Source organism: Oncorhynchus tshawytscha, linkage group LG02, assembly GCF_018296145.1.
Source record: "Oncorhynchus tshawytscha isolate Ot180627B linkage group LG02, Otsh_v2.0, whole genome shotgun sequence".
NCBI lineage: Eukaryota > Metazoa > Chordata > Actinopteri > Salmoniformes > Salmonidae > Oncorhynchus > Oncorhynchus tshawytscha.
The window spans coordinates 73,826,359-73,898,447 of NC_056430.1; the positions used below are offsets into that span (position 1 = coordinate 73,826,359).

The 72,089-nt window shown below is 45.5% G+C and overlaps 1 protein-coding gene across 2 annotated transcripts; it reads right to left on the reverse strand.

Annotated features, from left to right (window-relative positions):
- Positions 1 to 3,775: 3,775 nt before the first annotated feature.
- mxi1 (max interactor 1, dimerization protein) lies at positions 3,776 to 39,403 on the reverse strand. Of its 2 annotated transcripts, none has more exons than XM_042304515.1 (6): positions 39,049 to 39,403; positions 36,233 to 36,338; positions 31,690 to 31,719; positions 9,824 to 9,947; positions 6,249 to 6,453; positions 3,776 to 5,928 (listed from the first exon to the last, which is right to left on the reverse strand). In XM_042304515.1, the coding sequence occupies exons 1-6, from the start codon at positions 39,281 to 39,283 to the stop codon at positions 5,744 to 5,746; spliced, it is 885 nt and encodes a 294-aa protein (XP_042160449.1). In that variant the 5' UTR covers positions 39,284 to 39,403; the 3' UTR covers positions 3,776 to 5,743. The 2 variants fall into 2 exon arrangements, with proteins under 2 accessions (XP_042160449.1, XP_042160452.1); XM_042304518.1 differs by lacking the exon at positions 39,049 to 39,403 and adding an exon at positions 36,684 to 37,170.
- Between the last annotated feature and the right edge of the window lie 32,686 nt (positions 39,404 to 72,089).

Sequence of the window (72,089 nt, forward strand, 5' to 3'; positions counted from 1 at the left end):
AAAAAGTTATTTGTTTCTGTCCATGTTGAGCCTGTAATCGAACCTACAAATGCTGACGCTCCAGATACTCAACTAGTCTAAAGAAGGACAGTTTAATTGCTTCTTTAATCAGAACAACAGTTTTCAGCTGTGCAAAACATAATTGCAAAGGGGTTTTCTAATGATCAATTAGACTTTTAAAATGATCAACTTGGATTAGCTAACACAACGTGTCATTGGAACACAGGAGTGATGGTTGCTGATAATGGGCCTCTGTACACCTATGTAGATATTCCATTTAAAAAATCTGCCGTTTCCAGCTACAATAGTCATTTACAACATTAACAATGTCTACACTGTATTTCTGATCAATTTGATGCTATTTTAATAGACAAAAAATTTTGCTTTTCATTCAAAAACAAGGACATTTCTAAGTGACCCCAAACATATATATATATATATATATATATATAGTGTATCTACAGTTAACTTTGAGACACGTACTTGGGCTCGTTCCAGTCATGCAAAGTCTGTGCATTTCTGCAGAGGTTTATCAGATCTTTACAGTGCCTGGCAAAAGTCTGCATATGATATGTACATACAATATATAAACAAAGATACTGTAATCTACACAGGGTCTTGTTTACCCAGTTCACCCTTTAAGATACACGGAGTGTACAAAACATTAAGAACACCTTCCTAATATTGAGTTACACCCCCTTTTGCCCTCAGAACAGCCTCAATTCACTGGGTCATGGACTCTACAAGGTGTCGAATGCTTTCCACAGGGATGCTGGACCATGTTGACTCCAATGCTTCCCACGGTTGTGTCAAGTTGGCTAGTTGTCCTTTGGGTGGTGGACAATTCTTGATACACACAGGAAACTGTTGAGCGTGAAAAACTCAGCAGTGTTGCTGTTCTTGACATTCAAAGGCACTTAAATCTTTTGTCTTGCCCATTCACCCTCTGAATGGCACACACACACAATCCATGTCTCAATTGTCTCAAGGCTTAAAAATGTGTCTCTAACTTGTCTCCTTCCCTTCATCTACACTGATTGAAGTGGATTTAACAAGTGGCATCAATAAGGGATCATAGCTTTCACCTGGATTCACCTGGTCAGTCTATGACATAGAAAGAGCAGGTGTTCTTAATGTTTCGTACACTGTGTATCGCTGACAGACAGGAACCCAACCGACAAGAAGTGTCTGACTTCCTCAAAATGAACGGAGAATGGATTAAAAACAACCTTGAAAATAACAATATAGATATATAATATAGTAGTAGACAAAGTCAACAAGTTCCGGTTTGAAAGTCTTGGTGTTTTATTGTAAGTATTGCATTTTCAAACTTACACCGCGAGAATCATCATCATCAGAGAGCATGTTCTACAAAGGATTGATGGCCACAGAGTTCATCTGAACAACAAGGGGACTATAGTCTCTCCTATAGCCTGGTTAAACCAGACTGAATGCTACGCTAACTTGTATCACAGCATTCAGCCTAGTTTAACCCAGGCTAGGTCTGTCCTGTTTGGAGGTGGGAATAGTTGTATCGACTTTTACCCATTCATTCTGCCTTAACCTGGTTCCCAGATCTGTTTGTGCTGTCTTGACCAGAATGACCACAGGAGTTGGAAAGACAGCACAAACAGATCTGGGTCCCAGGCTATTCGTTCCCCCCCTCCGAGTCATTGTCTATAAGACCAATACCTAGTACACTGGAGTGACATTATTCAGGGTGGAGGTCAATTCCATCTAAATTCCATCCGCAAAATGGAATGTGAATTCAGTTTGGATACCAGGTAAGAAATTCCCATCTTGAACTGAACAGATTGGAACTGAGTTAGAATAGACCCCCAAATCTGGATATAACAACATACTGCTAGCCATACACAGGCAAAAGCAGGTATCACTTATATGGCCGCACTAAGGACACCAGACAACACACACAAAAGAGAGAGGGTATTGGGGAAAAACACAGTTTTTCATTAAATATGGGCCCTTTTTTCTCATAGTGCAGGTTCAAAAAACGACAAACAAAAAGCGCTAGAAGATAAAAGTGTAAATGAAGGAGAGTGAAGTAATCTGCCCCCTGTGAAAGAGAAGAGGACACTGTTGGTGTTCTGAGGTCGTTTGGCTTATTTGTTTCTATCGAGAAAGCACCATCGTCAGTGAACCATCCAAATTTGAGGAGATCATGAAATCCCTCAAGATTACACTCTTAACTTTACACCTTGAATGATGTCCTTCGTTGAAACCATAGGTTTTTGTTCTCAATAATATTAATCTGAGGCTTTTTGTAAATGTAAGACACATTTTGTTGACTAAAACATAATCTAGTAAAGACTACTACTTGTCTTCCTACTAGAGTGTGGAGTTAGTTAGTTAGCCCCCATTTTGTATAGTAGCTGGCTCAGTATTTGCCCATTAGACTTGGCTATTGTAGGCTGAGTCCAAAATCAACCCCTTGACCCTACACCCCCATCCCCTCCTAGCAAATTCTAGGATTATTGGATAGGTGTAAACTGTTAGGACAAAATCTCCACCCAGCCTATCAGAGAAGGAGAAGATGACCATACAGCCTGGGGTCAGTTTGGAACTCGACCGTGGATGCATGAGAGGCAAGGCTCAGTACTGGGAGCAGCTTGGGGTCAGTTTGGAACTCGACCGTGGATGCATGAGAGGCAAGGCTCAGTACTGGGAGCAGCCTGGGGTCAGTTTGGAACTGGATGCATGAGAGGCAAGGCTCAGTACTGGGAGCAGCCTGGGGTCAGTTTGGAACTCGACCGTGGATGCATGAGAGGCAAGGCTCAGTACTGGGAGCAGCTTGGGGGCTGATTACATTTCAAGTGTCCGTCTAACAAAACAACATTAGCCTGGTATCCTGACTGACTTCACTACGATTCACCATGGTCTGTTTCCCAAATGGCACCCTATTCCCTACTTAGTGCTCTACTTTTGACAGAGTCTGGTCAAACGCAGTGCACTATGTAGGGAATAGGGTGCCATTTGGGAAACAACAATTGTTTCACTTTTAAACATTAAATCTTAAAATAAGGGATAAAATCATTAAAAAATAGGAAGAGTAATAAGATAAGACAGAAACCAAATAAGTTAACTTTTTCATTTTTTTTCTCAATCTGTGTTGGTTCTGTGAGGGATGGAGAAATAGGCTAATAAATATATAAACTTCAAAAACTCAACGGTCAGGTTGGGATTGTTCTTTCATATGAAGAGATATGTGAATACCAGTGGAAAACCAGACTTTTCAAAGTGCAAGTTGGGCTCGCTTCAGTAACAAGGGCTAAGGATGTACACACACAGTCAATGACATCATCATACACCTGGGTGCTGTCACTTCAGACTCGAGTTCCACCACAGCTCACGAGATACCACCAGTGGAATGCCATATAGGAGTTTTCAAAATAAAAGTAAGAAACAAACAAATTTGAATAAATAAGAGTGCCACACAAACTCTGTATTTATGAACAGAAGATGTCCTGGGGTGGCGGCCATTTTGTATTACAGCCATATAGTTGTTGTGTCTTGAACTTGAAGTTAAGTACTATGAAGTGGAACTTCTCTTGGGGTTGATGGGGGACAGCTACAGAATGGTAACCTTTGAACGTTTCTCTTGGGGTTGATGGGGGACAGCTACAGAATGGTAACCTTTGAACGTTTCTCTTGGGGTTGATGGGGGACAGCTACAGAATGGTAACCTTTGAACGTTTCTCTTGGGGTTGATGGGGGACAGCTACAGAATGGTAACCTTGGGGTTGATTGAACGTTTCTCTTGGGGTTGATGGGGGACAGCTACAGAATGGTAACCTTTGAACGTTTCTCTTGGGGTTGATGGGGGACAGCTACAGAATGGTAACCTTTGAACGTTTCTCTTGGGGTTGATGGGGGACAGCTACAGAATGGTAACCTTTGAACGTTTCAACCAGCAAAATGAACAAAGCGATTACTGTCCAATTCATGGCCACGTGGACGACTGACTGACCGCTTGCCAGTCACACTCTGAGAGAAGTAGAATAAATCTTTTCAAAAATATCATTTAAAATGCACAAAAACACAAGGTCAAAAACAGCAACAGAGGCAATAGGTTTTTTTCTATACACAAGTTTTCAAACTTTTTTTTTTACACTCCTTTTTTCATCGTTAATTTATTAAGCTATTTGTAAGCTATCTAATTATGTACAAAAAACTACGCAAGTTGAATGAGCTTTTTTTGGACGGCCACAGGTCTGTTGCCTTGGAAAAGAGAGGGGGGAAAAACAGGAGGTCAAATGGTCGAAATTTAAAATAAACAAAAATACTAGAAACAGTTATTGCTTGTTACTGCTGGATAGAGAGAAAGGATGGATGTTGTCTCTATAGTCCAAAGTTCCTTGCTATTCCTTCTTTTTAAATTGTGCCGATTTGTTTCTATAGACAGCTATAAGGTAGGCAGGTGCAGGATAGCTTGTTGTGGTAGCTGCGTTGTTGTAAAAACACATTTGAAGATTGATTTCCACACCGAGCACCGCCCACGTTCCATGGGAATGCATATGATGCATGTTTATGTTTCTCCTCCATTCGTTCGGATGGAAACGTCCTGTATGACACGGCAGACAAGGATCGTTGGTTGTACAAGCGTTTGAGCTGCATTGTGGATGGGTTTGTTGTTGCTGTTTCAGGTAGCACCATTTCAAGTGTCTGTTGGATGCAGTGCTGTGGTTGCACAGTGGTAAAAAAAAACCCACAAAGACAAGAAATGTAAAATAAAAAGGAGCGTTGTTCAAGGGCCAAAATGTGTTGATATGGCAAGTAGACTTCTTGACATTCCACAGAGTCTGTGTCCAAATTACCACCTGTTCCCAAATTGGTTTTTAAGTCCAGCAGAACATTGACTTGACTTCAGACACAAGACCAGAGCAAACACTCAAACACACAGAACCAAACAAGGTTTTAAAACTCAGAAAACTCATCAGAAAATATTCTAATATATATTAGAAATGTAAGTGCATTTCTGATGCTAAAATATGGGGTTGTTTTTTTGTTGTTTGATTCTAAAATAACTTAATCAATTGTTTGATTTAAAAAAAGGGGGTCTAATTCCCTTCGATTATGTCTGCAATAAAACCAAGATAATGCTGATCCCAGCATATAAAAATACATCCTTTTTCATCTTCAGTTTCAATCATTCATAAAGCCACCCAAGTCAAAATCTAATCTCAAACCATTGCTCTTATTCAGATTCTCAAAATAAAGGTTGGTTCTGTGTTTGGATCAATCTCTGTTCTTCATGTTGGGTTGGACCTTCTGCTTGGGACGGAGGGGGGTTGAGGGGTTCCGAGGGGGGGAGGGTTGTTCTCAGACTGGGGGTTGAGGTTCAGCAGCGAGTTGGAGCAGAGCGAAGGATGGTGCGATGGCGAGGGGTTACAGACAGGAAGTTAGAAGGATGTCAGGGCGCCACTTGAGGGATGCCATGGCGATGGTGTAGTCGGCGATGATACATGTAGATGGGTGACATGACGACACACAACAGGGGTGGTGGATGGAGGCCAAGGTGTTTGCAGGTTGGAGCTGGGGGCTGGAGACAACTCTAATCGGCCGGTCAGAGAAGGCGCTGAGTTTGAAGAGGACGCTGGATTAACGTTTGCCCTCGTAACCTTCGTCGCTGGACAGGTTCAGGTGGTTGGTCTTTGGATGTTGATTTAGCCCCCCGAGGTTGCAGATTGGAGCCGGGGGGGAGGAGTCTACACCCAACAGCCATCTCCTATGAGGAGGATCCGGAGAAGGCTGAGGAGAGTTTGAGGATGCTGCAGCTGGAGTAGCCCTCGTCGCTGGCTAGACTCTGAAGGCTGCTGTGGTCGTCTAGATCGCTGGTGGAGGCCGTAGAAACCGAGTCCAGTTCCCCGTGCTCCGAGAACTCTGTAGACTCCACGTCCACCTCAATCTCCTCTGTAGAGGGCAAGGGAGGTGGGAGAAGGAGAGAGGTAGAGAGAGAGAGAGAGAGAGAGAGAGAGGAGTAAGAGAAGAGCAGAACGTTGGAATAACACACTTGAAACAAGAGCTCCTTGGAACTAAACAGGAACACTACTAAACTGAGAAGTTTGGTTTGTTTCTGTTTCCACACAGAATCTAGCTTTCTGGTTATCCTAAGAATAGGGTACAAGTGTGCAAAGTCCACATCTCTTTAACTGATGTGCTTATGTGTGTGATACAAGGAAATAAAGACTGGAATCTGACAAAGATTCCTTTCGGCAGTCACGGTCGCTCACCTTGGTCCGAGTCCGAGTGCTCGGAGGAGCAGAGGGTGGAGCCCACGCTGTCCATGCGTATCCTCTCTCCCTCCCCCGGCCCAGTGCCTCCTACCCCGGACACAGTGCCCCCCTGCAGCAGGTCCAACTGGCGCTGGAGGTGCCTCTGCTCCCTCTCCAGACTGTCCAGCTGGTTACGGCTCTTACGGTCCGCCTCTTCAAGTTTCTAGAAGAGGGAGAGAAAAGAGGAGAGAAGGGAGAGAGAGAGAGGAGAGAGGAGAGAAGGGAGAGAGAGGAAAAGGGAGAGAGAGAGAGAGGAGAGAGAGAAGGGAGAGAGAGGAGAAGTAAGGGAGAGAGAGGAGAGAAGGGAGAAAGAGGAGAGAAGGAGAGAGAGAGGAGAGAAGGGGGAGAGAGAGAGAGAGGAGATAATGGAGGGAGAGAGGAGAGAAGGGAGAGAGAGAGGAGAGAAGGGAGAGAGAGGGAGAGAGAGGAGAGAAGGGAGAGAAAGAGGAGAGAAGGGAGAGAAAGAGGAGAGAAGGGAGAGAAAGAGGAGAGGAGAAAGATGAGAGAAGGGAGAGAGAGAAGAGAGAAGGGAGAGAGAGGAGAGAAGGGGGAGAGAGAGGAGAGAAGAGAGAGAAAGAGGAGAGAAGAGAGAGAAAGAGGAGAGAAGGGACAGAAAGAGGAGAGAAGAGAGAAGAGAGAGAAAGAGGAGAGAAGGGAGAGAAAGAGGAGAGGAGAAAGATGAGAGAAGAGAGAGAAAGAGGAGAGAAGGGAGAGAAAGAGGAGAGGAGAAAGATGAGAGAAGAGAGAAGGGAGAGAGAGGAGAGAAGGGGGAGAGAGAGGAGAGAAGAGAGAGAAAGAGGAGAGAAGAGAGAGAAAGAGGAGAGGAGAGAGATGAGAGAAGGGAGAGAGAGGAGAGAAGGGGGAGAGAGAGGAGAGAAGAAAGAGAAAGAGGAGAGAAGAGAGAGAAAGAGGAGAGAAGAGAGAGAGAGAGGAGAGAAGGGGGAGAGAGGGGAGAGAAGAGAGAGAAAGAGGAGAGAAGAGAGAGAGAGCATGTTTAGTTATCTTGAACAAACTGGATTTGTATACCTGTTTCCAAAGAGCACCTGCCTCCTCCACCACACCCTCAGAGAGATGACGAGTTGCTATCCTTTGTGTGTTCCTTTATCTATTTAAAAGGATTTTACCAGGTGTGTTCAAGTTTCTATAGGAGGGAGAGGAGAGAAGAAAGAGACGAGAGAGCGTGGTTATGAATAGATTTGAATGTATATATTTTAGCGGGTAAGGTTGATAGAGAAGATATTCTCAGAGGGATAGTGACAGTGGGAGAGGGGGATGGAGGGAGAGATACAGACAGGGAAGTAGACTAAAAATTGGCACGAGGAGAGAGGATGAGAGATAGAGGAGTCAATGAAACCGCCAATCAATTCTCCAAACGCTACAACTCCAATGTCAGACTTTAGTATCCTGTATCCGGACTCTAACCTTTGGAAGGGAAATCACCCAACAGTCCACTACAGAAGTAACGTTCTGTCTTTCCAGACTTGGCGTTGTTTATCTTGTATCAGTGTTTTGTTTACGATGCGTTTGTTTACTACTGCTGTTACACAGAGTCACGTCAATACTTGATAAAGACTAGAGCTGACAGTTACAGCACTGAGAGAGAGAGAGGGATGAGACAAAGAGAGAGAGAGAGAGGGGTGAGAGTGAACGAGGGAGGGGTGAGAGTGAAAAAGAGAGAGGGGGAAGAGAGAAAGAGCGAACGAGAGACATGCAACAACAATGCGACCCTTCATTCCATGTTTCTGTGTCATTGTCAGGGTCAATGTTATTGATCTTCACTCCCATGTTAACCTCATTCAGGTGGCTGTCAGTAGTGGGGAAGCTGCAGGGGCCATAGATTCAGAACAAACAACATGTTTCTCATTAAGAGCCCAATGTTCCCTCTCATTTTTTCCGTCAGTGAGAGAATTTCAGGTCTGCTGAGCGCCACTTCCAGCGCGTGTTTACTGTGAACACTGAGGCTGTACCCGCTTTAAGTTACAGTTTTAACATTGACCGGTTAGACTACTGTGGCTATTTGATCATAATGAGGACGACCAGAGTGGCCTAACATAAACAAATAGGGAGAATATGTATCACATTACATTGTAACATGGAAATGGCTGTTCTATCATTCAGCCTACAGTAGCAGACAATGTGTGGTGTTCAATGTTGGCCTACATTCCATGAGACGTTTGAAAAACACATGCAGGGCTTGACGTGAACCTGTGTATCCCGAACAATTTGTTGTTTGATGCAAGAAACCACTTTCCAAAATAAAATGAATGATTATTTCCATACCATTACCACAGAGAATCAGACAAAGGATGCTACCCTCTGCCTATTGGCTACTTAGCTTATTCAAGACCGTCTGAAAATAAAAAACGGCCAGAAAAAAGCTCTTTACCCGACTCGCGTTCAAACATGCCAAGAAATGCACACGTTTTGTTCTCTTGCAGGAAGCAATCACTGCCACGTTGCTGACTACAAATGATCTATAACTGGGCTAACAACTCACTAACTAGCAAAGAATGTGAACAAATGTGCACACGTGGCTACATGCAGCTCTGGCTTTGATTTCAAAACAAGCGTATAACGATCGCAGCCGCTCATGCTGTAAAACAGTCCAGTTCAAAGTGAATGGCACAAAACCATATTTGAAAATGGTCTATTTGCATATAGGCCTATTGAAACTCTGATTGGTTATGGCGCACCGGACTGTGTAGAGTACCGGACTGTGTAGAGTCGTGCTGTCACGCCCTGACCATAGAGAGACTTTTTATTCTCTATTTTGGTTAGGGCGGGGTGTGACTAGGGTGAGTAATCTAGGTTGTTTTATTTCTATGTTGGCCTGGTATGGTTCCCAATCAGAGGCAGCTGCTTATCATTGTCTCTGATTGGGGATCATATTTAGGCAGCCATTTCCCCACTGTGTTTTGTGGGATCTTGTTTATGTGCAGTTGCCTGTGAGCACTTCATAGCTTCACGTATCGTTTGCTTTCTTAAATTGTTTTGTGCGTTTCGCGAATAAAAAGATGTGGAACCCATATCACGCTGCGCCTTGATCCGAATGTTATTTAGACGATCGTGACACGTGCCTGTCAGTGCAATTGAAATCCGACGCGCTCTGCGTACGACACAGTCTCTTGCACAGTTTGTTTTGTTTCGGTATGTTGTGTTGAAAGTGGCTAATAATGACTGCTCTGATTCGATCACAATTCTCACAGTGAAGGGAAACGTTGATAGAGTTAACTAACGGGGAAACTCGGCTCAGAGGGAACATTGGTTACTACTCAAATGTGTTGTTGGAGTTTAAATAGTAAAGCTTCATAACTCAAATAAATCAATGGAAAATGTCAAATATTTGTCATACATATTTAAAGCATTTGGAGAGCTGTTTTAGACTTGAACAGGTCATAAGTATGCGTGTGTGTGTGTGTTTTGACTTGAACAGGTCATAAGTGTGTATGTGTGTGTTTAACACTTGAACAGGTCATAAGTGTGTGTGTGTTTTAGACTTGAACAATATGTGATTTGGCTTTGTTGTTTAACACTTGCAGCCCCAGGTATAGTGATTTGGCTTTGTTGAGCAGCCCCAGGGTAGTGTGGCGGTTACAGTCTTTTCCCAGAGGGATGAGGGCCTTCAACCTCTCCAAACACAGACGCAGGTGGGCTCTCCTGGAAGAGAGGAACACACAGAGAGAGAGAGAGAGGAGAGAGGTTAGAGACATAATATTGAAGGATTCAGGAGCCAGATACAGTAGATAACAAGACAACACATAGGTCCAGATGATACTGAGAGAGAGAGAGAGACAGAGACAGAGAGAGAAAAAAAAGAGAGAGAAAGAGAAACAAGAGAGAAAGAGAGAGAGACATACAGAGACAGAGAGAGAAAAAAGAGAGAAAAAGAGAGAGAGAAAGAGAGAAAGAGAGAGGTGTAATGGTGTTTCCTGCACCCTACTCAGTTTTACTTCCCCCCTCCGTGACTGACCACATGACCTGACTAATAAGATGTAAATGAAATTGTCTGAGCCCGAATTACACCACAACACGCACAATCTCAAATGACACAGAGAGGTGTAATGGCATTTCCTGCACCCCATCCCAGTGCAGTTCTCCCTCTCTGGCTCATTATAATCATAGCTAGCTAGACTACATTACTGAAGGTAGGACAGTATACCTAGGTAATGGCTGAGTAGAGAGGTAGAGAGAGATCACTGAGGATGTAACAAAATAACCTGTCCTTTAGGCTGCTGTGAAGGGTTATTTTAGCTAACCTAGGGCGTTAGGCTGCAGTGAAGATGTATTTTAGCTAACCTAGGGTGTTAAGCTGTTGTGAAGAAGTATTTTAGCTAACCTAGAGCATTAGGCTGTAGTGAAGGGTTATTTTAGCTAACCTAGAGCATTAGGCTGTAGTGAAGGGTTATTTTAGCTAACCTAGAGCATTAGGCTGTAGTGAAGAGGTATTTTAGCTAACCTAGGGCATTAGGCTGTAGTGAAGAGGTATTTTAGCTAACCTAGAGCATTAGGCTGTAGTGAAGAAGTATTTTAGCTAACCTAGAGCGTTAGGCTGTAGTGAAGAGGTATTTTAGCTAACCTAGAGCATTAGGCTGTAGTGAAGAGGTATTTTAGCTAACCTAGAGCATTAGGCTGTAGTGAAGAGGTATTTTAGCTAACCTAGAGCATAGGTATTTTAGCTAACCTAGAGCATTAGGCTGTAGTGAAGAAGTATTTTAGCTAACCTAGGGCGTTAGGCTGTAGTGAAGAAGTATTTTAGCTAACCTAGAGCATTAGGCTGTAGTGAAGAAGTATTTTAGCTAACCTAGGGCGTTAGGCTGTAGTGAAGAGGTATTTTAGCTAACCTAGAGCATTAGGCTGTAGTGAAGAGGTATTTTAGCTAACCTAGAGCATTAGGCTGTAGTGAATAGGTATTTTAGCTAACCTAGAGCATTAGGCTGTAGTGAAGAGGTATTTTAGCTAACCTAAGCATTAGGCTGTAGTGAAGAGGTATTTTAGCTAACCTAGTATTTTAGCATTAGGCTGTAGTGAAGAGGTATTTTAGCTAACCTAGAGCATTAGGCTGTAGTGAAGAGGTATTTTAGCTAACCTAGAGCGTTAGGCTGTAGTGAAGAGGTATTTTAGCTAACCTAGAGCATTAGGCTGTAGTGAAGAGGTATTTTAGCTAACCTAGAGCATTAGGCTGTAGTGAAGAGGTATTTTAGCTAACCTAGAGCATTAGGCTGTAGTGAAGAAGTATTTTAGCTAACCTAGAGCATTAGGCTGTAGTGAAGAAGTATTTTAGCTAACCTAGAGCATTAGGCTGTAGTGAAGAGGTATTTTAGCTAACCTAGAGCATTAGGCTGTAGTGAAGAAGTATTTTAGCTAACCTAGGGCGTTAGGCTGCTCAGACTAGGACATTCAAAATGTCTCGGCCCTGAGGCTAGATTACAACCTAAAGACACCAGCAACTACTCAGAAACCACTCTCCTCTGTGTGTGTGTATATGTCTCTGTCGGTCTGTGTGTGTGTGTCTGTGTGTGTTCAACTATGTGAAGAACGTGAACATTATGCCTCTGGGTTGTGTGGGGACAGGATGGGAGGGCAGCACTGCTTATAACACCTAAATAATAAACGTGTGCGCACGCACACACACACACACACACACACATACATATACACGCACGCACACACACTTATACACGCACGCACACACACACGAGCACACACACGTACAAAAACACGTACACACGTCTCTATATATGATAAATATCTGTCTGTCTCTGACAGTAAACAGCCCCATTCAGAGGGCAGGCCAGCCCACATTCAGTCTTTATCTCAGTTATCCTAGTGCAGCACGTAGTGTGTGACCATCTCCTCTCACCCAGCAGGCCTACACAGAGATGGACTACGATCAGATTCATCTCTGTTCTCTAGCGTGTGTGTGGGTGTCCTCTGCATAGCGGTGCCCCAGGCCTTACTCTGAGGTTACACTCGGGAGCGGCATCGCACGGTGAAACATCGGAAGCCGTTCACTTCAAACGGAAGGAAAGCCAGGGAGCCGAACAGGGCGGGACTTAAGTTGGGGAAAGCTGAACTTTATTCAAATCCTCTGGGATGTTGTGTGACGTTAGTTACCAATCAAAGCTCACCACAGCTTCCAACCGCTACTGGATTGGCTGACAATGGCTGTTGATACGTAGCACTACTTAGCGTGCTTGCTAGCAACCACATGAGGGTGAGGCTGGCGTGGCTAGGAGAGTGCCGCTTGTATAGCGCTAACAGCAGATTACAGACAGGTTTGGAGACCTCTGGGTTTCACACTATTTGACCTGGAAGATGGCTGTAGCACGTCAGTAAAGCTGAGCTGGCTGAACACACATGCTCTCTCACACACACTGAGAGAAAGAAAAGAAGGGAGGGGTATCCTAGACAAGTCTAGACATGCCTGTCAGGCTACAGCGTGTGAGGTGAATGGAGCTCCTCCAGACAGTAGTTCTACAGGCCCCTACTCCCCCCTCCCCTCCCTGCCCCTCTCCACTTCACCTCTCACTGATAAAGACAACCATGCACTCTACTGCAGTCTCAGCAGCTGACCCTAGATAACCCTCCCTTACTGGAGGGAGGGAGGGAGGGAGGGAGAGGGGGAAGACGGCAGGCACCGTTCACAGACCTATCTGTCTCAAGTGAAGGTTAACCTCTTCATGAGTAGGCTATGGCTAGTTAACCACAATCACTGTAGGTCTATATAGTCACGGCCTCCTGTTCTTTCACACACAGAACTTGGCTGGATAAAGTTTGAATGCGTAGGCCTATTCTGATAGTGAGTCACAGCAGCTAACCACAGACACCTCCACACCCATGTGATAACTTCTCAAAGCACATTTCTCAGCCTTGATTTCTACACACGCAAGGTCAATGTAACTAAGGTTAATATCTCTCTCCTTCCCCTCTTCTCTCCCCTCCTCCAGAGAGAGATGGGGGGGACAGAGAGATAGAGAGAGGAGGAAGAAGGAGCACGAAGCGGAAGGAGAAAGAGAGGGAGAGAGAAAATAAGAGATGTAGAGAGATTGACAGGTAGAGACAGAGATCAACAGAGGCAGAGGGGAAAAAAAGGGGGGAGACAAACAGAGCGAAATAGAGAGAGTGAGAACGAGATAGAGAAGTATGTCCCTATAATTCTGTCACTGTCCATACACAATGTCCACCAAGGGTTAAATGTTCCTAAACCTCTAAAGCGTGGTTCTTTACCAGTTAGGTTTAAGAGTTATTGGTGGTAATCCCTAAAGCATGCTGGGAAGTTGTTTATCGGTCGGGTCAAAGACCTGGGTTTATGCCCTAATAGGTGACAAAAAAATGAATGAGTCGTTTGTGGGCTTAAATACCAGAGTGGGACTTTAAACACAGGCATTCTGCACTGTAATCTCCTTTGGGGCCTCCTGAGGACAAAATAGCAAACAGGGAATATAGACCTAGTAACGGGGACTCGGTCTCAAGGTTGGGTTCAATTCAGTCAAACTGGTAATTAAAACTGAAATGCAGAGTAAAAATTGGAATTAGAATTTCTGTTTACTTCCTGAATGCAATGGAATTAACCCCAACCCTGCTAGGCCTATCTCGTTACATAAATGGCATTGGATTTCATTTGCAGTGGTAGGACACTGCAACACCACACACACCAGAGTTAGCTACCGGAAGGATCATGCCAGGACGCTAACCTCAGTGTTAGTAGTGTGCTGGGTATAGATAACCTGCTAAGCTAATTTAGCACTGCAGGGGGTTGGATGGCATTAGCGCCACTCCTTATGAATAGCCTAGCGCTTGCTAGCGTTAGCCCGCCAATGAGCCTTGTTACTTTAGCTATTGATAGCCTAGAACGTGTGCTAACGTTAGCCTGCCAAAGAGCCCTGTTCTCCGGGTCATCCCATGAATAGCATTACCTAGCGTTAGCTTTACGTGTATGTGGCTCCCATCTGCATCATGCAGATTACATAATGCGTGCTGCTAGCATGCTGATGCTACCGCGAAGTCCTCAGAACTCACACATGAAATCAAAGCTAGGATTTTGAATGACAACAAAGGTAAATGGATGCGTACTGTTGTAGTTTGTGACGCTGATTGCATGATGATGGTACAAATAAACAAATTGTGTGGAGAGATGGTCTTCCACGCTCTCTAACCTCCACCTCTCTCTTTCCCTCTATTCTATCCATCAATCTTCCTCTCTTTCCTACGCGCAAGCCTGCCTCCAACACAAGAGCTAACCCTTCAGAGAAAAAGGCCATCCGCACTTCAAAACCCTCCTTCGTAACCCGGCAGAATCGCCCCAAGCACTGCTCACGGCTCTTGGCCTACGCACTCCTTCTCTCTCTCTATTCATCCCTCCACAGGTTCCTCATTTACTCTTTTCTCTTTCTCTTTCATCTGATCAAGAGAGAGTTTGAAAGGAAATAAAAATAAAAAACTGCCCGACAAGATGTTGAAAAATGGTTTGAAGAGAGGTTGAAAAGACGGTTGAAAGGATGCTCAGCTGTGCACACAGACAGGCAGCAAGCCTTTATTGTGGTTTGGTGTTTTTAACACGGCTCTGTTCCACCGTCACCTCCTGCAGCTACAGAGACTGTTACATTATGGATGTGAGGTAACTGCTGTTTTAGAGGTAGTGAGAGGTCTTTGTGAGGTTAGAGGGTAGATGTGAGTGGTCTTTGTGTAGACTGTTACATTATGGTTGTGAGGTAACTGGTGTAGTAGAGGTAGTGAGAGGTCTTTGAGGTTAGATGTGAGTGGTCTTTGTGTAGACCGTTTCATTATGGTCTGTGGCTTGCAGCATCACATTAACACAGGATGCTGTCTCCCAGTTTAACAGAGTAGCTTAAATAGTAGCTTCTGTAATGTTTTGCAGATAAGGCTAATTAAAGGTGGGTTTGTTTGAGAAACAAACACAGGGAAAACCTAGAGCCAAGGTGTAGTCTAATAACCCCAAACCTAAAAAAGAGCTTATTTTAGAAATAGATTTTTTTCCATGGGTAAAACACTGATCTGGCTGAGGACATCAAGTCCTGCTAGTTGTGACAGTATTTCGTGGAACACACATGAGGCAGAGAGATAAAGGAGCTTTACACTATAGCTGGCCTACATTTCCTGGAACTTTTGAACAAGTCTTAAATAATGAATGACTTGACGGCACAGGCCATCCAAGATGTCTGATATACATTACATATGTTCTTAAAGGGACCGTTCAGACCCTGGCTACAGACACAACGCCATACATTTGAAGGATGTGATCAGGACAGTATAGAACATCAGGAAAAGTTGTAAAAAATATATTGGTTTGGCGGTAGGTCAATTTCAATGATGTAGGCCTATGAATAGAGGGTAATGACATTAAAACACTCATTCCTGATTAATCAACACAGATCACATTGCTACTCTGCCCCACACCCTCAACCCCACCTCCCATATGACCTAGTTATGTATGTAGCGAGCTGACAAGTGAGCCTTCACATAGATATTAAACTAATTACAGGACCTTCACATAGGCTGCAGGCATCCCAAATGGCACCCTATTCCCTACACGGTGCACTACTTTTAACCAGGCTCTGGTCAAAAGTCGTGCACTATGTAGTGAACAGGGCACCATTTGGCACGCATCCCAGGATATTATACTATTCCAGATCCTTGGTGGAGCGCGGTGGTAAATCTCCAAGCCGACAAGGCAGTCAGGAAATGGAGACATCATGGTCATTATGAACTACGCCCTAAATGGCACCCTATTCCCTACATAGTGCACTACTTTTGGCCAGAACCTAGATTGGCCCTGGTCAAAAGAAGTGCACAACATAGGGAATAGGGTGCCATTTGGGATGCAGGCACAATCATTATGAACATGTTCTCTTGTTAGCATGACACTGACCAATATCACCATGTCTCTTTCCAGGGATAGGAAGGATAATAAAATCCACCACTTCTTTCTTTCCAGCTTCGTCCAGCCTTATCTGAGGCTCCAAAGCCACGGCCTAAATCCAAATAGATTGGAACTATTTGATGTATTTTACTGAGCAGTAAAATTGAGAGCTATACACACCAAACACACACAGGTGTTCTGTATGATTTCAATGAAGAGGACATTTTTTTAAATATACACTGAGTGTACAAAACATCAGGAACACCTTCCTGATATTGAGTTGCACCCCCCGTTTTGCCCTCAGAACCCTCAGAATTCGTTGAAGCATGGACTCTGCAAGGTGTGGAAAGCGGTCCATGTGTCAGGTTGGCTGGATGTTCCGTGGGTGGTGGACCATTCTTGATACACACAGGAAACTGTTGAGTGTGAAAAACCCAGCAGCGTTGCAGTTCTTGACACACTCAAACCAGTGTGCCTGGCACCTGCTACCATACAGTACCCTGTTCAAAGACACTTAGATATTTTGTCTTGCCCATTCACCCTCTGAATGGCACACACACACAATTTGATTTATTTATTTCACCTATTATTTAACCAGGTAGGCTAGCTGAGAACAAGTTCTCATTTACAACTGCGACCTGGCCAAGATAAAGCATAGCAGTGTGAACAGACAACAACACAGAGTTACACATGGAGTAAACAATAAACAAGCCAATAACACAATAAACAAGTCAATGACACAGTAGAAAAAAAGGAAGTCTATATACAGTGTGTGCAAAAGGCATGAGGAGGTAGACAATAAATAGGCCATAGGATAATAATGACAATTTAGCAGATTAACACTGGAGTGATAAATGAGCAGATGATGATGTGCAAGTAGAGATACTGGTGTGTAAAAGAGCAGAAAAGTAAATAAATAAAAACAATCCATGTCTCAAGGCTTAACAGTCCTTCTTTAACCCGTCTCCTCCCCTTCATCGACACTGATTGAAGGGGATTTAACAAGTGACATCAATAAGGGATCATCATTTTCACCAGGATTCACCTGGTCAGTCTGTCATGGAAAGAGCAGGTGTTCCTAATGTTTTGTACACTCAAGTGTAGGTTAAATCTATAATTTAAGCACAAAACATATCAAACAGGGCATGTTGGCTTAGCTGTGTACTCTTGGGAAATCGCTATACGCCCCTGTAGATCATATGGAATAATCTGGAATGAATATATGGGCCAAACATGCAGAGCGTTGATCCACCCCCGTGCATTTTGCAGATGGTGAAATGCAATATGCATGTAGCAGTCACTCTTCACAGCCCACATACATGTTACATAAAAGTACATACATGCAGCCGTGTGAGTACATGAACCCTGCTCTCTGTCACGTGCACACCCACCCGTCTTATAAAAACACACAACTAACATAGCTTACTGTATCATAGTCACACACACACACACACCCGTCTTATAAAAACACACAACTAACATAGCTTACTGTATCATAGTCACACACACACACACACCCACCCGTCTTATAAAAACACACAACTAACATAGCTTACTGTATCATAGTCACACACACACACACCCGTCTTATAAAAACACACAACTAACATAGCTTACTGTATCATAGTCACACACACACACACACACACACACACCCGTCTTATAAAAACACACAACTAACATAGCTTACTGTATCATAGTCACACACACACACACACACACCCACCCGTCTTATAAAAACACACAACTAACATAGCTTACTGTATCATAGTCACACACACACACACACACCCCCACCCGTCTTATAAAAACACACAACTAACATAGCTTACTGTATCATAGTCACACACACACACACACCCACCCGTCTTATAAAAACACACAACTAACATAGCTTACTGTATCATAGTCACACACACACACACCCGTCTTATAAAAACACACAACTAACATAGCTTACTGTATCATAGTCACACACACACACACACCCACCCGTCTTATAAAAACACACAACTAACATAGCTTACTGTATCATAGTCACACACACACACACACACACACACCCACCCGTCTTATAAAAACACACAACTAACATAGCTTACTGTATCATAGTCACACACACACACACACCCACCCGTCTTATAAAAACACACAACTAACATAGCTTACTGTATCATAGTCACACACACACACACCCGTCTTATAAAAACACACAACTAACATAGCTTACTGTATCATAGTCACACACACACACACACACCCGTCTTATAAAAACACACAACTAACATAGCTTACTGTATCATAGTCACACACACACACACACACCCACCCGTCTTATAAAAACACACAACTAACATAGCTTACTGTATCATAGTCACACACACACCACCCACCCGTCTTATAAAAACACACAACTAACATAGCTTACTGTATCATAGTCACACACACACACACCCACCCGTCTTATAAAAACACACAACTAAGATAGCTTACTGTATCATAGTCACACACACACACACACACACACACACGAACACAGGCTCCAATGTTGAATCACTTTTGTCTGCTAGCTACGCTACCAACACAATGGCGATGTTGTTTTTCTGGTAAGGATGCCCTGTGTGGTTCAGTGTGTGTGCGTTTGTTGTTCTCTTTCTCTTTCATTTAGGCCGACTGCTCACTGTGCTGTCACGTGGTGACTGCTATGGTACAGGTCACATGTTGTGCCAGCAGCACCTGACCAACTGACTCAACAGGTCACGTAGCCTAATGGACGGTTTGTTCTCCATGCTTAAAACACATGGTTAAGTCCCACTTAGTCTTCCCATAAGACGACCACACCAGGAAGAGTCAGTCAATGTCACTTCGAGGTTCTGTACTAGGTTGACCTTTTCCAATGCTATATTTAAGCAATGCTAATAAGTAATGCTAATTAGCAATGGGGTGTGTTATATGGCCAATATACCACGGCTAAGGGCTGTCCTTATCCACGATGCAACGCGGACTGTACGGACTATACTGGCCATATACCACAAACCCCTGAGGTGCCTTATTGCTATTATAAACTGGTTACCAACGTAATTAGAGCAGTAAAAATACATGTTTTGTCAAACCTGTGGTATACAGTCTGATATACCACAGCTGTCAGCCAATCAGCATTCAGTGCTCGAACACCCAGTTTCTAAAATGTTTTATTTGTAGCAAACACATGGTTTTCTAAACGGAACAGAATGTCCTAAAGAACCATACTGCCATGATCATCAAAGAGCAAAATAAACATGTTATGATCTATTTGATTCAATTCATTACTTTGCAATTCCCTATTTGATTCCTTAGTAAAATGCTACTTATTCTATGCCAATGACAGACCATACAGCTGATCGACACAGAGCCACCTTCCCATAGGACAATAGGAAGTGTCACTGTCCCCCCTCAAAGCAAATTGGATGTAAATCCGAGCGACAGCTAAGACGTGAATGTAAATAAAGAAATACATTGATATTCCTGGCGAGCGGTGGACTGTAATATCTGGCCCAGTGGTGAGTGGTGACATCGTGATCTGCCACGTTTCTGGACACACACACACACACACACACACACACACACACACACACACACACACACACACACACACACACACACACACACACACACACACACACACACAACTCTCTCAGACGAATATAGGCCTGTCCTGCCAATGGCTTCTTTACACTAAAGGACTGGAGGACACTTTACTGTTATCTATTATAAAACATAGACAGATGGGAGAGAGGGATGGATGTAGGGAGAGAGAAGGGGGGGCATACAATAAGTAGTGGGGGAGGGAGAGGTGGGGAGAAACAGAGAGGGAGAAAAAGAGAGAGAGAGAGAGGAGAGACCGTCATTAAAGATCTAACTCGTCCGTCTCTGTGTAATCTGCCCAGAAACTAGCATCTGAAGCCTACAGAAATGTATGGAACGTTGCGTCGTTAGCTGGGCTACTAAAGACAGAGTGCTCCAGCTCTTCGCGGTCGAGATAACATAGACAACATCCTTGTATAGTGAAAACCCTCATTAAGCCAATAGGACAAAAGACAACAAACACAAGCACATGAAGCCTGTCTAGCTGACTAGTGACAGAAATAAACGATCTGGGACTCTTAGACTGGTACATAGTAAATGAGAGAAAGAGAGATCCCTCCTTCGCTGTCTTCTGAGTCGGGGACGTCCTGTGAGGACAATCGTCCTTTTGAGATCTTCACTGACAGGCAATTGTTATATATGTAACAAACAGCACTGAAGAATGAAAGGAATGTGGAATGTGTTCACTGTAGAAGTGTGTAACAGCCTACTACACTCACTGGGGATCTGAGAGGCTGATTAGTTTAGTCTGGAGCCACAGTGGAACTGTGTTCAAAACCACTGGGTTGTTTAGTCTGGAGCCACAGTGGAACTGTGTTCAAAACCACTGGGTTGTTTAGTCTGGAGCCACAGTGGAACTGTGTTCAAAACCACTGGGTTGTTTAGTCTTTACGTTCAAAACCACTGGGTTGTTTAGTCTGGAGCCACAGTGGAACTACGTTCAAAACCACTGGGTTGTTTAGTCTGGAGCCACAGTGGAACTACGTTCAAAACCACTGGGTTGTTTAGTCTGGAGCCACAGTGGAACTGTGTTCAAAACCACTGGGTTGTTTAGTCTGGAGCCACAGTGGAACTACGTTCAAAACCACTGGGTTGTTTAGTCTGGAGCCACAGTGGAACTACGTTCAAAACCACTGGGTTGTTTAGTCTGGAGCCACAGTGGAACTACGTTCAAAACCACTGGGTTGTTTAGTCTGGAGCCACAGTGGAACTACATTCAAAACCACTGGGATGAATCAACACGGGACACCTGGAATATCCGGGAACCCCGCACCACATCACTCACTCGCACAGCAGAGGGTTGGTTGGTAAATAAATCCAATTGTAGGATAATTGGCGGGCAGATATTCACCGTAGTCTGTTCCACCTCACGTCACATCTGCTCACTGAACCCATGGCAAACCACAGAGAGGAATCTGCAGTGACGCATGGCAACAGAGCAACACGGAGAGGGAGGGATGAGAAGGAAACATTACGAGAGAAGAGAGAGGGTGGAATGTAAGGGATAGAGAGCTGGTGTACAGTAAAATCTAAAAACCAAGTGAGTGAAAGAGAAAGAGAGAGCTTGAAGAAAGAGAGAAAAGTAGGCATGTGAAAGAGAGAGATACTTGTTTATTGTCTATGTCACTTGCTTTGGCCTTTTGCATTGAGAGAGAGAGAGAGAGTTAGAAATAGTCAGAGTGGGGGATGACTAGAGGTAGAGGAGGGGGTTCTGCAGGCTATGCCAGCTGTGCAGTGTCCAGGAGGTTATAGCAGGCAGGGCCCCAGTGAGACTGGGACTAAGGGGCTGGAGCTGAAGCCCATCACTAACACACATGGATTAGTTCACACGTGCCTAATATCACTCTGCTCTGTAGCTTTTAATCTGGTCCACTGGAGAGAGGGATGGAGGGGTGGAGCGATGGGGAGGGACGGGAGAGAGAGAGCAGACCTATGTGATTCTGGCGTCCACAAACCCTCTACTACTCAAAACAAGAAGTGTGGCATTCCCTCCTCAATCTCTATCTCCACGGTGACCGGTATCCCTTCCTTTATCGTTCCCTGCTTCCCCTTCTTCCATCCATTCATCTCTTTCTCTTCTCTATCACTCCCCATCCATCCCTCCTTCTTGTCCCATGCCTCCCTATCTTCCCATGCCTCCATCCCCCCCTTCTATAGTGACCTGAGGTCAGAGGAGCTTTAGATTAAACTCCAATACCCAGAAGGCTTTACTGTCCTAAAACACCACTTTGGGCTGAAACAGATAAAACCAAGGGAGATCCCTCCGACATCCAACCAACCAGATGTTGGCTTCTGGGGCACAACTGTCCTTCTGCTATCCCTGCTATCCTCTCTCATCTCACGCTGCTCTGGTTTATGCTAATACTGTACACACACACACACACACACACACACACACAGCTGTCTCTCCACCCCCGCCTCAAAGCCTAAAAGCATATCCACTTAACCCTGCCTTGTAACAGAGTCTAGATACAGTAGTTCACCAACCCAGGACCCTATAAGCTCTGTCCCTGTTCCGGACCACTAACTGTAAACAATGACACTCCGCCGCCCACGCAAACCAACCAGGAAGGATATGATGGCGTCAGAAGATACCACATTTTGATTGGAGGGCAACAATCCTTAAAAATCCATGATTGGTAGAAACGGAGCAGTTTCCCCTCTAGCTGTCTAAATATAGACCCCAGACAGATTTATTGAGGTGGTTCATTTCCAACAGGCTTCTAGTTCTTCCTTTAACGTTGGATGATTTGGTTAGCTGGAATGCTAACCGACTGACACGCTTCTCTAGGGTGCGTCCCAAATAGCACCCGATTCCCTATGCAGTGCACTACTTTTGACCAAGGCCCATAGGGAATAGGGTGCCAGTTGGGACACACATCTAGACTAGCAGCAGCAGCAGTAGCAGAGAGGACGGAACATTAGTGCATTCCGTCCTGGAACACTCTCAACTAAACTGCCCCTTGGGATGTGGGTTTGGATTGTCAAGAAGCGTGACCCACGATCGTAACGGGGTGCTTAAAATGCCACCACATAAGGTATTAGTTGTGGTAAAAGGCGAAAGAGGGAGAGATGTTGATTTGATTGAAAGCACTGTCGGTATCAATTTGTGTCATTTGAAAGCTTTTCACAGACTTATCAGGGAGATATTCCAAAAACAAATCAACACACGTTTCTATTTCTATCCTTCTAAACAAACATCAGTGTTTAATCCTGAAACAAACTGGCCCTCCCGTATCCTGCACATCTTGGAATGCTGTACGAGCTAATGCAAATATCCTGTATAAACACAAACATCCCCTGTGTAAGGGCACAACAAGGAGGTGAAAAGATATCCGGAGTCAAAGGTCAGGTAAGAAAGGACGAGTGTTCGGCCCCTAATCCAGCTGGAGGGAGGGTGTGTGTGTGTATGTGTTCACTAAACCAGCGTGCTCTTACAGAGCGACTCAGCAGAGGGAGAATGTAGGGCAGTCAGAAAGACGTGCGTAACGAGGATGACCTAGAGATTCTCCTGTGTCTCCTCCACGGAGTGTGTGTGTGTGTAATGAGCTGATGTAGGACTGTGTGTACACAGTACATCTAGGTTTGTGTATGTGAGTGGATAAGTGCACGCGATTGGCTTAATATGTGTCATTCAGAGTCAGGCCCTTCGTGAGACAGGTGTTCTCTGTCTCTATTCACCCTGCACACTATCACAGCCAGATCAGCTAATGCTACACCATGCTAACCGCTAACTAACTCCTATAACAGAATATAACTTTGCTAATGCTAACGGCTAGAAATGTCTATTGAACTCTTTTTCCAAACACGGAAGTTAGCGGTTAGCATAGCCTCGCCTAGCGTAGCGGCTCTGGCTGACCAGAGGGGAAAGTGCTCCAGCCCCCAGCACGTGCTCCACTCTGACTCTGCTGTGCTCCACTCTGACTCTGCTGTGCTCCACTCTGCTGTGCTCCACCCTGACTCTGCTGTGCTCCACCCTGACTCTGCTGTGCTCCACCCTGACTCTGCTGTGCTCCACCCTGACTCTGCTGTGCTCCACCCTGACTCTGCTGTGCTCCACCCTGACTCTGCTGTGCTCCACCCTGACTCTGCTGTGCTCCACCCTGACTCTGCTGTGCTCCACCCTGACTCTGCTGTGCTCCACTCTGACTCTGCTGTGCTCCACTCTGACTCTGCTGTGCTCCACTCTTGACTCTGCTGTGCTCCACTCTTGACTCTGCTGTGCTCCACTCTTGACTCTGCTGTGCTCCACTCTTGACTCTGCTGTGCTCCACTCTTGACTCTGCTGTGCTCCACTCTTGACTCTGCTGTGCTCCACTCTTGACTCTGCTGTGCTCCACTCTTGACTCTGCTGTGCTCGTCAGACCAAAGATCAAGTCCCTTAAGCTGCTTTTCTGAGCCAAGAAAAGCTTACAAGGCATCAAGTTGGTTGACTAGGAACAAATAGGTCCCAAATCGCATGCTACTCCCTATTTAGTGCACTGCTTTTGACCAGAGCCAATAGGGTAGTGCCCTATATAGGGAATATGTTGCAATTTGGGATGAAGCCCAACTAGGGTCAGTTTGGGCCTGGCTGCAAGGCCTGACAACAGGGATGGTGGGTATTGTTGTTGCTATGGTCGGAGGAGAATTGGGGCAAACTATGCTCTCACACGCCATGAAGGATGTAGGCCTGAGCACGTGAGAGTACTAAAGCCTGGGCCAAAAGACAAAAACAGCTGTCAATGTGAAGTCACGACTTTGGTATTGTGTCTCATTGTCTTATTGTGTTCCCATAAAGTCATTCTGAATACTCCGCTGAGAGAAGACATGAGGTTCTTCTGAACTTATGTTCAATTGAATGCAACACATAAGGGATAATCAATGAGGGGCAATGCGTCCAATGGAAAATAATGAACGACGTGGAAGGTGTGTTCCATTACGCGCCGGCGGAGTGAAACGGACCGTCCACGGAGTGAAACGGACCGTCCGCGGAGTGAAACCGACCGTCCGCGGAGTGAAACCGACCGTCCGCGGAGTGAAACCGACCGTCCGCGGAGTGAAACCGACCGTCCACGGAGTGAAACCGCCCACGGAGTGAAACCGACCGCCCACGGAGTGAAACGGACCGCCCACGGAGTGAAACCGCCGTCCACGGAGTGAAACGGACCGTCCACGGAGTGAAACGGACCGTCCGCGGAGTGAAACCGACCGTCCGCGGAGTGAAACCGACCGTCCGCGGAGTGAAACCGACCGTCCGCGGAGTGAAACCGACCGTCCACGGAGTTGCATTCTTTTCCAGAGGACGCACAGAACTCAGAGTTGACTACCTCTTTTATACCATGGCTATAATTTAACACATTTGCAGCTACAAATGTGTTCATTTGTATTTGTATGTAGAAATGTGTTTAACCTCCACCGAAGTAGTTTAGTTAACTAGATAGCTACAGTAGTTGCCTTGGTAACCAAACAAATAAGACTCGGTAATTACGCTAACCAAACCATCAGTCCTAGCTTGCTATTACGAAAATCAAATTCAACATTGCCAATAATGTTTTCAATGTGACTTTTGCTTTTAAAAGCAGCTCAAACATAGAACATGTAAGAATGAACTAAAGCCATGACATACCACCATGCTGATATACTGTGTGTTATAGGGGAATCATGCACACTCTAGAATGCCCTTCAAGCCAATCAGAAACGAGTATTCAACAATGCCATGGCATAGTTTTATATTAGACGCTTCATCAGCATTGTTCAGAACATCACATGCATGCTATCCAATACATAACACGAGCAGACACAAAGAAATGCAGACACAAAGAAATGTTTTGAGTGACAACAGAAGCAGCCGTCGTTCTGTCCCACACCATTCCAAAGTCCCCTGGTAATGAGCCATGGCCATTCTCATCAGACTGTGGGCCAGCCAAAACAAACACCAGGCAGTAGGGATGTAACAAGTCACCGATACGCATCGTTCCCCATTCAAATGATTAAGATAAGACTGATTCAAATGTAGCCGATTCAGAACCGATTCAAATGTAGCCGATTCAGAACCGATTCAAATGTAGCATTCGTCGGTCAGAAAATGTATTCAAACGTAACGAATCGCCGGTTCTCTACAATGTTCTGCTCATATTAGTTTTTATCTTCTGAAAATACCTCTCATATTTTGTGACAACTGATGCGTCCTCTCCTTCAGTGTCAAGCTGAGCCTGTTACTGTGTTGACAGTCATTGACCTACAAGTTATTTTTCATGCAGAACGACCAAGCCTAGTCAAACTGCTCACTGTGCCCAGCTTGGAGTGCTGACCAGCGCCAGGTAGGCAGCTGATCTTGCGCAAACATTAGGCTTTATTAGTTGCGTGACAACCTGTGGAATTTGCTCAGTTATTGTTATCTATGCACTGTTGAAAGTTCTGTTTAACCAGAATAGAAGCAAGTTACCGGAGACACAACTCTTATCTGCAGAAGGAGAAAAGAAGCTCACTTAAAAACGTCCAAGCAGTGAAAACCATTGGATTTGGAGATTTGACATTACTGGCTCAAACACAGTGACGGTACAAAAAACACATTACCCCCCTAATCTGATAGTGGGGTGGTAGACGCCCTTATGGTTCAGATCAGAGGCCTACATAGTATACACCATAGACATACATCATTTACACACACACACACACACACACACACACACACACACACACACACACACACACACACACACACACACACACACACACACACACACACACACACACACACACACACACACACACCTCAGACACCTCAGAGAGGCTCAGCTTATGGGCTCCATCAGCAGCAGATTTGAATTTAGAATGGAAAATGTTGGTGTATTGTATCGTTCTCTCATCAATCCCAATCGCAACAAATAAAACATATAATTCCTGTATCAGAGCCGCTGTATCTAGATACGTATCGATTCACTTTGAAAGGGAACGATGCACATCCTTACCAGACAGGATACCACCAAAGGGCAGACAGACAGACAGACGCAATGGGGAAAAGATGAGTGCAAAGGGACAACCCTGAACTCCTATGGCAGCCCTGACCACTTCAAGAATCATTGGGTAGTGGGTAATTGGGTAGTGGGTAATTGGGTAGTGGGTAATTGGTAATTGAAATGGCAATTGAACTGCAGTAAATATGCAGATTGTACCCTTAATATACCACAGACATCTGTTTGCTGAAAGGCCTGTAAGAGAGAGTCTGTTTGCACAACCCGTTGTCATAAAGCGTAGAGGGTAAAAACTAAATATCATTTCATCAGCGGCACCCAACCACCAGCACCAGTATCATTTAGGGAGTTTTTATTATTGTCTGGTGTATTATTGGCCTAATACACCATATGAAATGAATAGGGAGCGGTGAGAGAGACGGCATCCCTAGATTTGTGTCCCAGAGTAAAAGCCTGGCCCTCTTGATTACCCATAAACAGAGACATCATAAAACAACATGGCCAGTTGAACACACAGCAGGTTCAATAGGGACTACTGTCATTGAATCCCTCACTAGCAGCATGTATACCGTACATACAATACTTAGCCTAGCATCACGCATAGAAAACAAGCTAATGGTAGGGTTTAGTTAGTAGAATACTAAGTGGTGCATTAGGGGCTAGGCTATTTGGTAAGCAAAATGCTAACTGACATACTACTCTAGCAAGGAAGCACCCCACAAAGAAACAATCAAATGGTATAATTAAGCAATTAGGCCTGAGGCTGTGTGGTATATGGACAATAAAGCCCTTAGCCGTGGCACCCCTGAGGTGCCTTATTGCTACTATAAACTGGTTACCAATGTATTTAGAACAGTAAAAACTAAGGTTTTGTCATACGGTCTGATATACAGTTGAAGTCGGAAGTTTACATACATATTAGCCAAATACATTTAAACTCAGTTTTTCACAATTCCTGACATTTAATCCAAGTAAAAATTCCCTGCCTTAGGTCAGTTAGGATCACCACTTTATTTTAAGAATGTGAAATGTCAGAATAATAGTAGAGAGAATGATTCATTTCAGCTTTTATCTCTTTCATCACATTCCCAGTGGGTCAGAAGTTTACATACACTCAATTAGTATTTGGTAGCATTGCCTTTAAATTGTTTAACTTAGGTCAAACGTTTTGGGTAGCCTTCCATAAGCTTCCCACAATAAGTTGGGTGAATTTTGGCCCATTCCTCCTGACAGAGCTGGTGTAACTGAGTCAGGTTTGTAGGCCTCCTTGCTCGCACACGCGCTTTCAGTTCTGCCCAAAAATGTTCTATAGGATTGAGGTCAGGGCTTTGTGATGGCCACTCCAATACCTCGACTTTGCTGTCCTTAAACCATTTTGCCACAACTTTGGAAGTATGCTTGGGGTCATTGTCCATTTGGAAGACCCATTTGCGACCAAGCTTTAACTTCCTGACTGATGTCTTAAGATGTTGCTTCAATATATCCACATCATTTTCTTCCCTCATGATGCTATCTATTTTGTGTGTGCAGTTGCAAACCGTAGTCTGGCTTTTTTATGGTGGTTTTGGAGCAGTGGCTTCTTCCTTGCTGAGCGGCCTTTCAGGTTATGCCGACATAGGACTTGTTTTACTGTGGATATAAATACTTTTGTACCTGTTTCCTCCAGCATCTTCACAAGGTCCTTTGCTGTTGTTCTGGGATTGATTTGCACTTTTCACACCAAAGTACATTCATCTCTAGGAGACAGAACGCGTCTCCTTCCTGAGCGGTATGCCGGCTGCGTGTTCCCAGGGTGTTTATACTTGCGTACTATTGTTTGTAGAGATGAACTTGTGTCATGTTCAAAGTAGATGTCCTAACCGACTTGCCAAAACTATAGTTTGTTAACAAGAAATTTGTGGAGTTGTTGAAAAACGAGTTTAAATAACTCCAACCTAAGTGTATGTAAACTTCCGACTTCAAATGTACCTCGGCTTTCAGCTAATCAGTACTCAGGGCTCAAACCACACAGTTTATCATTTGTCTTAGGTGCTATTTGTTTTGTGTAATGTTAACTGATGTTTTGGGAAGCACCCAGCATACCCTAACAAACACGCTAAACCAACCAGTTTAAACTCTGGCTCTAATGCAGTAGTCTATAATTTCACGTCTGCATGTATGAGCGAAACTGGTTTATAAGAGGCAGCTAAATAATCAAAGAAGGTGAAACCGAGGCGTTATCTAGTCTGGTGGCGGTGGAAGCTGTTGCTACAGTATGTGAGCATCTGGAATGTGGTTTCTGGGTTTCAGGTCCCTTTCATCTCCTACCCTGTCATCTCTGTCTGCCGCACAGCTCTGTCACTACAGGGTTATCACCTCACGGACCTGCTGCGGGAGCAAGAAGAATGGAATGGAACTAGCCCGTTTGATAAACTTGACAAAATGGAACTGGTGAGTGTTCCATGCCAGAATCCAGAGTGCAGCGCGGCTGGCTTGGACAATTCACTGCCAAACGGGCTTGTTAGGCCCGTGACATATAAAGTACGTTATTTGCTTACAGCATGCAAATATAGGGATTAGAAGTTATATTCAGAGTTTTTCATGTTTTTTCTTAAAGGGCCGGTTTACGATTGCTCCCATGAATTCAACTATGAATTTCTCTAATTTAATATTGATTTGTTTTAGGCTTAATCTACCCTGCAACAACACCACTCGCTGTGGCCTAGGTCTGAATGTCATGTGGTGGGTTGAAGACCTTGTCAACAGCAACTAGCAGGTGCACTTGGCTGCTTCAGCGCTGTTTTAGCATACTGCACTGAGCAGGGGATGTTCCAAACCAGCTAGGCAAGCACATCACTTAGTTACACCGGTAAAAGTCTACAGATGTAGGAGCTTAATTTGATCACCCTGTCGTAGGAGATCTTCCCTTTTTTGATTTTTGTTTTACTTGTAGTGTATTTGAGGTTTAAAAAGGCTTCTGAAGTTTGTAATTTCCACTTTGACATTTCAGACTTAATTTCCCTTACAAAAACATCCATTAATTATAATTTATTATAATTATTATTTTCCTGCTGTAGCGAACTGGCTCAAATGAAGATCCTACATCTGTACGTCTCCTCATTACTTATCTCGGCCACAACCCACACAGAGCCACACGCTGCATCAGCACTGACGATGCAAAGCCATGTGGGCACTATCTGCCAGAACCAGTCTCTGTGGCAGGATGGTAGGATGGCATGGTATCACAAGAACACAGGACAGTCACGAGATGATATGACATCATAACCATGTCTGTTTAACTAGTTAGTTGGTCATCCAACACATCTCCTCTCCCAATGTCCCTGTCATTTAGAAAAGTCACAAAATAAATAAGGCGGTGGTATGTAATTAAACGGATTGCTTGTGGCTACATTATGAGATGAGTGGGCTTATTTTTACTAGAAATCCTCCGCAGCCTCGCCTCGTATTATTGATGGTTTCCAGGTGAACCCTTCCAGACCTTCCTCTCCTGTCAGGCGATTGATGAAGCCTAAACACTCCAAAGTGAGCGGCTGAACTCCAAATCTGATAAGGGCTTCTAAGGATCCACTGTGTTCTGTCTGTACAAAGCAACCATGAAACCCCGGGTGTGTCTGAAATGGCACCCTATTTACTAAGCAGTGCACTATTTTTGACAAGGGACTAAATTGTACCATATTCCCTATATAGTGCCCTATGGGGCCGGATGGAAAGTATTACACTTTATAGGGAATAGGGTGCCATTTGAGACGCTGCAAATGCCTCTGGTTTCAGGCCCAGTCTGCTGTGCTTGCACCCTACCCTGCCTAGCTGTAACTGTGTAACTCAAAGCCCTTAGCAATGGCCCCATTGCATAACCCAATGTACTGTAGAGTAGTGAACCCAGTGAACCCAATGTACTGTACAGTGGAGACTCAACATAGAGAGAGGAGGGAGAGAAGAGAGAGGACAGAGAGAGAGAGGAGGACAGAGAGAGAGAGAGAGGGGGCAGAGAGAGAGGGGGCAGAGAGAGAGAGAGAGAGGGGGAGGGAGGGCAGAGAGAGAGAGGACAGAGAGAGAGAGAGAGGGGGCAGAGAGAGAGAGGGGGCAGAGAGAGAGAGACAGGGGAGGGAGGGGCAGAGAGAGAGAGAGAGAGAGAGGACAGAGAGAGAGAGGGGGGAGAGAGAGAGGCGGAGGGAGGACAGAGAGAGAGAGAGAGAGACAGAGACAGAGAGAGAGGGGAGGGAGGGAGAGAGAGAGAGAGGACAGAGAGAGAGAGAGAGGGGCAGAGAGAGAGGGAGGGGGGCAGAGAGAGAGAGAGACAGAGAGAGAGGGGGGAGAGAGAGAGGGGGAGGGAGGGCAGAGAGAGAGAGGACAGAGACAGAGAGGGGGCAGAGAGAGAGAGAGGGGAGGGAGGGCAGAGAGAGAGAGAGAGGACAGAGACAGAGAGGGGGCAGAGAGAGAGAGAGAGAGAGAGAGAGAGAGAGAGAGAGAGAGGACAGAGGGAGGCAGAGAGAGAGAGAGAGGACAGAGAGAGAGCGGGGGCAGAGAGAGAGAGATAGAGGGGGAGGGAGGGCAGAGAGAGAGAGAGAGAGAGAGAGAGAGAGAGAGAGGACAGAGAGAGAGAGGGCATAGAGATTGAGAGAGAGAAAGGGCAGAGATAGAGACAACACAGAGAGAGAGAAAGGGAGAAAGAGAGGGCAGAGAGAGAGAGAGAGAGGCGGAGTACAGGAGAGAGGAAGGGAATGTCCTTAGATTAAGAGGAACTAGGTCAAATCTTACTGTTGGTTTGAATAACCTGTTGCTGGGTAAAGTTGCCTGGTAGAAAGCTCCAAACTGGCAAGCTAAGAGCAAGGCTTTTTCAGTTGAATTTGAGGAGCTAGTTGGACTTTTGAGTATAGATTTGGACAAGTTTACTTTTTGTTTTAAGTCCAATAAGTATGAAAATTAAAGACCAACTCACCTGTTCTTCTCCAACTCATTATGTGTAGACCTGCAAACAGAAAAACAAGAAAGGAACTTGTTAACCAAGGAACCAACACATCGCAAAGACCTGTGACATTTCAACACATCCAATAATTAAACAAGCTTCAATTCAAAAGTCAATAGGCCTATCTATTTTAACAAACAGCCACGGATTCAGTTGAGGGCGACAGTGTATTGGTGCCATACTGCACTTACTTTGACTTGGTCTGATTAGAATGAATTGGACTGATCAATTAATCCCAATTGAGAAGTACTGTACAAACCAACAACACACACACACGGGCCAGCTGGACTGTGATGTACCATACCAAGACCGTGCCTGAGAGTCAGTGTGCACTATGAACTGTGCGTTTGGTCGATACGCCCGGCCAGGCTTCAGTCCCATACAAAGGGCCTGTATCGTCACACACTTCAACCTCCTCTTCCTCCAACAGTGCACAGCCCATGTAGCCCCATGTATATGGCTGCCTGAGTGTGGCGTGTGTGTGTGTGTCAGTCCAGGCCTCAGACTCAGTGCTGTGTTAATAATGCAAAGTGATTCAGCTGGTCCCCTAAGAGCCTCTTTGTATGGCAACACATTGAAGATAATCAGGCCCTCCTGCCTTGGCCTAAATGGCCTGCCTGCCCGCCCAGTGTGTGTGTGTGTGTGTGTATGAGAGTGTGTGTGTCTTTTTAAACAAACTCCTCCTCAGCTCCTCAACCCACTCGCCGCAGGGAGGAACCATTTATTGGTTCCCAGGTCATATAGGCACTTCTCTTTATTGGAGGGGGACTATTACAGTCACAACATTTTCACACACAAAAAAATGGCCTCTGCCTGCAGTGGCTGACCTGATTGGATAGCTGACTGTCCTGCTACAGGGAACAAGGGACAAGCGCGGAAGAGAGGAAGGAGAAAGACGCTGCCAGGTTACAAGGGATTCTGGGAGTTGGCGCCTCTTCAGAGCGACTCCAAATCCTTTTTTTTAATGTTTAATTATTGATGTAAATAAAAAAGACCATATGTCTCCATTAGAATACATTACCATCGCTGCTGCTCGTGTGCTTATTGTGTATGCAAGACTGGGTTAACAACTGAACCGTGACAGTCATTTCTCATTAACAGGGTCTCAGGACCAGGGAAGCCGGTCTCTGCTAAGCTTGCCATCATTGCCGAGCAAGACCAAAGATGCAACCAATTTCCTGTGCTAACTTTAAATAATGATGTAGAAAAACGTCATCCTCAACCCAAAACGTTTAGCATCTCTGTGGTATAAATAAACAGCAGTGCTGGGCTCTGCGTGTTAGGCAACACACACACTCATGGACACACAACATACACCCACCACACACACAAGCGTATCTTGATGAATCCAAAACATTTTTATCTATAGAGCCTATAGTCCACCAGCCAGCCAGGAGCCAGACTCCATGTATTTGTGTAAATACCACAACATTTACAGCTCAGCTCATAAACTGTACAAAGCCGTCTCGTATACAACGTTAAAACTTTATGCCCCTGACAGTTTATTTCTCCCCTGTAAAAAAAACGATGGAGAGCTATTAAAGGGATGCAGACAAACTGTGTCTGCTGCTATTGAGTTGTTCTAATGGCGGCTGACGACCAACAGTCTGAATCAGTGACATCCCCAGCCCGCCACGCACCAACGGAGGGTCCACCAGACATGACCCAGATCAATACACAACACAGTATCATTTCCATGATGGCGAGCGTCAGACTCCTCTTCCACTGTTGCTGTTAGCCCAGGCTACTGTTGGCCAACAAAAAACAAAACAGCACCACAAGATTATTTAGAATTTTGACTATCCAGATACCCCCCCCCTCCCCAAAAGAAATTTGTGATATGTATTTGAATAGCGAAATCATTTTGAGCTAACTCTAAAACTACTTGAAACATTTCAAATAGTATTTGAACCCTGGTTCAGGCTTTGTAGTGTTTGGGCAAAAACCAAAACGTGCACCCTTTGGGGTCCGAGTTCGGGAAACGCTGCACTAGCCTACACAGTAGACAATAGTGTATAATCACCCTCTACAGTAGGTTGCAGGACACATCAAATCAGCTATCAGAGAGCGATCAGAATGTCTGTAGCTATAACTCAACAGATATGGATGACTTGAATGGAGGAATGGAGGATCCCTGCAAGATGAGATAAACATGTTCCTGCTGTATAGGGCGAAAGAGGGACAGAGAGAGTGAGATAAGCCCATCACCTATAAGCCTCAACATGCTACAAATGAGGAGGCCTTACCTGGCCACACACACACCGGAGCCAATCTGATCACTATCGTTGCCATGCATAACTAGGCGACACTATAGCTGTGAGTCAAATGTTGGTTCCTGTTTTTCATTCCTCTCACGTTTAAGATGAAAAAGGCTCTCAGTCTCTCAGTAGGATTGAATCATGGCTGGCTGTCCATGATGGATGTATAAGATGGATGTATAAGTAGAGGACAATAGTCGGTCCATGTTCTTAACCCGAAAACACCACCTTACGCTATTATAGTCTATACAGCCTCTAGTCTTCAATGCATTTTCCTCTGAAAGAGCATTACGCGCAGTAGTATCAATCTCGTCTAAGGCTCTTTGTAGAATGTCATTTCTCAAATAGATTGGCTATTGAAGTGCAGGCTAACGTTTATACATTAGATTAAACTGCATAGACAGTTAAGTTATAATCAGAATACACATATAAAGGGGGGGGGCATAAAGCCACATCGACATTCTTTTAAAAGGTTCTATGTATTCCCCTTGCTCGTGCCTGCATACAACACCAACCTGGCTACATACAACACCAGCCTGCCTACATATAACACCAGCCTGCATGCATACAACACCAGCCTGCCTGCATACAACACTAGCCTGCCTGCATACAACACTAGCCTGCCTACATACAACACAAGCCTGCCTACATATAACACCAGCCTGCCTACATATAACACCAGCCTGCCTACATACAACACCAGCCCTATAACACCACATATAACACCAGCCCCTACATATAACACCCTACATACAACACCAGCCTGCTACATATAACACCAGCCTGCCTACATACAACACCAACATACAACACCAGCCTGCCTACATACAACACCAGCCTGCCTACATATAACACCAGCCTGCCTACATATAACACCAGCCTGCCTACATATAACACCAGCCTGCCTACATATAACACCAGCCTGCCTACATACCAACACCAGCCTGCCTACATATAACACCAGCCTGCCTACATATAACACCAGCCTGCCTACATATAACACCAGCCTGCCTACATATAACACCAGCCTGCCTACATATAACACCACAACACCAACCTGCCTACATACAACACCAGCCTGCCTACATACAACACCAGCCTGCCTACACCAGCCTGCCTACATATAACACCAGCCTGCTACATATAACACCAGCCTGCCTACATATAACACCAGCCTGCCTACATATAACACCAGCCTGCCTACATATAACACCAGCCTGCCTACATACAACACCAGCCTGCCTACATATAACACCAGCCTGCCTACATATAACACCAGCCTGCCTACATATAACACCAGCCTGCCTACATATAACACCAGCCTGCCTACATATAACACCAGCCTGCCTACATATAACACCAGCCTGCCTACATATAACACCAGCCTGCCTACATATAACACCAGCCTGCCTACATATAACACCAGCCTGCCTACATATAACACCAGCCTGCCTACATATAACACCAGCCTGCCTACATATAACACCAGCCTGCCTACATATAACACCAGCCTGCCTACATATAACACCAGCAGCAAATAGGAGCTTTTTCCCTTCGGGGTTGGAGACAAAAGTAACCAATATCATAGCTTGGGAAGATTATAGCAACATATAGAATTAACGAATGTTTCAACACTGTAAAATGGCAAACAGTTGTAAGACTGTAATAACGACTATATTATAACCAAGTATGATTGGTTTTGTACATAAAATAATTTTAAACCCTGTGGTGTTCATCTGTTTTTCCATCTCCATCTGCAATTTTCTCCCAGTCCCTAACCTCCATCAGTTTGACAATCAGCTGATGATAGCAGCTCGATCTGCTAGTGCTACCCCATGCCCCAAGCAAAGAGTGGCCTAACATTCACTCTCTGCAGGCTACACGGTCTTTATTCCACGTGTATATTTTATGCTTGGACAGTTTCTCTGAATATATGTTAACTCCCGCTTATAACATGCCACGATGTTCTATAAGTGAGCTTACATGCTGCGACAGAGGGCAGAAGTAGGTTAAGACACTCAAGTGGTGTTGTGGCAACCACATCTAGGCTCGTTTTACCAGCGGTTAGGCTACAACGTTGCACTGACAGTCGAGTGATATCACATTATGGCAGCATTGTTATCGGTCATTCAGCTTATTATTGAGAAAGTCAACTGAATGACAGTTAATTTATTTGTTTAGATCAACATACATAACCAGGAAAACAACACATTGGCATCGCATGCTTGAAGCTATTGATCAGCAAAACACGTTCTTACCTGTTATGGTTATTGTGGAACTTCTTGTTTCGACATTTATTTTGCCTCTGGTAGTTCGTGTTCTGAATTGACGACGGAAACGTCGATGCATATCCGTGTTCACACTCTGTTGAAATAAAATTGTGGTTAGGGCGAGTTGGACCGTCCCCCACCACATGCAACATTTTGTAAACAACGGAAAAATATATACAATATTGGTGCTAGGTCATCTGAATATATGGGGCAACTCATGCCACCCACATATCTACCGTTAACGGAATGATTCGTTTGTTTTTCGGCGATGACACACAGAACACTCACATAGCCTAGCTACATTTGTCTGTGGTGTATTTTAAAGTTGTCAAACATGACAAGCAAATTATTTACAACTCTGAAACGACACAAATTAACCTACATAATCAAATTAAACTAATCTAACTACAAATGTGTAACGTGGTTTTATTTTGCATACCTTTCTCCCTTCTATCAAGATATTCTGCCGCTTCCAACAACCTCTGGATGTTCATCAACTGCACTGCCGTCATTCTGCTGGAGCTAGCGAACGTTAGCGAAACCTTTCTACAACTTGTGATACTATTTCAAAGACAGGTACTATTGCGGTTCAAGATCCAAAATCGGAATAATTGTTCCTCGTTGAGTATAACACAAAACGTTACTTCATGAATGTCTTCGTCTTGTTAGCTATTTTGTTTGCTGGCTCTGTAATTAAAATCCCTGTCGAAAAATATCTGCCCAGTTTTAATATGCAACACAGGTAGCTAGCAGCCTAGTGATTCAGGTTTTCAGCCGTTTCAAAAATCGAAAAACGAGTGTGGCAAAGTATTCAGGAAAAACAGTTACAAATGGTATAAAATGAATAGAAACTACATCAAATGTCCACCCAAAGCCTGAAAAGTCCCTGCTGCTGCCTGTCCTCCCAGTTTGTTTACCCAGCTCTACAGCTGAGGGGCGGAGACCTAGAACAAGCTGGGGGCTGGTCTCGACGCAAAGCTTTATGGGATATGTAGTCTTTATTCTACTGATCAATTCAATTCAAGGGGCTTTATTGGCATGGGAAACGTGTTAACATTGCCAAAGCAAGTGAGGTAGATAATATACAAAAGTGAAATAAACAATACAAATTAACAGTCAACATTACACATACAGAAGTTTCAAAACAATAAAGACATTACAAATGTCCTATTTTATATATATATATATATATATATATATATATATATATATATATATATATATATATATATATATATATATATATATATATACACACACAGTGTTGTAACAATGTACAAATGGTTAAAGTACACAAGATCTCTACGCCGATCTCTACACTGAATATATGACCCTTATGCTATGGCTGCTATGAAACTTTGCAAGGTGCTACGGTCCACGTACAACGTTTCATGTTATTGAAATAATTACTTTTAATTGGAAATTTAAAGGAAAGAGATAAATGATATGAATAAGCCATATTCTTATAGCCTGATACTCATATGTTATTAAGTTGTTATCAGATGTTATTAGCTGGCCTATAATGGGTTTAAAAGCAGGAATGGGTTACTGATCACTCCAGACCAAATATATCAAACATGAATATTGTCCACTGGACTGCAGGTCTGTATGCTATTCTCGATGATCATATCTCTTCTCGCATTCATTTCTGGCAAAAAAAAGACTGTAAGTCCCATGAATCAACACCAGAGTGGGGGTGTACCAGCCGACTGAAGCCAGGCCCAGCAACAAATTACATCACCGCAAAGGAGACGCTCGATTGGTGATACCTTGTGACAGGCATCTCATGCGAACTTGCACTTGACCAATCACAAAGGGATTTCGCGCCATGTGGAAAACCCGCAAGTATCAGGAAGCAACAACAATCGGGTAGGAAAAAGAGGAGATGAAAGTGTTGCACGAAAGATCTCATTATTTGTTAGATAATAAGAGAATAGTAATCCATTTTGTGTAACTTTGAAACTTAATTATTATATTACACTTTTTGCAATAACCTGATACATAAATAGTGTACAAAAGAAAGTATTTTTTATTTTAAAAATCGAATAATGTAGGCAAAGCATCTAATCAACAAAATCATCTTGAGATTGAGATTTACAGATTGTGAAACTATTGCACAATGAACATAAATATAAAGCAATACAACTGAAACCAGGTGCTCTAGGCGAGCGTCGAAATAGTGAGAAAAAGCATCCTATTTGAAATATGTGCAAACATCTAACAATAGGCCTATCTCTCCCCCCTAACAATCGAGCTGTTTAGGCTACAGTGAAGGATGCGGGGGCACTATGACGTCACCCAAAAATGAGTTGGAGGGCGCTGCGATGCTGTGGTCAAATATATCTAATCTCAAAGTAGTGGCCAATACAATGTTCTGTGCACCCACACCCCAAACCATTGTGGGGTTTAATCAATCTAGGCTTTGTCAGTGGCCTGGCCTATATGGTGAAATAGGCCTACGTGGTGAAATAGGAATTTGGGCTAAATTATGAAATTGTTACAGTGAGCAGGTGCAAAGCAAATTATGCTTTTTAGGGGTAGAAAAACGTACAACCAACAAAATAAATATATCTTAATCATATCAGAAATCTAGGCTACAGGGAAAGTAATAGATAATGTATTACATTCAGAATATTAGGCTATTAGTGCAGTGCAATATCAGCGCGAGTGCATAATAATGCATGAGAATAATAAGTAGATCAGTTGAATGAACTCAGCCCTTTGTTGTCTCGCGTCTGTTGACAATGAAACTCTTGTTTCCCTGAATATTACTGGGGGGAAACCGTTACACAAAATAAACTTACTTCCATCCTTCCTCTCGGCGTTCTCGATAAAACTTGCTGCTTCCAGCAAAACTTGAACGTTTTTCAGAAAAGTATCAATCTGGCTCAATGGAGAAGAAGCGCAGTCTCTGGAGTTGAATACGTCATTGATAGAGCATCTAGACATATCAAAATCTTGCCGATCCATAGACGTTTCGGAGTCCAAAAACACATATTCGCTCTTCAACTCTCTTTTCTGCCTATCACTTCTGGCCATTTTCGTTCACTTGGACTGCTTTGCCGGCTACTTTTCCAGGAGGAAAACAAACTGAAAGGCAGCTAGCAGTAGAGGCTCCTTTGCTTCTTGGTGGTGATAGGGCTTTTATGAATGCAGGTTACAATGCACGAAACGGTGCTTGGAGGATTGTGGCGCATGGGGCACACCGAGAGCCTGCATCTGCCTGATGAACGCCGCATGGTCCTGGCGCCGGCATATCAAGGTATGTTCCTGCCGACGGTTGTCTCTACGTCTCTTTGGCCCCCAGATTTTGTAGACTACAGACAATATTACTCCAATATTTCTTTATGATAGCAACAGAATGAAAGCTATTAGAGTTGGTGGATAAGGTGGCTGTAAGCACTGTATGTAATACGATTATATTTTGGTGTTCCTTTTGACTCATGTAGGCTGTTTTGTTCACATCACTAAGGTAATGTGAATGAAGGATTCCTTTAATATTATCAGCAATTGGGAGGATAGGTCACACACACCCATTCATTTAGTCTACATTCAGACTATTGTTGTCTTTCTGGACCAGGTCCAGGTGTGTGCAACATGTCGACTGAAAAGGTTTGGCATTGGTCCTCAGATCCTCAAAATGTGCTACAGCTGCATCACTGTCTGGTATGGCAACTGCTCGGCCTCCGACCACAAGGCACTACAGAGAGTCATGCGTACGGCCCAGTACATCACTGGGGCCAAGCTTCCTGCCATCCAGGACCTCTATACCAGGCAGTGTCAGAGGAAGGCCCTAAAAATTGTCAGACTCCAGACATCCTAGTCATAGACTGTTCTCTCTGCTACCGCACGGCAAGCGGTACCGGAGCACCAAGTCTAGGTCCAAGAGGTTTCTAAACAGCTTCTACCCCCAATCCATAAGACTCCTGAACATCTAATCAAATGGCTACCGGACTATTTGCATTGCCCACCCTCTTTTACGCTGCTGCTACTCTCTGTTATTACCTATGCATAGTCACTTTAATAACTCTACCTACATGTGCATATTACCTCGACTAACCCCCGCACATTGACTCTGTACCGGTACCCCCTGTATATAGCCTCACTATTGTTATTTACTGCTGCTCTTTAGTTATTTGTTACTTTTATTTATATATCTTTTAGGTATTTTTCTTAAAACTGCATTGTTGGTTAAGGGCTTGTAAGTAAGCATTTCACTGTAAGGTCTACTACAGCTGTTGTATTCGGCGCATGTGACAAATAAAATTTGTTTTGATGTATGGCCTGCCTGAATAGGCTAGAAAAAACTCCAGTCTTCTCAAAAGTCAACCAGGAAGGAGCATTCCTTTGAAAAAGAGGGAAAAGTACTCAATTTTTTGTGTGACTGCCTGGAATGGAAGGAACTGATTACCCTTGATTCTTTGCCCATTTCCCAGGAGCCTTTTAGCTTTTTACAGCACGAGATAGTTCTTTTTACCTGGTACATAGCCTACATGTTGAGACAGAGCTCACTCCTCTTTGAAATCTACACACACACACACACACACACACACACACACACACACACACACACACACAACACACACACACACACACACACACACACACACACACACACACACACACACACACACACACACACACACACACACACACAACTTCAAAGCAGCAGCAGTGGGCCATGGGTGTTTGATGTAAGGTTCACAGAGAAAGGTTTTAAGTCCAACGCACAAGGGAACCACGACAGAGTCCATCCCCTCTCTGTCATGCCCTGCTGCGTAGAGAGGAAAGAGGAAGGAAAGGACGTAAGCCATTTGAGGGACAGAGCTAGCTGCCCTGGTCTGGTCTGCTCTGGCTCAGTGGCCTTGTTTGAAGGTGTTGCATTTATGAAATGAATGGATCTATAAATAAAACGCTCCAGAATATTAGTAGGCCTATATACGAGTAGCTTATGTAGGAGTTTCAAATTCCTAATTCTATGAGTTCTTTACCATTCAGCCATCAGATTTTCTACTAATGCTCCTTATAGGACACATCACTGCACTCTATACTCCTCTGTAAACTGGTCATCTCTGTATACCCGTTGCAAGACCCACTGGTTGATGCTTATTTATAAAACCCTCTTAGGCCTCACTCCCCCCTGTCTGAGATATCTACTGCAGCCCTCCACATACAACATCCATTCTGCCAGTCACATTCTGTTAAAGGTCCCCAAAGCAAAGCACTGGGTCGCTCGTCTTTTCAGTTCGCTGCAGCTAGCGACTGGAACAGGCTGCAACAAACTCTCAAACTGGACAGTTTTATCTCAATCTCTTCATTCAAAGACTCAATCATGGACACTCTTACTGACAGTTGTGGCTGCTTTGTGTGATGCATTGTTGTCTCTACCCTCTTGACCTTTGTGCTGTTGACTCTGCCCAAAAATGTTTGTACCATGTTGTGTTGCTACCATGCTGTGTTGTCATGTTTTGCTGTTATGTTGTTGTCTTAGGTCTCTCTTTATGTAGTGTTGTGTCCCTCTTGTTGTGATGTCTGTTTTGTCCTATATTTATATTGCATTATTTATTTATTTATTTTAATCCCAGGCCCACGTCTCCGCAGGAGGCCTTTTGCCTTTGGGTAGGCCGTCATTGTATATAAGAATTTGTTCTTAACTGACTTGCCTAGTTAAATAAAGGTTAAATTAAAAATAAATCAATCAAAATAACTTCCCTGTGTTTCGAGGTAAATGGGTGCAGTTTGGTCATGGTAATATGAAGTCTAATATTTGACCAATCAGATATCCAAGATGGAACAATGGAATATCCCAAATCATAGGAGTCAGACTTTCAATTGCTAAAGTGGACAGATAGACAGACAGCCAGCCAGCGCTGGTCTCCAGTGTGGGAAAAAGGCTTATGAGAAGGCCATAGCTTGGGGCTGATTGGGTGGTGTCTGAAAAAGCCAAAGACACACTACTGACCCACTAAGGGGTGGAACCATGCCCCTTACAAAACACACACACACACACACACACACACACACACACACACACACACACACACACACACACACACACACACACACACACACACACACACACACACACACACACACCACCAAGGGGTGGAATCATGCTGTTTACAACCCTCCACCCCTCCTCTTATGACACGGGTCAACCCTTCCCCTCCAAGTTATCATTTAAATTAAAACAAGCTCTATGTTCTTTAATTAAAGGGTGATTCCCGTGACAAAACAAGGGAGCCTAGCTTATACACCCCCCCCCCACACACACACACACCCTTGCTTTAAGCCATGGATGATGACTAACAAACCATGCAGGGTGGGTCCCCCAACACCAGGGCACCAGTGGATAACCCAGGTCAACTATTCCAATAACTACAGCTCATTCTTCTAGGCTTAACTGGCGACCATAACAACCAGCTCATCCCTTACAGCGAGCCCTAAGGACAGACTCAGACTGTTGGAATGGCATCCTAGTAGTGCACTATAGGGGTTATACTAGTGCACTAGGACATAGGGGGCCATTTCAGATTGTCCCTAAACATGTTGAAATGCTATGCCAAGACTAATGTCTCAATTGGGGATATTAGGGCTGTTTTTGTAATGAAAATTGCAGCCCGGAATTCTTGTCAAAACACATTAAATGAGTCACGCCATATCAGTTAACTTGTTTTGATTAAAAACAGTGGGCTGTAATGGAAACTGGGGGCATGATACACCTTCAGTAATGTTGGGGAAACAATCGCTGTTAATGTCTGAGTAGGTGGTTAGCATTTAGTTTCAGGATCTCATCATTTTGTCCACTGATGGTGAATTTACCGGAAGCCTCTTGTTTCCTGACCCGTTTTTGCATCATTTTTTTGTCATCCTCACACTTCAGTGTCTCTGTGGAAGGGACATATTAGAAGCATTGATGAAATGAAACCTTCAAGAGAGAGAGAGAGATACACAGAGAGAGATACACAGAGAGAGATACAGAGAGAGAGAGAGAGGTGGGGAGAGAGAGAGATACACAGAGAGAGATACAGAGAGAGAGAGGTGGGGAGAGAGAGAGAGAGAGATACACACAGAGAGATACAGAGAGAGAGAGAGAGGTGGGGAGAGAGAGATACACAGAGAGAGATACAGAGAGAGAGAGAGGTGGGGAGAGAGAAAGAGAGAGGCAGGGAGAAAGAGAGGGGAGAGAGAGGGGAGATGCATTGGCACAATATAAAACACAGTAATAATCAGGTTTCAACTTTATTTGTCCCAGAGGGCAATTGGTTTTGCAGGAAAGGAGCATAAAAAAACCAACATTGAACATATAATATCCATATGGCTCACAATAACACACAGTTATGGGTTTGGGAATGAAGAGAGGGTTAGACAGAGAGAGAGAGAGAGACATAGGGAGAGAGAGAGTGGGGAGGGAGAGACAGAGAGAGAGAGAGACAGAGAGAGAGAGAGAGAGAGAGACATAGGGAGAGAGAGAGTGGGGAGGGGAGACAGAGAGAGACAGAGAGAGAGAGAGGAGAGAGAGGAGGGAGAGACAGAGAGAGAGAGAGAGAGAGAGAGAGGGAAGAGAGGGGAGGGAGAGACAGAGAGAGAGAGAGAGGGAGAGAGAGTGGGGAGGGAGGGAGAGACAGAGAGAATGGGGGGGAGGGAGAGACAGAGAGAGAGGGGGGGAGAGCGAGAGAGAGAGTGGGGAGGGAGAGACAGAGAGAGAGAGAGAGAGATAGGGGGAGACAGAGAGAGAGAGAGAGAGAGGGAGGGAGGGAGAGAGAGAGAGATAGGGGGAGACAGAGAGAGAGTAGGGAGGGAGAGAGAGAGAGGGAGAGAGAGAGTGGGGAGGGTGAGACAGAGAGAGAGAGAGAGAGAGAGGGGGAGAGAGCGAGAGAGAGAGAGAGACAGAGGGAGAGAGAGAGTGGGGAGGGAGAGACAGAGAGAGAGGGGGAGCGAGAGAGAGAGAGAGGGGAGGGGGAGAGGGAGAGGGGGAGAGAGAGAAAGAAAGAGTGTGTATGTTTAGTGTAGACCTCCATCGTCCGTCACTCATAAATAAGCCGTGAATTCAAGTCAGTAATCATTACAATCATGTAATTGAGCATATGGACAAAACAACAACACAACGACTAAGAGGAAACCTCTACAGAGGGTAAGACACAGAGAGAGAGACACAGAGAGAGAGAGACAGAGAGTGACAGAGAGTGACAGAGAGTGACAGAGATAGAGAAAGAAAGAAAGAAAGAGAGATACACTGACACAATATAAAACAAACTTTATTATTACTTCCCTGCAAAACCTCAGTGACATTTTGGTAAATGTCAGCGATTCACATCATTCTCCTCCGAGGACACCTACAGCACTGGGTGTTTATGGGTAATTAGCTAACATCCGTCAGTTAGCTAGCTACCGACATTTTAACTCACTGAGAGGGAGAGAGAGAGAGGGAGAGAGAGAACTGATCACATGACATCTCACATGACGCTGCTACTGTTTACGATCTGTCGCTTTGTTCCGAGTTATATGTACATATCTACCTCAATTACCTCGTACCCCCTGCACATGGACTCGGCACTAGTACCTGTGTATATAGCCACATTATCGCTACTCATTGTGTATCTACACTATTATTACTTATATTATTATTACATTTTACTTTTCTTTGTCCATTTTCTTTCTCTCTGCATTGTTGGGAAGGGCCGTAAGTAAGCATTTCACTGTTAGTCTACACCTGTTGTTTATGAAGCATGTGACGAATAGCATTGGATTTGATTTGATTTGATGTCTTCTGATGGAAAACATGGACGACCCTTCAGACACACCTCGGTTACGACACGTAAGAGCTTTCACTCAACAGGCCTTTTTACATCCCGAATGTCCTATCTTTGACCCCCACACAAGCCCACAAAAGTACTCTTCTGTTTTAGTGTCACACTCCCAACACCCTTTGACCCCAAAGCCCATTTAAAACAGGTGTGTAAATCAACTCTGTTCTTCCTCTTTGGTCTGTCCTCTTGTCCACTAGTGTTGTTAACAGGGACCCTGTTTAACCCCTCAGTGTGTGTGTGTGTGTGTGTGTGTGTGTGTGTGTCTTTGAAGTAGATTTAAAAGAACATGTACATGTCTCAACATGTAGACTATGTACCGTGTAAAAATAACTATCTCGTGCTGTAAAAAGCACAAGCTTTCCTCTTAGTCGTTGTGTTGTTGTTTTGTCCATATGCTCAATTACATGATTGTAATGATTATTGACTTTAATACCCGGCTTATGTGTGAGCGACGGACGATGGAGGTCTACTCACGCACGCACACGCACACACACACACACACACACACACACACACACACACACACACACACACACACACACACACACACACACACACACACACACTCAAAGAAGCACACACACGCGTAAAGAAGCACACACACACAAACACACAAACATGCAAATCCTGTTTGCCCCTTCCTGAAAACAAATAAGTTACATGATTTGTCTCTGTTTGTTTCATTGACTGACACCCACACTATGTAAAGCCAATACAAGCTAGCTTGTACAGGTGTCTGTGTGTACTCTATCCCACGGGCATTCAGAGACCATGTTCAAAACATTGTCCGTCATGACGGCGCTTTCTCATAAAAGCAACACAACAGTGGGAGTGACAAAGTGTTTTTTTGGTGGGAGTATTTCACTTCACATGACCTCCCGTTGACACCAGCTAGCTAGCTAGCAGTCACGTCAGCTAATCAATTTAGCTTGTTTTCCCATGGGCCCAACAAGCTATAGACCTACGGGTCTCTCTGATTTGTCAGGGATTGTACCCTAGATGTTAATCTCTCCAATTATGTGACTGCTAGCTATCAGATATCAGTCAGTCAGGCCATTTTCTTTTGTTTGGCTAATAGGTCTTCCTGAAAGACTTCCTGTATATTATCTTGGGCTTAAAGGATATTCTCACTCTCTTCCTTGTGATACAGTATTAAAACAACTCCAGTCCCCAATACTCTGCTGCTAGGATACAGCTACAGTCCCGAATACTCTGCTGCTAGGCTACAGCTCCAGTCCCCAATACTCTGCTGCTAGGCTACAACTCTAGTCCCCAATACTCTGCTGCTAGGCTACAGCTACAGTCCCCAATACTCTGCTGCTAGGCTACAGTCCCCCAATACTCTGCTGCTAGGCTACAGCTCCAGTCCCCAATACTCTGCTGCAGTCTCCAGTCCCCAATACTCTGCTGCTAGGCTACAGCTCCAGTCCCCAATACTCTGCTGCTAGGCTACAGCTCCAGTCCCCAATACTCTGCTGCTAGGCTACAGCTCCAGTCCCCAATACTCTGCTGCTAGGCTACAGCTCCAGTCCCCAATACTCTGCTGCTACAGCTCCAGTCCCCAATACTCTGCTGCTGCTGCTAGGCTACAGCTCCAGTCCCCAATACTCTGCTGCTAGGCTACAGCTCCAGTCCCCAATACTCTGCTGCTACTAGGCTACAGTCCAGTCCCCAATACTCTGCTGCTAGGCCAGCTCCAGTCCCCAATACTCTGCTGCTAGGCTACAGCTCCAGTCCCCAATACTCTGCTGCTAGGCTACAGCTCCAGTCCCCAATACTCTGCTGCTAGGCTACAGCTCCAGTCCCCAATACTCTGCTGCTAGGCTACAGCTCCAGTCCCCAATACTCTGCTGCTAGGCTACAGCTCCAGTCCCCAATACTCTGCTGCTAGGCTACAGCTCCAGTCCCCAATACTCTGCTGCTAGGCTACAGCTCCAGCCAATACTCTGCTGCAGCTCCAGTCCCCAATACTCTGCTGCTAGGCTACAGCTCCAGTCCCCAATACTCTGCTGCTAGGCTACAGCTCCAGTCCCCAATACTCTGCTGCTAGGCTACAGCTCCAGTCCCCAATACTCTGCTGCTGCTAGGCTACTCTGCTGCAGCTCCAGTCCCCAATACTGCTGCTGCTATACTCTGCTGGCTACAGCTCCAGTCCCAGTCCCCAATACTCTGCTGCTAGGCTACAGCTCCAGTCCCCAATACTCTGCTGCTAGGCTACAGCTCCAGTCCCCAATACTCTGCTGCTAGGCTACAGCTCCAGTCCCCAATACTCTGCTGCTAGGCAGCTCCAGTCCCCACTCTGCTGCTAGGCCAGCTCCAGTCCCCAATACTCTGCTGCTAGGCTCCACAGCTGCCTACAGCTCCAGTCCCCAATACTCTGCTGCTAGGCTAGCTCCAGCTGCCTAGGCTACAGCTCCAGTCCCCAATACTCTGCTGCTAGGCTACAGCTCCAGTCCCCAATACTCTGCTGCTAGGCTAGCTCCAGTTCCAGTCCCCAATACTCTGCTGTTAGGCTACAGTTCCAGTCCCCAATACTCTGCTGCTAGGCTACAGTTCCAGTCCCCAATACTCTGCTACGGCTACAGCTACAGTCCCCAATACTCTGCTGCTAGGCTACAGCTCCAGTCCCCAATACTCTGCTGCTAGGCTACAGCTCGCATTTTCATTGTGACTCTATTTTCATTACGACTGTTTTCATTGTGACTCGATGTTCATTCTCACACACACACACACGCTGCACTCACTCACACACACACACACACACACGCTGCACTCACTCACACACACACACACACACACACGCTGCACTCACTCATGTTCATTCACACACACACACACACGCTGCACTCACTCACACACACACACACACACACACACTGCACTCACTCACACACACACACACACACGCTGCACTCACTCACACACACACACACACACACACACACTGCACTGCACTCACACACACACACACACACGCTGCACTCACTCACACACACACACACACACGCTGCACTCACTCACACACACACACACACACGCTGCACTCACTCACACACACACACACACACTGCACTCACTCACACACACACACACACACACACGCTGCACTCACTCACACACACACACACTCACTCACTCACACTCACTCACTCACTCACTCACTCACTCACTCACTCACTCACTCACTCACTCACTCACTCACTCACTCACTCACTCACACACACACGCTGCTCACTCACTCACACACACACACACACACGCTGCACTCACACACACACACACACACACACACACACACACACACACACACACACACACACACACTGCACTCACACACACACACACACACACACACACACACACACACACACACACACACACACACACACACACACACACACACACACACACACACACACACACACATGCTGCACTCACACACACACACACACACACACACACACACACACACACACGCTGCACTCACTCACACACACACACACACACACACGCTGCACTCACACACACACACACACACACACACACGCTGCACACACACACACACACACACACACACACACACACACACACACACACACACACACACACACACACACACACACACACTCACACACACACACACACACACACACACTGCACTCACACACACACACACACACACACACACACACACACACACACACACACACACACACACACACACACACACACACACACACACACACGCTGCACTCACTCACACACACACTCACACACACAAACACCCAACCTGTAGGAAATGGAAACCTGTTGGAAGAGAGTGACTTCTCTCTGTCCCCAGGCAATTGGCCTTTTGCTTGTGGTGACCATTGTTTCAGTATGTTCCCATGAAGTGACATCTGGTGACAATGGGAAAGAGGAAAGAAAGACACCCTGCCCCTCACACACCCTTACACATACACACACACACACCCTTACACACACACACACACACACACACCCTATACACACACACACACACGCACACACACACACACACACACCCTTATACACACACACACACACACACACACACACACACCCTTATACACACACACACGCACACACACACACACAAAAGAGACAGAAACACAAAGGCAAAGTCACGCATGCATGTCCAAGTGCACACACAAACACGCACATACAAGCACTTTCAAGGGAGAGTGAGAGACAGACAGACAGACAGACAGACAGACAGACAGACCGACAGACCGACAGAGACCTAGATAGAGTGAGTGCAATACAGAAGAGACACAGACACACACTGAGAGAGACATAAAGAAGAGACACACACTCAGCATGTCACCTCTCCTCTCATAATGAAACGGTTTGCTTTGGTCTTTCAGCTAACCTGTCATCAACCAACAGCCACAGGCCCTCAGACTGCTGTCTCTATCTCCCCCCCCTCTCTCTTTTTCTATATCTCTCTCCTTCTCTGTTTCCTTCTCAATTCAATTTAAGGGCTTTACTGGCATGGGAAACGTATGTTTACATTGCCCTCAGACTGCTCTCTCTCCTTCTCTGTCTCCTTCCTCTCTCTCTCTCTCTCTCTCTCTCTCTCTCTCTCTCTCCTCTCTCTGATCCTCTCACCCCCCCTCTCTCTCTCTCTGTCCTCTCTCTCTGATCCTCTCACCCCCCCCCTCTCTCTCTGTCCTCTCTCTCTGATCCTCTCACCCCCCTCTCTCTCTCTCTCCCTACTGACCGTGCGCTTCCTTAAAACGTTCCTCCTGTCCTGTCCAGCAGAATTAACCAGGAAGTCATTGGCGGTGTGTCTCTCTGTGCAAATTAGAGGGGAAGAGGAGAAGATTAAAGAGAGAGAGAACAGGTTGAAAGAGCTGCTAATGACCTGGAATGGATTTGGGGAGGGATGGAGGAAAGGATGGAACAGCAAAGGCAGGGAGGGAGGAAAGGGAGACTGTCATCTCTCTGTCTCCCTTGCTCAGACTCCTTTTTGTCTGTCTCTGTCTCAGTCTGTCTCTATATCTCTTTCTTCCCCTCCTCCTCTCTCTCCTTCTCTCATTTCTCTGAAATTCCTGAGTTAGAGCCGGTGGCCCTTGAGACATATGGTGTGATTCTTAAAGTGCTGAGTGGACCCACATGAGAACAGGAGGAAGAGAGGAGGAGAGGAGGAGTGCTGTGGGAATCCTCCCTCTGTCGTTTTCACAGCCCTTCCACTCGTCACCACTCCCACTTCCTGTGAAATCCTTATGAAATCCTGACGATTGCGCACACACACACATGAACACAGACACACACACACATCGGCACACCCACACACACAAGCACGGATCGAGCGTGATCCTCCGTTGTGTCATTGGTGGCGTTTTCTTCTTATTTCCCAGTTGGGCCAAGTACCTTTATGTGTTTGTCTCCCTCAATGTTTCCATTGTCTCGTTTTATTCCTTTAGTGTAAACACAGTCAATTTTCAGGTTTCATGACAAACAGTTCACTAGAGTATAGAAGAAAAACAACAACTGCTGCAGTGTGAATCTATCTAGGAAAGCTATGCTCTTCAATGATGTTGAGTTTGGCCTTTCCTTGGGTACATTCAATTCCTGTTCACCAGTCTAATGGTGATGAGTCAATGCATGGAAGATGGCTGGCTGGTGGTGATTTGATTAAACCAACACATTCAACCCATACTTATCCTTTCCCATTCTGTCACTCCTTCTCCCACCATCCCTCTGTCCTTCTCCCACCATCCCTCTGTCCTTCTCCCACCATCCCTCTGTCCTTCTCTCAACATACTCCTCCCAGCCAGGTCTCCCGTGATACAAGTCTGTATTCAACGTCCATCCATGTCTGGGGACGTCAGGAGATGAGGTGGGAACCGGCCACTAGGGGCAACAGTGAGCAATGTTCCGTTGAAGTAGGTTTCAGTTTTTCTAGGGTGTTGTGGATGGGGATGGTGGATTCCAAAGGTTGTATGTTCAAATCCACCAATAGAAAGTTGTTTTTATATATTTTTGTTTTAAGCCAATCCTTAACCCTTAACCCTTACCTTAACCATTCGGACTTAATGCCTAACTTTAAGAATTCCGAGCTACTGCCTAAACTTAACCCTAACCTGAAAAATTCAGAGTTAATGCCTGAACGTAACCTTCAACACTAAGAAATGTAATGTAATGAACAACTTAGAAATGTTACGTTTGAGAAACATGGGATAAACGTCACTTGACGTGAGACTGTGAGAGCGTGTAGCTCCTCCTCCTCCCCCATTCCACCTTTTCTCTCCCTCTCTCTCTACTCTCTCCCTCTCTCTGTAACACAGGACAAAAAGTCGCACCTAAATACCCTCTTCCTCCTTCCCAATATCTCTCTCTCCTAATCCCCCCCCCCTCCTTTCCCCGGTGAAGGACAGACTCTGCAGTCTGCAGATTGAGGACGCTGTAGAGTGGTAACCTTTCCCTGGCTCCTCTCTGATTTCATTATTCCATTATGGGAGAGACTTCCACCATGGCTATCCCATTAGGTTAAGACTCAGCCCAGCGGGAGAGGAGAGGAGAGGGAGGACGAGCATGCAAGCAGCCAGCCTGGCTGTGTGTTTAGGGTGTGGGTGTCTGTGTGTGTGTGTGTGTGGGTGTGTGTGTGTCGAGGTGTGTAAGGGTAGGGAGAAGAAGAGGCCCAAAGTTAAGCGCTGCTGTCTGGAGAAAGAGATTGACATGCAAATTATGCCATTTTGATATTTACCAACCAATGGGTCGTCAGTTCCAAGGACTTCCTCTGGCTGGAGGAAGCTTTCAGTTGGATCAGGCTGTAATATGTCTGTCATCCGACTGTAACACCTCTGGAACTACAGTACTAGCAACGTTTAGAATGACTTAGTTATAATACGCTGACGGATCTCTTAGTCCGTTATCAAATCTAAGTTAATTAGTCTCGTAAACAGATTTGCTGTTGTTATAGCGGTTGCAGTGAAGTGCTTATGTTACCAGCTCCAATGGTACAGTAGAATGTCTGGCAAACACAATACAAATACAGAAATAGTTGAATAATCTAAACAAGAGATCAGAACGAGTCCCCCTCCAAAATCTTGCAGTTACTTTGACCCAGTCAGTGGTGGGAGTGAAGCGGTCTGGGTAGCTATTAATCATTCTGAGGATTCTAAGGCCGGAGTGTTGCCCCAGACAACAGCGACATCATCATCTAGGCCTCATGATCCGCCCACTTCACATCACTCTGACATTTTAACCGCCCCATTTAGCGAGAAAGCTTTTTGGTGGTGCAGTTAGGGGGGACCATTTAAACTGGAGAGACACTCACACACACATAGGAAGCACACACACACACACACACACACACATACTACCCCCAACCCAGTCTGAGTAGCCCAATCTATCTCTCTAATTCCATCAACCACCCATGGCCCAGTCCAGTATCCTCATTGCCTAATCTACCAAATCAATCTCTTGGTCAGGAACTATGGGAGCTCTTTCCTCCCTAAGAACCAGGATGAACCAGGATGGATGTAACCCTGGTACCCAGAGGGCTGAACAATAGGAGCTCCGCCCAGGCAGGGAGAGTGCAGACCAGGGATCTTCCCCATAGACCCCATAGACAAAACTAGGTTTCCCATTCACTGGAAGCCAGTTAGCCTGTTAGCCTCAGACAATGAAGGAATGAAGGGGGCTCTATTGCAGTGAGTGACAGGGCCAGTAGAGAGATGAAGGGGGCTCTATTGCAGTGAGTGACAGGGCCAGTAGAGAGATGAAGGGGGCTCTATTGCAGTGAGTGACAGGGCCAGTAGAGAGATGAAGGGGGCTGTTTGCTCTACTTCTCTATTGCAGTGAGTGACAGGGCCAGTGGAGAGATGAAGGGGCTCTATTGCAGTGAGTGACAGGGCCAGTAGAGAGATGAAGGGGGCTGTTTGCTCTACTTCTCTATTGCAGTGAGTGACAGGGCCAGTAGAGAGATGAAGGGGCTCTATTGCAGTGAGTGACAGGGCCAGTGGAGAGATGAAGGGGGCTGTTTGCTCTATTGCAGTGAGTGAGGGCCAGTGGAGAGATGAAGGGCCAGTGACAGGGCCAGGAGAGATGAAGGGGCTGTTTGCTCTACTTCTCTATTGCAGTGAGTGACAGGGCCAGATGAAGGGGGCTCTATTGCAGTGAGTGACAGGGCCAGTAGAGAGATGAAGGGGCTCTATTGCAGTGAGTGACAGGGCCAGTAGAGAGATGAAGGGGGCTCTATTGCAGTGAGTGACAAGAGAGATGAAGGGGGCTGTTTGCTCTACTTCTCTATTGCAGTGAGTGACAGGGCCAGTGGAGAGATGAAGGGGGCTGTTTGCTCTACTTCTCTATTGCAGTGAGTGACAGGGCCAGTGGAGAGATGAAGGGGCTGTTTGCTCTACTTCTCTATTGCAGTGAGTGACAGGGCCAGTGGAGAGATGAAGGGGGCTGTTTGCTCTACTTCTCTATTGCAGTGAGTGACAGGGCCAGTGGAGAGATGAAGGGGGCTGTTTGCTCTACTTCTCTATTGCAGTGAGTGACAGGGCCAGTGGAGAGATGAAGGGGCTGTTTGCTCTACTTCTCTATTGCAGTGAGTGACAGGGCCAGTGGAGAGATGAAGGGGGCTGTTTGCTCTACTTCTCTATTGCAGTGAGTGACAGGGCCAGTGGAGAGATGAAGGGGGCTGTTTGCTTCTCTATTGCAGTGAGTGACAGGGCCAGTAGAGAGATGAAGGGGGCTGTTTGCTCTACTTCTCTATTGCAGTGAGTGACAGGGCCAGTAGAGAGATGAAGGGGGCTGTTTGCTCTACTTCTCTATTGCAGTGAGTGACAGGGCCAGTGGAGAGATGAAGGGGGCTGTTTCTATTGCAGTGAGTGACAGGGCCAGTAGAGAGATGAAGGGGGCTCTATTGCAGTGAGTGACAGGGCCAGTGGAGAGATGAAGGGGGCTCTATTGCAGTGAGTGACAGGGCCAGTGGAGAGATGAAGGGGGCTCTATTGCAGTGAGTGACAGGGCCAGTGGAGAGATGAAGGGGGCTCTATTGCAGTGAGTGACAGGGCCAGTGGAGAGATGAAGGGGGCTCTATTGCAGTGAGTGACAGGGCCAGTGGAGAGATGAAGGGGGCTCTATTGCAGTGAGTGACAGGGCCAGTGGAGAGATGAAGGGGCTGTTTGCTCTACTTCTCTATTGCAGTGAGTGACAGGGCCAGTGGAGAGATGAAGGGGCTGTTTGCTCTACTTCTCTATTGCAGTGAGTGACAGGGCCAGTGGAGAGATGAAGGGGGCTGTTTGCTCTACTTCTCTATTGCAGTGAGTGACAGGGCCAGTGGAGAGATGAAGGGGCTGTTTGCTCTACTTCTCTATTGCAGTGAGTGACAGGGCCAGTGGAGAGATGAAGGGGGCTGTTTGCTCTACTTCTCTATTGCAGTGAGTGACAGGGCCAGTAGAGAGATGAAGGGGCTGCTCTATTGCAGTGAGTGACAGGGCCAGTAGAGAGATGAAGGGGGCTGTTTGCTCTACTTCTCTATTGCAGTGAGTGACAGGGCCAGTGGAGAGATGAAGGGGGCTGTTTGCTCTACTTCTCTATTGCAGTGAGTGACAGGGCCAGTGGAGAGATGAAGGGGGCTGTTTGCTCTACTTCTCTATTGCAGTGAGTGACAGGGCCAGTGGAGAGATGAAGGGGGCTGTTTGCTCTACTTCTCTATTGCAGTGAGTGACAGGGCCAGTGGAGAGATGAAGGGGGCTGTTTGCCCTACTTCTCTATTGCAGTGAGTGACAGGGCCAGTGGAGAGATGAAGGGGCTGTTTGCTCTACTTCTCTATTGCAGTGAGTGACAGGGCCAGTGGAGAGATGAAGGGGGCTGTTTGCTCTACTTCTCTATTGCAGTGAGTGACAGGGCCAGTGGAGAGATGAAGGGGGCTGTTTGCTCTACTTCTCTATTGCAGTGAGTGACAGGGCCAGTGGAGAGATGAAGGGGGCTCTATTGCAGTGAGTGACAGGGCCAGTGGAGAGATGAAGGGGGCTCTATTGCAGTGAGTGACAGGGCCAGTGGAGAGATGAAGGGGGCTGTTTGCTCTACTTCTCTATTGCAGTGAGTGACAGGGCCAGTGGAGAGATGAAGGGGCTCTATTGCAGTGAGTGACAGGGCCAGTGGAGAGATGAAGGGGCTCTATTGCAGTGAGTGACAGGGCCAGTGGAGAGATGAAGGGGGCTCTATTGCAGTGAGTGACAGGGCCAGTGGAGAGATGAAGGGGGCTGTTTGCTCTACTTCTCTATTGCAGTGAGTGACGGGCCAAAGCAGATTCAGCCAAGGCCTGTAGATACAGACAGAAGGGAGGGTTCCCTCTCTCTCCCTGTCCTCCAGTGAGCATCTGTGCTTAATTAAAAGAAGCCCCCCATTCATCCCTTTTAGTGTCCTCGTCTCAGAATGGTGAGTTCATGTGTATTGTGGTGATCATCCTAACCTCCCGGTCATCATCTCTGCCTGCTGATATTTTCCTCCTGGGGATTTGAAAGGCCCTGGTCAAAAGCAGTACACTACATACAGAATAGGGTGCCATTAAGGACAAAGCCTAATATTCTTTAGTGCCTCATTTCTATGGGGGATTACACTCTGACACTGGGAGGATTTCTCCTTTTTTCATCCATTCCTTCTTTTTTCATCCGTTCTGTGCCTCCGCTTGGACATTAAAATGAGTTATGACCGTTGGCAGTTGAGTTGTTATTTTGTCTACACAGAATAGTCGATATTCAGAATGAAAACCAATGAAAACCCATTGATGTCAGTTGTCAGTTAGCGGACTTTGCTGAAAACAACTTTAAGGAGAATTATTGCCCTGCCTGAACAATTCAAACATTATCCCTCCTTCAAGGACAATCAGTCAGTCAGTCAGTCATTTTTGTCCCAAGTCTTGAGACGGGACAATAAGCTATGTGAACTATTCTACAGAATCAATCAACGAGGGCAAAGACACACAGGGCCTCGTTGTGTGATTGCGAGAGAGGGAGTGGGAGAGAGAGACAGAGCGAAAGAAAGAGAGAAAGAAAAGAGTGAAAAGTTGATATTTCATACTGGGCAACAGCTGCAGGAGAGTAGAGGCCACAGCCTCAAACTGAAACACATTCTAGTTCCCTTCAGACGGTGAAGTGACTATTTGCATTGACTGCTCAATAAGTTCCAGTATTTTCACCCAGAGGGGAAGAGAGAGAGGAGAAGAGAGAGAGGAGAAGAGAGAGAGGGGAAGAGAGAGAGGAGAAGAGAGAGAGGGGAAGAGAGAGAGGGGAAGAGAGGGGAAGAGAGAGAGGAGAAGAGAGAGGGGAAGAGAGGGGAAGAGAGAGAGGAGAAGAGAGAGGGGAAGAGAGAGAGGAGAAGAGAGAGGGCAAGAGAGAGAGGAGAAGAGAGAGGGCAAGAGAGAGGAGAGAAGAGAGAGGGCAAGAGAGAGAGAAGAGAAGAGAAAGGGGAAGAGAGAGAGGAGAAGAGAGAGGGGAAGAGAGGGGAAGAGAGAGAGAGAAGAGGGGAAGAGAGAGGGGAAGAGAGAGGGGAAGAGAGAGGAGAAGAGAGAGGGGAAGAGAGAGAGGGGAAGAGAAAGAGGGGAAAGAGAGAGGAGAAGAGAGAGGGAGAGAGAGAGGGGAAGAGAGAGAGAGGGAGAGAGAGAGAGGAGAAGAGAGAGGAGAAGAGAGAGGGAAGAGAGAGGGGAAGAGAGAGAGGGGAAGAGAGAGAGGAAGATAGAGGAGGAAGAGAGAGAGAGAGAGAGAGAGAGAGAGAGAGAGAGAGAGAGGGGAAGAGAGAGAGAGGAGAAGAGAGAGAGGGGAAGAGAGAGAGAGGGGAAGAGAGAGAGAGGAGAAGAGAGAGAGGGGAAGAGAGAGAGAAACATACAGACAAAGACAGAGAGAAACAGACGGAGATAGAGAAGTAGAAAGAGAGAGAGAAGGAGGCAGGAATATAGAGCTAAGACCTAAACTCCCTCTGCCTCACCTCCCCCTCTCCAAATAATCCCTCCTTCTCCCTCTCTTCTCCCTCACTGGGCAGCCAGGCATGCTGGCTGGCTGGCTGGCTCGGGGAGTCGACTAGAGGGGGTGTGTGTGAAGCAGGGAGAAGGGGGGCGCCAGACCCCAGACAAAGGGTGCAGATGGCTACTCCTCCACAGTTTTTGTAGTCAGGCACGTAACAGACGCCTGTGAAGGGAGCATGCCCTCCTATTGAGTTTATTTCAGTCCCCCGTTGAAAGGCTTGACGGAGACGGGTGCTTAGAGAGCTGAGCCCCCCCCACTCCCCTCCCTTACTGCGGTCACCTGACCCCCGACCCGACCAACCCCCCCACTCACTGGCCCACCACCTACGACCTCTATGAGGTTACATGTACAGACATGAACAAGGGAAGGTGTTGGATGGAGAGAAAGAGAAAGACTTACGTGCCTGTCTTGAAAACATGTATTGTTTATATTACTTAGTAATGTCATTAGGATGATTCAAGGACTTTGCTGTTGCCTTAACTGTTAAAGGTTCAACCTGAGCCACAGAAGTCACTGTACCGTGATGGCACCTTCCCCCAGTGTACTTTCAGAAGAATGTGTTCTGGTCATATTTGTGCTTGTCGGTCAGGCCTGGATAAGAGTACCACCATTTAGCCTACTAAACAAATACTTAACTGACCGTTATGAATGTTGCAGTAATGTTTGTAACATGGGTAGTTGGATCCTGGATGCTGATTGTACGAGCAGCGTTTGAAGACGTGCTGTGTAATGAACGATTATGAATGTTGTGGTAATGTTTACGATAAACCCTCCAACGTACATCTTTTAGTTTCGTAACACAGCATGTACCTGAACAATGGTACAGGATTCAATAAGGGATCGTCTGCAGATGATTACAGATCATACACAAGGAAGATACAGGTAACTGCCTCTCAGTGCCTGAGGCGACACTACAGACACCCTGGTTCGAATCCGGGCTGTATCACAACCGGCCATGATTGGGAGCCCCATAGGGCGGTGCACAATTGGCCCAGCATCGCCCGGGTTGGGCCGGGGTAAGCCGGGGTAGGCCGTCATTGTAAATAAGAGTTTGGTCTTAACTGACTTGCCCAGTTCAATAAAGTTCAATAATGGTTCAATAAAATAAATAAAAAGCCTAAATAATGGAAACACTTGATTAAACGAGCGATACAAAGTATATTGAAAGCTGGTGCTTCCTGAGTTAATTAAGCAATTAATATCCCATCATGCTTAGGGTCATGTAATGGGCAGGCCGTTATTTGGGATACCATGGCTATGCCCCCATGGGATGACAATACCCCCATGGGATGACAATGCCCCCATGGGATGACAATGCCCCCATCCACAGGGCACGAGTGAAAGCATGAAAAGGATGTAAACTATATGCCATGGCTTTTTCTAACATACTGCCTCTGGAGTACACCACCCCATGGCCGACTGCCCTATATCCAGTCTGCCCTATATCCAGTCTGCCCTATATCCAGTCTTACAGAGCAGGATCCTATATCATGACCCACTGGAGGCCGACACTGACTTAACTCAAGGGGTCCTCCGTGTAGTGAGGGGCTTGACAACCTGGGATTTAGCCACAGCGCGTGCATTGTGACAGTTGGCGTGTTTGTGACGCGGCAGCCGCCTACACTACACAGTTCATATAATACTGTTCCTCTGTGTGTGGAGGAGGGAGAGAGACGGTGGGGGATGAGAGAGTCGGGGAGGAAGAGAAAGCATGTGTGTTTGGTGAGAGAGTGAGAGAGAGAGAGAGAGAGAGAGAGAGAGAGAGAGAGAGAGAAAGCATGTGTGTTTGGTGAGAGAGAGAGAGAGAGAGAGAGAGAGAGAGAGAGAGAGAAAGCATGTGTATGTTGTCTACCTCACTTGCTTTGGCAATGTTAACACATGTTTCCCATGCCAATAAAGCCCTTGAATTGAATTGAATTGAGAGAAAGCATGTGTGTTTGGGTATGTATGTTGGGAGGAGAGAGAGAGAGAGAGAGAGAAAGCATGTGTGTTTGGGTATGTATGTTGGGTGAGAGAGAGAGAGAGAAAGCATGTGTGTTTGGGGTGTATGTTGGGAGAGAGAGAGAGAGAAAGCATGCGTGTTTGGGTATGTATGAGGGAGAGAGAGAGAGAGAGAAAGCATGTGTGTTTGGGTATGTATGTTGGGTGAGAGAGAGAGAGAGAGAGAGAGAGAGAGAGAAAGCATGTGTGTTTGGGTATGTATGTTGGGTGAGAGAGAGAGAGAAAGCATGTGTGTTTGGGTATGTATGTTGGGTGAGAGAGAGAGAAGCATGTGTGTTTGGGAATGTATGTTGGGTGAGAGAGAGAGAGAGAGAGAGAGCATGTGTTTTTGGGAATGTATGTTGGGTGAGAGAGAGAGAGAGAAAGCATGCGTGTTTGGGTATGTATGTTGGGAGAGAGAGAGAGAGAGAGAGGGTGAGAGAGAGAGAGAAAGCATGTGTGTTTGGGTATGTATGTTGGGAGAGAGAGAGAAAGCATGTGTGTTTGGGTATGTATGTTGGAGAGAGAGAGAGAAAGCATGTGTGTTTGGGTATGTATGTTGGGAGAGAGAGAGAGAGAGAAAGCATGTGTGTTTGGGTATGTATGTTGGGGAGAGAGAGAGAGAGAGAGAGAGAGAGAGAGAAAGCATGTGTGTTTGGGTATGTATGTTGGGAGAGAGAGAGAGAAAGCATGTGTGTTTGGGTATGTATGTTGGGTGAGAGAGAGAGAGAGAGAGAGAGAGAGAGAGAGAAAGCATGTGTGTTTGGGTAGAGAGAGAGAGAGAGAAAGCATGTGTGTTTGGGTATGTATGTTGGGAGAGAGAGAGAGAGAAAGCATGCGTGTTTGGGTATGTATGTTGGGGAGAGAGAGAGAGAGAGAGAGAGAGAGAGAGAGAAAGCATGTGTGTTTGGGTATGTATGTTGGGAGAGAGAGAGAGAGAGCATGTGTGTGTGGGTATGTATGTTGGGAGAGAGAGAGAGAGAGAGAAAGCATGTGTGTTTGGGTATGTATGTTGGGAGAGAGAGAGAGAGAGAGAGAGAGAGAGAAAGCATGTGTGTTTGGGTATGTATGTTGGGTGAGAGAGAGAGAGAAAGCATGTGTGTTTGGGTATGTATGTTGGGTGAGAGAGAGAGAAAGCATGTGTGTTTGGGTATGTATGTTGGGTGAGAGAGAGAGAGAGAGAGAGAAAGCATGTGTGTTTGGGTATGTATGTTGGGGGAGAGAGAGAGAGAGAGAGAGAGAGAGAGAGAGAAAGCATGTGTGTTTGGGTATGTATGTTGGGTGAGAGAGAGAGAGAAAGCATGTGTGTTTGGGTATGTATGTTGGGAGAGAGAGAGAGAGAGAGAGAGAGAGAGAGAGAGAGAGAGCATGTGTGTTTGGGTATGTATGTTGGGTGAGAGAGAGAGAGAAAGCATGTGTGTTTGGGTATGTATGTTGGGAGAGAGAGAGAGAGAAAGCATGTGTGTTTGGGTATGTATGTTGGGTGAGAGAGAGAGAGAAAGCATGTGTGTTTGGGTATGTATGTTGGGAGAGAGAGAGAAAGCATGTGTGTTTGGGTATGTATGTTGGGAGAGAGAGAGAGAAAGCATGTGTGTTTGGGTATGTATGTTGGGAGAGAGAGAGAGAGAGAGAAAGCATGTGTGTTTGGGTATGTATGTTGGGTGAGAGAGAGAGAGAGAGAGCATGTGTTTTTGGGAATGTATGTTGGGTGAGAGAGAGAGAGAGAAAGCATGTGTGTTTGGGTATGTATGTTGGGTGAGAGAGAGAGAGAGAAAGCATGTGTGTTTGGGTATGTATGTTGGGAGAGAGAGAGAGAAAGCATGTGTGTTTGGGTATGTATGTTGGGAGAGAGAGAGAGAAAGCATGTGTGTTTGGGTATGTATGTTGGGTGAGAGAGAGAGAGAGAGAGAGAAAGCATGTGTGTTTGGGTATGTATGTTGGGTGAGAGAGAGAGAGAGAAAGCATGTGTGTTTGGGTATGTATGTTGGGTGAGAGAGAGAGAGAGAGAAAGCATGTGTGTTTGGGTGTATGTTATGTTGGGAGAGAGAGAGAGAGAGAAAGCATGTGTGTTTGGGTATGTATGTTGGGTGAGAGAGAGAGAGAGAAAGCATGTGTGTTTGGGTATGTATGTTGGGAGAGAGAGAGAGAGAGAAAGCATGTGTGTTTGGGTATGTATGTTGGGAGAGAGAGAGAGAGAAAGCATGTAGTCATGTGAATGTATGAGTGAGTGTCCAATCCAATCAAAGTTTATTGGTCACGTACACAGCTTAACAAATGTTATAGCTGGTGCAGCGAAATGCTTATGTTGCACCTAACAATGCAGTAAAATGTCCACAAAAAAAATAAAAAGACAAATAAATCAAGAAATGTCGTAACGAATCCAATTAACAACCCAAATAGCACTGTAACTGTGACCCAAATCCTATCTATACGTACTGTGTGTGTGTGTGTGTCACCAACCGGCCTGTGAAAAGAGGTCATTGCAGCCACAGGGGACTGAGTGGAGGGGGCTAGGAAGGAGGTACGTGATCACGACAAAGGCTTTCATGGAGACGGCACCATGTCTTCTCTCTCTCCTTTCTCTGTTCCACTCTCTTTCTCTCGCTCTCCTTTCTCTGTTCCCCTCTCTCCTTTCTCTGTTTCCCTCCCTTTCTCTCTCCCCTTTCTCTGTTCCCCTCCCTCCCTTTCTCTCTCTCTCCTTTTACTTTCTCTCTCTCTCCTTTCTCTTTCCCCCTCCCTTTCTCTCTCTCTCCTTTCTCTGTTCCACTCTCTTTCTCTGTTCCCCTCCCTTTCTGTTCCCCTCCCTTTCTCTCTCTCTCCTTTCTCTTTCTCTCTCTCTCCTTTCTCTGTTCCCCTCCCTTTCTCTTTCTCTCCTTTCTCTGTTCCCCTCTCTTTCTCTTTCTCTCCTACCCCCTCAGCCTCTCACCCCCTCAACCTGTGGGTAACTACTGGCATGCTCTGGGGGTGGGATACAGACCTCACCCTCCTGACAGTGATGGTGCATCATCCGTAGAGGTCAATAAGGTATGACCCCTGTACTGTGAGTTCTGTCTCCAGGGTGTTCTGTCTCATTGTACTGCCCATCTCCACAGTGGCAGGCTAATGGGAGGATCGATTTCTACTAAGTGACACTGATTAATGGCTTGGTATCCTTCTTGTCCCTGTCTTGCTGTCATAGTGTCTGTCTGTCGACTAGCTGAGCAGGCCACACGCACCACATGTACAGTGCCTTGCGAAAGTATTCGGCCCCCTTGAACTTTGTGACCTTTTGCCACATTTCAGGCTTCAAACAAAGATATAAAACTGTATTTTTTTGTGAAGAATCAACAACAAGTGGGACACAATCATGAAGTGGAACGACATTTATTGGATATTTCAAACTTTTTTAACAAATCAAAAACTGAAAAATTGGGCGTGCAAAATTATTCAGCCCCCTTAAGTTAATACTTTGTAGCGCCACCTTTTGCTGCGATTACAGCTGTAAGTCGCTTGGGGTATGTCTCTATCAGTTTTGCACATCGAGAGACTGAAATTTTTTCCCATTCCTCCTTGCAAAACAGCTCGAGCTCAGTGAGGTTGGATGGAGAGCATTTGTGAACAGCAGTTTTCAGTTCTTTCCACAGATTCTCGATTGGATTCAGGTCTGGACTTTGACTTGGCCATTCTAACACCTGGATATGTTTATTTTTGAACCATTCCATTGTAGATTTTGCTTTATGTTTTGGATCATTGTCTTGTTGGAAGACAAATCTCCGTCCCAGTCTCAGGTCTTTTGCAGACTCCATCAGGTTTTCTTCCAGAATGGTCCTGTATTTGGCTCCATCCATCTTCCCATCAATTTGAACCGTCTTCCCTGTCCCTGCTGAAGAAAAGCAGGCCCAAACCATGATGCTGCCACCACCATGTTTGACAGTGGGGATGGTGTGTTCAGGGTGATGAGCTGTGTTGCTTTTACGCCAAACATAACGTTTTGCATTGTTGCCAAAAAGTTCAATTTTGGTTTCATCTGACCAGAGCACCTTCTTCCACATGTTTGGTGTGTCTCCCAGGTGGCTTGTGGCAAACTTTAAACAACACTTTTTATGGATATCTTTAAGAAATGGCTTTCTTCTTGCCACTCTTCCATAAAGGCCAGATTTGTGCAATATACGACTGATTGTTGTCCTATGGACAGAGTCTCCCACCTCAGCTGTAGATCTCTGCAGTTCATCCAGAGTGATCATGGGCCTCTTGGCTGCATCTCTGATCAGTCTTCTCCTTGTATGAGCTGAAAGTTTAGAGGGACGGCCAGGTCTTGGTAGATTTGCAGTGGTCTGATACTCCTTCCATTTCAATATTATCGCTTGCACAGTGCTCCTTGGGATGTTTAAAGCTTGGGAAATCTTTTTGTATCCAAATCCGGCTTTAAACTTCTTCACAACAGTATCTCGGACCTGCCTGGTGTGTTCCTTGTTCTTCATGATGCTCTCTGCGCTTTTAACAGACCTCTGAGACTATCACAGTGCAGGTGCATTTATACGGAGACTTGATTACACACAGGTGGATTGTATTTTTCATCATTCGTCATTTAGGTCAACATTGGATCATTCAGAGATCCTCACTGAACTTCTGGAGAGAGTTTGCTGCACTGAAAGTAAAGAGGCTGAATAATTTTGCACGCCCAATTTTTCAGTTTTTGATTTGTTAAAAAAGTTTGAAATATCCAATAAATGCCGTTCCACTTCATGATTGTGTCCCACTTGTTGTTGATTCTTCACAAAAAAATACAGTTTTATATCTTTATGTTTGAAGCCTGAAATGTGGCAAAAGGTCGCAAAGTTCAAGGGGGCCGAATACTTTCGCAAGGCACTGTATGTCCCCAAAATATATTAGGAGCTTTTACCAATGAAGAATGCTATTTTGTTTATTTCCCTTCGCCACAATTATATTCACATCTAATAGCACATAGTACAGTATAAGTAGTTATGTACAGACAGACAGACAGAAGATGGAATCTTTTAGGCTGTCCTGGTTTGTCTTATGCCTCCGTCTCCTTTACCTCTACCCCCCCCGCCCAACACCATGTCCCTCTCTCTCAATTCAATTTCAATTCAATTCAATTTAAGAGCTCTATTGTCATGGGAAACATATGTTGACATCGCCAAAGCAAGTGAGGTAGATAATAAACAAAAGTGAAATAAACAATCAAAAATAACAGTAAACATTACACTCACAAAAGTTCCAAATAGTTAAAGTACAAAGGGAAAATAAATAAACATTGGTTGTATTTACTACGGTGTTTGTTCTTCACTGCTTGCCCTTTTCTTGTGACAACAGGTCACAAATCTTGCTGCTGTGATGGCACACTGTGGTATTTCACCCAGTAGATATGGGACTTTATAAAAATTGGTTTTGTTTTCAAATTATTTGTGGTCTGTGTAATCTGAGGGAAATATGTCTCTCTAATATGGTCATACATTGGGCAGGAGGTTAGGAAGTGCAGCTCAGTTTCCACCTCATTTTGTGGGCAGTGAGCACATAGCCTGTCTTCTCTTGAGAGCCAGGTCTGCCTTCAATGGCCTTTCTCAATAGCAAGGCTATGCTCACTGAGTCTGTACATAGTCAAAGCTTTCCTTAAGTTTGGGTCAGTCACAGTGGTCAGGTATTCTGCCGCTGTGTGCTCTCTGTTTAGGGCCAAATAGCATTCTAGTTTGCTCTGTTTTTTTGTTAATTCTTTCCAATGTGTCAAGTAATTATCTTTTTGTTTTCTCATGATTTGGTTGGGTCTAATTGTGCTGCTGTCCTGGGGCTCTGTAGTGTGTGTTTGTGAACAGTGCCCCAGGACCAGCTTGCTTAGGGGACTCTTTTCCAAGTCCATCTCTCTGTAGGTGATGGCTTTGTTATGGAAGGTTTGGGAATCGCTTCCTTTTAGGTGGTTGTAGAATTTAACGTCTCTTTTCTGGATTTTGATAATTAGCGGGTATCAGCCTAATTCTGCTCTGCATGCATTATTTGGTGTTTTACTGAGGATATTTTTGCAGAATTCTGCATACAGAGTCTCAATTTGGTGTTTGTCCCATTTTGTGAATTGGTTGGTGAGCGGACCCCAGACCTCACAACCATAAAGTGCAATGGGTTCTAGAACTGATTCAAGTATTTTTAGCCAGATCCTCATTGGTATGTCAAATTTTATGTTCCTTTTGATGGCATAGAAGACCCTTCTTGCCTTGTCTCTCAGATCGTTCACAGCTCTGTGGAAGTTACCTGTGGCGCTGATGTTTAGGCCAAGGTATGTATCGTTTTTTGTGTGTTCTAGGGCAACTGTGTCTAGATGGAATTTGTATTTGTCGTCCTGGCAACTGGACCTTTTTTAGAACACCATTATTTTTAGTCTTACTGAGATTTACTGTCAGGGCCCAGGTCTGACATAATCTGTACAGAAGATCTAGGTGCTGCTGTAGGCCCTCCTTGTTTGGGGACAGAAGCACCAGATCATCAGCAAACAGTAGACATTTGACTTCAGATTCTAGCAGGGTGAGGCCGGGTGCTGCAGACTGTTCTAGTGCCCTCACCAATTCGTTGATATATATGTTGAAGAGGGTGGGGCTTAAGCTGGATCTCTGTCTCACACTCCGGCCCCGTGGAAAGAAATGTGAGTTTTTTGCCAATTTTTACTGCACACTTGTCTCTCTCTGTTTCCCTCTCTCCTTTCTTTCTTTCTTTCTCTCTTTCTTTCTTTCTTTCTTTCTTTCTTTCTTTCTTTCTTTCTTTCTTTCTTTCTTTCTTTTCCCACCTATCTGCTCCTCCTCCCCCTGGTTGCCCCACAACCTGATATTAAAAAGGGATTAGAGCACTCTGAGAACAACATGGGTAATTTCCTGTTGGAGAGAACTCAACTAAACTCTCTCTCCTCGCTCTTTCACTTCCTCCTTTCGCTCTCTCTCTCCGCCCAGACAGCCGGGCCTGTAGAGATTTGGAAGGAGACGATGGAGGGCTGGGATGGGGAGGGAGGAAATGTAAGTGTGACTCCCCAGAGACTCTCCTTCTGTCAGGGTGAGAAAGGAGAGGATAGGAGGGGTGAGAGGATTCTTCCTGTATCCGTTGTCTTCCTCTCCTATTCAGAACCTTTACTGATGAGGGATACAGCTGTACTGACCCTCCCTGACCTGACACACACACACACATCCCCCACCTCTCCTACTCACACATCCCCACATATCCCCGCACTCGCTGCCAAACATACACTGTCACGTGTCCATTGTGAAGAAATGTTGCTGAAGACACTGGAGATCAGGGCAGAGGAGGGAGTGTGTGTGACCAGGGCTGGGAGGAGAGCAGAGCAGGACAGGACAGGACAGGGCAGAACAGGACAGAGCAGGACAGGGCAGAGCAGGACAGAGCAGAACAGGACAGGGCAGAACAGGACAGGGCAGGACAGGACAGAACAGGACAGGGCAGGGTAGAACAGGGCAGCAGCAGGACAGGACAGGACACAGGACAGGGCAGGGCAGGGCAGGACAGGACAGGACAGCAGAGCAGAGCAGAACAGGACAGAGCAGAGCAGAACAGGACAGAGCAGGACAGAGCAGGACAGGAAAAAGCAGGACAGGGCAGAGCAGAGGACAGGACAGGGGCAGGGCAGGGCAGGCAGGACAGGACAGGACAGGAGCAGGACAGGGCAGAGAACAGGACAGAGCAGAACAGGACAGGACAGGACAGGACAGAGCAGGACAGGGCAGGACAGGACAGGACAGGACAGGACAGGACAGAGCAGGACAGGGCAGAGCAGGACAGAGCAGAACAGGACAGGGCAGGACAGAGCAGAACAGGACAGGGCAGGACAGAGCAGAGCAGGAAAGAGCAGGACAGGGCAGGGTAGGACAGAGCAGGGCAGGACAGGACAGAGCAGGGCAGGACAGAGCAGGACAGGACAGAGCAGGACAGGACAGGCATTGGGTCCTGCAGTCCATGGCCTTTTCACAATTGCATTCTCCTTGCGTCATCTCTCCTCGTTTCCTTCTCAAAACCCATTGGACGAGAAGGTCGGAGGGGAGGGACCTTTGGCTTTCTCATCCAATTGGTTTTGAGAAGGAGACGAGGAAAGAGGATGTGAGGAATATGCAATTGAGTGCCATCTGGTCTTCTGGCCCAACCCAGCTCAACCTAACTAACCCAGTCTGGTTAAGCACAATATCGCATGACATCTGTCACGTTCTGACCTTAGTTCTTTTGTTATGTCTTTGTTTTAGTATGGTCAGGGCGTGAGTTGGGTGGGTTGTCTATGTTCCTTTTTCTGTGTTGTGTTTTGTGTTTGGCCTGGTATGGTTCTCAATCAGAGGCAGGTGTCGTTAGTTGTCTCTGATTGAGAATCATACTTAGGCAGCCTTTTCCCACCTGTGTTTGGTGGGTGATTGTTTCCTGTTTTGTTGTGTGTGTGTCACCATTCAGGACTGTTTCGGTTTTCGTTTCCATTCACTTTGTTATTTTTGTAATGAGTCGTGTTCAGGTATTATTAAAGTATCATGGACACTTACCACGCTGCGTATTGGTCCGATCCTTGCTACTCCTCCTCAGAAGAGGAAAGCCGTTACAACATCTTACAGAGCCATCTGAGTCAATAAGAGATTATAAACTGGGTGGTTTGAACCGTGAATGCTGATTGGCTGACAGCCGTGGTATATCACACTGTATACCGCGGGTATGACAAAACATGTGTTTTTCCTGCTCTAATTATGTTGGTAACCAGTTTATAATAGCAATAAGGCACCTCGGGTTTGTGCTATATGGCCAATATACCACGGCTAAGGGCTGTGTCCAGGCACTCCGCTTTGCGTTGAGCGTAAGAACAGCCTTTAGCCGTGGTATATTGGCCATATAGCACACCCCCTCGGGCCTTATTGCTTAAATAACATCATGTCATTGTGGTTAGGGGGAATCCATGCCACTGACTCCCCTCTCTACATCTTTCATCACAATGGTAGTGGAGCTTCTTTTAAATCTATATCTAGACTAGCTAGTAGTCAAATGTAGAAGCATTAAACAGAGCCACAGTTATCCTGTTCAGAGCTGTGAAGGAAACATAATTTGCATCCCAAATGCCACTGACTCCCCTCTCTACATCTTTCATCACAATGGTAGTGGAGCTTCTTTTAAATCTATATCTAGACTAGCTAGTAGTCAAATGTAGAAGCATTAAACAGAGCCACAGTTATCCTGTTCAGAGCTGTGAAGGAAACATAATTTGCATCCCAAATGGCACCCTACTATGGTAGTGGAGCTTCTTTTAAATCTATATCTAGACTAGCTAGTAGTCAAATGTAGAAGCATTAAACAGAGCCACAGTTATCCTGTTCAGAGCTGTGAAGGAAACATAATTTGCATCCCATTTGATTTTTAATCTGCACTATAAAATTTAATTTGCACTATATAGTGCACTACGTTCGACCCAGGGCCCAGTGCACTGCAAAGATAACAGGGTGCCATTTGGGACACAACAGAATCATCAGAAGAACCACTCAACCATCTATAAACACAGGACCCAGGCTGACAGAGAGAGAGAGAAAGCATCTGTCTGTACAGTCTCATCTAGGAGGTGGCTTTTTTATTTCTGAACATGTACAGTTACACTGCATTAAGCAGGGGCAACGCAGACAGGGCACGGGGTTGGTGGTGGGTGTTGAGCGATGTGTAGAGAGAAGGGGTGAGAGGAAAAGAGAGGGGGTAGAGACATAGGGGAGAGGGTAGAGGTTGGGGAAAGAGAGGATAGAGAGAGAGGTCAGGGGATATAGTGAGAGGGGTAATTGAGTGGGTAGAGAGAGGGGACCGGATTCTAGAGAGGGATAGAGGGGGTAGAGAGAGGGGACCGGATACTAGAGAGGGATAGAGGGGGTAGAGAGAGGGATAGAGGGGTTAGAGAGAGGGGACGAGGGGGTAGAGAGAGGGGACCGGATACTAGAGAGGGATAGAGGGGGTAGAGAGAGGGGTCCGGATACTAGAGAGGGATAGAGGGGCTAGAGAGAGGGGACCGGATACTAGAGAGGGATAGAGGGGGTAGAGCGAGGGGACCGGATACTAGAGCGGGATAGAGGGGGTAGAGAGAGGGGACCGGATACTAGAGAGGAATAGAGGGGGTAGAGAGAGGATACTAGAGAGGAATAGAGGGGGTAGAGAGAGGGGACCGGATACTAGAGAGGGGACCAGATACTAGAGAGGGATAGAGGGGGTAGAGAGAGGGGACATGATACTAGAGAGGGATAGAGGGGGTACAGGGGGTTTCCTGTAGAGAGGGGATAGAGAACTGGGGGCGGGGGTACAGGGGGGTGAGAGGCAGTGCCCCTGTGCTTCTGTTCTCCAGACAGAGTCGTGCTGTGAGTGTCACAACCATGAGCCGGGGCTCATCCAGATGGCTGCACAGCCAGGGGGAGTCGACATGATACACACACACACACACACACACACACACACACACACACACACACACACACACACACACACGTAGTTATACGTACATTTGTGTGGCTGAATTTTTGGACTGCCACCCCTTCCCCCCATGAAACAGACCCCCCATGACACGGGTTAGCATTAACATAGTAGCATCTACAGAAGGCCAGGCACCACTCAGATGAATATGGAGGAACAAGGGACCGCTAACAAGATGATTCTACTGAATAGACCCCTCCCCTATGACATGTTGACACGTGCTAGCAAAGTATCCCCATTTATAACATCTATAGTATGGACTCCAGTAGACACTTAACAGCTTCCCTCAATAGACCCCCCCATGACATGGACTAGTAGGACAGTAGGCTAGCCCCCCCTCCCCATATGCTACTGTATGACTGTGTGGAACTGGTCAACAGAGGCCATTGATTGGGTGCTACCCTCAACAGACACCACAGCACCGTGACCCCCCCGGTTCCCTCATGGAGTGTCAGTGTGTCCAGTAATATTTGATATGTGTATATACAGTATATATCAGTGGAGGCTGCTGAGGGGAGGACGGTGAATAACAATGTCTGGAATGGAGTGAATGGAACGGCATCAACCCAAGTGTTTGATACCATTCCACTCCAGCCATTACCACGAGCCCGCCTCCCTAATTAAGGTGCCACCAACCTCCTGTGGCATATATACCTCACATGCAGCTCATAACAAGACTAAGCCATGTTTATCTCACTCCATAAAGATCATTCAAATATACAAGCAAGCATTAGGCAACGAGTTGACGTTGACGAGCAAGAATCGGTCTGAGGATTGTACACTACACAAGTGTTAGCTGTGGGGTTGAATGAAGTACGGACATCCCAGCATCAGAACTCTTGACCTGTTCGCATATCTTTAATGTTCAGTGTAGCAAAGTCTACATTTACTCAACACAGTGGCATTATCAAATCACACTCATTAACATCAGGGTCAGAGTTCAATGCAATGATTTCTGTCCACAAATCACAGAAGGGACCACTTAAGGGAAGAGGGTGAGAGGAGAACGGGTAATGTTGCTGTCCTCCACTAAGTCTTAGCCACTCTCCCCTCCCCCACACACTCCCAGTGGGATTTAGGAAGCACGAAGTCATGGTGAGTTGCATGTGTATTTTAGATTTTATTTATTTGCAAAGAGGAAAAATGCAGTCAAGGCACAACGGCACAGCCCCCCCCCAACAACTCCACTAACAGTCCCATGTTTACCGTGCAATAAAGTCGGCATTTTGCGTCAACGCTGTGCACTGTAATTGGTTAACATCAGCATGAAACGAGCTCGTGGATTGATTCGGTTCAGTTCCAGAAGGTTTGGTCACGTCTCTTTGGAGGTGATGCGTACACATTACATGTGACAGATACACATACAACTAGGCGTGTCAGAGAAGGAATATCATGGTGGTTTAGGTCCTTTTCAAGAGGTCCTATTTGTGCCTTTGCTATCGTCACACACTCCCCCTCTCTTTCACACACAGCCAAGCAACAACATACATGCAGCCATATGGAAGTTATCCTGTGCATTATCAATACATACATACATATATATATATATATTACAAAATATATGTCACCTGCTCTGTGCTATATAATGGTTGGTTGGTTGATTGAAACGTAATATTTGTTCAGTAGCTTCTCCATCACCTCCACTACGTCTCAGTATAATGTCTGGACATCTGCTTCTGGCCTCCAGGTTTTACACCGAAGGTGATTTTGCATAATTTGACAGTTGCTCATCTTTCATATGGACAATGTTCTCTATATATCATTGAAACCTGCATAATACGTGTGTATACTGGTTTTGTATTTACAGGATAATATCAGTACACGGAGAAACAACGTTCAGAAACCAATATATTTGATTGCGTCCCCCCATGTGCTGGATCTTTTTGTTTACGAGTTCAACTTAAAATGATTGTGGATGGATTATGTTCAACATAAAGACAGTTGGAAGAATGATACGAGTGTTCATGAACGTGGATTGTAGGTGATGACGGGTTGATTTTTGCGCCAAAATAAATCGAATCAGAATTAAATCTCTTGGCACTAAAATGACTCCATAAAAGGAGTCCGCCACTTCAAACAGTTTAACAAGACATGGAAATGAAAAATAAAGCTTCCGTTTCTTAAAATACAGTTTTATTTTGTGAATTCACACTGATTAGCAACACATCTGAAAGCAACTCCATTATAGAAGAACCATTTCTAATAGGATCTTTGTTCACAGGTCACAGGTCGGGCTTGGCTCATTACTTGCATGCTAAAGCGATCCTTTTTTTTTTTCTATCAACAGAAACAAAATGGTGGACAGAGGCATTAGTTAGTATAACAAAGGTGCAAACGGTCGGTAGATGGGAGAGAAAAGTAAACAAATGCAAACTCAATCCATCTGAGAGCGGCTTGTAAACGCTCGTACTGTAAAAGGTGAATAAGGAAGGAGAAACATAGTACTTGGGAAACGAAAAAGACTGAACTGAAAACCTGTCTGATACAAATGGAAAGATGAAAAATAAGAACTGTGTCAAAAAGGAGAAATGGTATGAAAAAATGGGTACAATTCTGATTCTAAAAACATGGTGTGTTGACGTCATAGTTCTCCCTAAAACC

Excerpts from the sequence above, each read along its gene's own strand:
- mxi1 (XM_042304515.1), bottom strand. The coding sequence starts at position 39,283 with ATGGCCAGAAGTGATAGGCAGAAAAGAGAGTTGAAGAGCGAATATGTG. Across the intron at positions 36,339-39,048 it reads CGCCGAGAGGAAGGATGGAA|AGTGTGAACACGGATATGCA; the intron begins GTAAGTTTATTT and ends TTATTTCAACAG. Across the intron at positions 6,454-9,823 it reads CACTATACCTGGGGCTGCAA|AAACTTGAAGAGGCGGACCG; the intron begins GTGTTAAACAAC and ends TCCCTCTTCTAG.